The sequence below is a fragment of the Monodon monoceros genome, unplaced genomic scaffold (assembly GCF_005190385.1).
Source record: "Monodon monoceros isolate NGI ecotype Baffin Bay Population unplaced genomic scaffold, NGI_Narwhal_1 Super_Scaffold_5, whole genome shotgun sequence".
Lineage (NCBI taxonomy): Eukaryota > Metazoa > Chordata > Mammalia > Artiodactyla > Monodontidae > Monodon > Monodon monoceros.
The window spans coordinates 75,952,996-76,025,084 of NW_021703782.1; the positions used below are offsets into that span (position 1 = coordinate 75,952,996).

A 72,089-nucleotide genomic window follows, 5' to 3' on the forward strand; every position below is an offset into this window, starting at 1 on the left:
ACAATAAAGGAAATGCTAATAGGAACACACATATCGATAACTACCTTAAATGTAAATGGATTAAATGCTCCAACCAAAAGACATAGACTGGCTGAATGGATACAAAACAAGACGCATATATATCCTGTCTACAAGGGACTCACTTCAGACCTAGGGACACATACAGACTGAAAGTGACAGGATGGAAAAAGATATTCCATGCAAACGGAAATCAAAAGAAATCTGGAGTAGCAATTCTCATATCAGACAAAATGGACTTTAAAATAAAGACTATTACAAGAGACAAAGAAGGATACTCCATAATGATCAAGGGATCAATCCAAGAAGAAGATATAACAATTGTAAATATTTATGCACCCAACATAGGAGCACCTCAATACATAAGGCAAATGCTAACAGTCATAAAAGGGGAAATCGACAGTAACACTATCATAGTAGGGGACTTTAACACCCCACTTTCACCAAAGGACAGATGATCCAAAATGAAAATAAATAAGGAAACACAAGCTTTAAGTGATACATTAAACAAAATGGACTTAACTGATATTTATAGGACATTCCATCCAAAAACAGCAGATTACACTTTCTTCTCAAGTGCACAAGGAACATTCTCCAGGACAGATCACATCTCGGGTCACAAATCAAGCCTTGGTAAATTTAAGAAAGTTGAAATCATACAAAGCATCTTTTCTGACCACAACTCTATGAGACTAGAAATCAATTACAGGGAAACAAACATAAAAAAGACAAACACATGGAGGCTAAACAATACATTACTAAATAACCAAGAGATCACTGAAGAAATCAAAGAGGAAATCAAAAAATTCCTAGAGACAAATTACAACGAAAACATGATGACCCAAAACCTATGGGATGCAGCAAAAGCAGTTCTAAGAGGGAAGTTTATAGCAATAAAAGGCTACCTTAAGAAACAAAAAACATCTCTAATAAACAACCTAACCTTACACCTAAAGAAACTAAAAAGAACAAACAAAACCCAAAGTTAGTAGATGGAAAGAAATCATAAAAATCAGAGTAGAAATAAATGAAATAGAAACAAAGAAAACAATAGCAAAGAACAGCAAAACTAAAAGCTGGTTCTTTGAGAAGATAAACAAAATTGATAAACCTTTATCCAGACTCATTAAGAAAAAGAGGGAGAGGACTCAAATTAATAAAATTAGAAATGAAAAAGGAAAAGTTACAATGGACACTGCAGAAATCTAAAGCATCATAAGAGACTACTACAAGCAACTCTATGCCAATAAAGTGGACAACGTGGAAGAAATGGAGAAATTCTTAGAAAGGTGTAAACTTCCAAGACTGAACCAGGAAGAAACAGAAAATATGAACAGACCAATCACAAGTAATGGAATTGAAACTGTGATTAAAAATCTTCCAACAAACAAAAGTCCAGGATCAGATGGCTTCATAGGTGAATTCTATCAAACATTTAGAGAAGAGCTAACACCCATCCTTCTCAAACTCTTCCAAACAACTGCAGAGGAAGGAACACTCCCAAACTCATTCTATGAGGCCACCATCACCCTGATACCAAAACCTGACAAAGATACTGCAAAATAAGAAAATTACAGACCAATATCACTGATGAACATAGATGTAAAACTCCTCAACAAAATACTAGCAAACAGAATCCAACAGCACATTAAAAAGATCATACACCATGATCAAGTGGGATTTATCCAAGGGATGAAAGGATTCTTCAATATACGCAAATCAATCAATGTGATACAGCATATTAACAAACTGAAGAATAAAAACCGTATGGTCATCTCAATAGATGCAGAAAAAGCTTTGACAAAATTCAACACCCGTTTATGATAAAAACTCTCCAGAAAGTGGGCATAGAGGGAAACTACCTCAACATAATAAAGGACATATACGACAAACCCACAGCAAACATCATTCTCAATGGTGAAAAACTGAAAGCATTTCCTCTAAGATCAGGAACAAGACAAGGATGTCCACTCTCACCACTATTATTCAACATAGTTTTGGAAGTCCTAGCCACAGCAATCAGAGAAGAAAAAGAAACAAAAGGAATACAAATTAGAAAAGAAGAAGTAGAACTGTCACTGTTTGCAGATGACATGATACGATACATAGAGAATCCTAAAGATGCCACCAGAAAACTACTAGAGCTAATCAATGAATATGGTAAAGTACAGGATACAAAATTAATGCACAGAAATCTCTTGCATTTCTATACGCTAACAACAAAAGATCAAAAAGAGAAATTAAGGAAACAATCCCATTTACCACTGCAACAAAAAAGATAAAATACCTAGGAATAAACCTACCTAAGGAGGTAAAAGACCTGTACTCAGAAAACTGTAAGAAACTGATGAAAGAAATCAAAGATGACACAAACAGATGGAAATATATACCATGTTCTTGGATTGGAGGAATCAACATTGTGAAAATGACTATACTACCCTAAGCAATCTACAGATTCAGTGCAATCCTTATCAAATTACCAGTGGCATTTTTTATATAACTAGAACAAAAAAATCTTAAAATTCTTATGGAGACACAAAAGACCCCGAATAGCCAAAGCAAACTTGAGGGAAAAAACATAGCTGGAGGAATTAGACTCCCTGACTTCAGACTATACTACAAAGCTACAGTAATCAAGATACTATGATACTGGCACAAAAACAGAAATATAGATCAATGGACCAGGATAGAAAGCCCAGGGATAAACCCATGCACATATGGTCAACTAATCTATGACCATATGGAGAAGAGACAGCCTCTTCAATAAGTGGTGCTGGGGAAACTGGACAGCTACATGTTAAAGAATGAAATTAGAACACTCCCTAACACCATACAAAAAAATAAACTCAAAATGGATTAGAGACCTAAATGTAAGACTGGATGCTATAAAACTCTTAGAGGAAAACATAGGAAGAACACTCTTTGACATAAATCACAGCAAGATCTTTTTTGATCCACCTCCCAGAGAAATGGAAATAAAAACAAAAATAAACAAATGGGACCTAATGAAACTTAAAAGCTTTTGCAAAGCAAAGGAAAGTACAAACAAGACGAAAAGACAACCCTCAGAATGGGAGAAAATATTTGCAAACGAATCGACAAACGATTAATCTCCAATATATATAAACAGCTCATGCAGTTCAATATTAAAAAAACAAACAACCCATTCTCCAAAGAAGACATACAGATGGCCAGGAAACACATGAAAAGCTGCTCAACATCACTAATTATTAGAGAAATGCAACTCAAAACTACAGTGAGGTATCACCTCACACCAGTTAGAATAGGCATCATCAGAAAATCTACAAACAACAAATGCTGGAGAGAGTGTGGAGAAAAGGGAACCCTCTTGCACTGTTGGTGGGAATGTAAATTGATACAGCCACTATGGAGAACAGTATAGAGTTTCCTTAAAAAACTAAAAATAGTTCCTTTAAAAACATATGACCCAGCAATCCCACTACTGGGCATATACCCAGATAAAACCATAATTCAAAAAGACATATGCACCCCAATGTTCATTGCAGCACTATTTACAATAGCCAGGTCATGGAAGCAACCTAACTGCCCATCAACAGATGAATGGATAAAGAAGGGTTGGTACATATATACAATGGAATATTACTCAGCCATAAAAAGGAACGAAATTGGGTCATTTGTAGAGACGTGGATGGATCTAGAGACTGTCATATAGAGTGAAGTAAGTCAGAAAGAGAAAAACAAATATCGTATATTAACACATATATGTGGAACCTATAAAAATGGTACAGATGAACCAGTTTGCAGGGCAGAAATAGAGACACAGATGTAGAGAACAAATGTATGGACACCAAGCAGGGAAAGTGGCAGGGGGGTGGGGCAGTGGTGGTGGTGGTGTGATGAATTGGGAGATTGGTATTGACATATACACACTAATATGTATAAAATAGATAACTAATAAGAACCTGCTATATAAAAAAAATAAATTAAAATTCAAAAATTCAAAAAAAAAAAGGAATGAAATCTTGCCATTTGTGGCAACATGGATAGACCTAGAGGGTATGATGCTAAGTGAAATAAGTCAGATAGAGAAAGACAAATACTGTTTGATTTCACTTATATGTGGAATCTTAAAAACAAAGCAAATGAACAAATATAACAAAACAGCATCAGAGATACAGAGAACAAACAGGTGGTTGCCAGAGGGGAGGGAGTGGGAGAAGGAGAGAAATAGGTAAGGGAGATTAAGAGGTACAAACTTCCAATGGCAAAATAAATGAGAATAGTGTGGGGAATACAGAAAAAATTTTTTTGAAAAGTAAAACTTACAGAGCAGGCAAATTAGGAAGTAGCTATTCATTTTACAGATAATTCTAGGCAAAGTTCCTAAATATAACAAGCTCTTACTACACATTCAAGATGGTATTTGAGGGCTTCCCTAGTGGTGCAGTGGTTGAGAGTCCACCTGCCGATGCAGGGGACGCGGGTTCGTGCCCCGGTCCGGGAGGATCCCGCGTGCCGCGAAGCGGCTGGGCCCGTGAGCCATGGCCGCTGAGCCTGCACGTCCGGAGCCTGTGCTCCGCAACGGGAGAGGCCACAACAGTGAGAGGCCCGCGTACCGCAAAAAAATAATAATAATAAAATAAAAAGATGGTATGTGATTCACAAAATTTCAATTGACACATAATTTACTGTGGTATAGCCTTCATAGCCTGGTCTCAACCCAGTCATTAAGTTAACATAAATTTACAGAGCACCGACCACATGCAAGGAACTGTGTTTTGCTTCGTGATCAATACCTAGAGCCCCAAACACCTTTTGGGGCTGGGCTCCAAATCTGTACTCTTGCATGTCTGTTTTTGTGACAGAATCTACAGAATCCCCATTTGAATATATAAATCAGAGAGTCACGGAAGTGCTTATCCCATATTGTGCCTAGATTAACTAAGGAACCTCCAATATGATCGTAATACAACACTTATTATACTAGGCTCAAATAATTTAAGCAATAGGCTCTGCCCTTATATGGCATCCATCTTCTTATTTAAGATATCAAGTAATCTAACATGGCACACATAATGCTAATTTAGGAGCTCTTCACGGATTAGAAGTAAATGCCTAGAAATTGAGTAAGATTAAGCTATTGTTGCTGTGTGAGTTTGCTGTTTTGAGTGAAAAGAGACTAAGAATGAGAGTTTATTTCTTTCCAGAATTTTGAGTTTGTGCTAGACTTCCCCAAATATATCTAAATACATCCCAAAGCAAGTTAAGAGTGGACTGTCAACTTTTAAAGGAGAATTCCTTTCAAGGACATGACATTTTGATTAAAAAGAAGAAATGAAGTATTGTTCTTCTCTCAGTACTTCATTCAGAGCAGTGTTCAAGGCAAGAACACTTCAGAGCCCAAGGTGAACCTGGTAAAAGGGAAAATTGAGAACATAAAATGTTTAATTCAACTGCTTATGTCAGAATATCCTTTCACTGGCTTCCAGTCAACCACTATCAAAAAGCATAACAATCTGTTCTCAGCCAGAAGTACTGTCCACTCCAAATTCACAGAATTGCAATCAACATTCAGTCTGTGAAAATCAGCCTGTCCCACTGTCATATCACCTTTTGGCTAATCATATCTGAGGGAGAAGTCAGACTCCCTTCTCCTTCCACATAGATGGAAGCCAAGGGGGATGGAGTCGGGGGAAAACAGCAAGCTTGGGTCCAGGCTTACTAGCTTTGTGACCTGTATCATTTCTCTTTCAACTTCCAGAGTCTCAATGACTCTATCTGTAAACTAGGGACAATGCTACTTCTCACAAGTAGCATTGGGAAGATGGGAAGCTGATGAAATAACGTGTGTAACAAGTGCCTTGTACGGTTCCTAGAACATGGAAGGGGCTCAGTAAATAATAACTATTATCATTATCTCTCATTTGTTCAATAGTTTTATTGAATTATTGTAAATTTTAGCTCAGTTAGAAAAGTGGCAAAGGATCCAGTTAATGGGCTGACTTTTAGATCTATTACCTATTCCTTAACTAAATAGCAATGTTTCCTCAGGGAAACAGTTTCAAATATTTCTTCTTTTGAATAGAAGAAAGGATCCAATGTCCAAACCCTTTCTATCACACAGGTACTCTGGGATTCTTTCCCTCCTAAAATGCACACTTCAGAGCATTACTTCATGGCGGAAAGTCTGCATTTTAATGTTTAATGAGAAGTGAACATATGGTGCTGATAACATGAAATGAATTATTAAATTTAATCAACAGATGAACAAAAGTCACTAAGCATGGTATCCTCAGTAAATCCAAGCCCCTTGATCCTCCTATGTTATATGAAGCTGCTGCAAACACTGATTAGCAAATACTCAACCATTGCTCCTAGGGGAGGTACCAGGGTTAGGTTTCTGCAAGCGTTTGAACATAACATTTTTGTCAAATGATCAAAACATAACCTTGTTTTTTGTGTGCTTTTGTTTAAAGACACCTTATTTAATATATATTATTGGTTCGTTAACACTGGACTCATGGACAACAGCAATATAACTCATGCCTGAACAAAGTTAATTTGACACATATTTTCTCTATAAGGCAAGTCACAGCCTTCTTGCCCTCAGGAATACTACCCAGCACTTCAGTACTATGTTTGGGGGCCATTTTAAGCAGCAAAATCACTAATAAAGGGCACAAAAAAATGTGAAAAACATGGCACTAAATGGACCAAGAAAAGGACACTTCTTTACAGTATGAGAGCTGAAACAAGAAGGCAAAGCCTTGCCCTGTTGGATATCAGCTGAGAACATACACCTTGGGCTACTTAAATTTGTCCCTGCTCTGCACATGTCCACAAATGGCCAGGAAAGCATCATGAGTATTGATTTGGGGGTTATAAATAAATTTCATCAAGTAGGCAAGTTCTTAAATATGGAATCCATGAATAATAAGGATCAACAATATCGGTACATTAAAATCAGCAACAGTATATACGGTCAAAGGCAGCTTACAGCAGAAGCAGCACTACCTTAGTAGGTGCTGGTGATACCTAAATTACAGGACAGCCACGATCCGTGGCAGTGGAGATTTATAAAAAATTTTCACATTTCTTACAAATTAATAGTACACAAGAATACAACTTGTGTTCCTCAACTTACAGGACATGAAAAACCTGATTGTTTTAAAGCATTAAGGATTGCAGGTATTAGTGTCTGTTCCAGCAGCAGGTACTGTTGGTGTATTTTTCACACATATTTATGTGACTTGAGTTACTACTTGCATGGGTTTTAGGAGCATCCTCCTTTCAGGTCACAATAAGGGCACAGGGAAGATAGTAAGTAATAACTCTGTCTACCTGGTGTAAGACTGCAAGTCCATGAGTTGGTTCTGAAGGAATCAGGGAACTCACACCAGCCCCTCTTCTTGCATGACTTTCAGTTGAATGATTACCTAAGGCAGCATCCTTCCAAATGTGGTTCCTGAACCAGCAGTAACTTGTTAGAAATACAAATACCTGGGGCCCACCCCAGATCCTCTGAGGGTGGAGCCCAGACATCTGTGGTTTAACAAGCCCCCCCAGGTGATTCTCATGCCTTTAGTTTGCGAATCGCTGACCTCAGGAATCTTCCTAATCACACCCAGGTCACTTTAGTAGTTAGCACAGGCATATGAGCCCTGAGTCCATGATTATATCTTGGATAAGTGAATTCATTACTGAATAATGACGCTTTAATCATAAATTTCCCAGAACCAGTACAAAATAACAAAATACCTCTTTAAACTGACAGCATACTTTTAGGACATTATTTCAAAATCAATTCATATTAAAATGAATGAGTTATTGTGAAGGGTTTTAACACATGAACTATTTATTGCCCCATCCATCTATATAGGTTAATTTGAGTTAAGGAGTTTTGGGTTTTTTTAAGGCAATAGGAAAGTGAGTATTCAGGTGTGGGGTGTGTATGTAAGCAAAAGTCAGACAAAACCTGGGACTTCCCTGGCGGTCCAGTGGTGAAGGCTTCACCTTTCAATGCAGCGGGTGCAGGCTTGATCCCTGGTCGGGGAGCTAAGATCCTACATGCCTCGTAGCCAAAAAACGAAAACATAAAATAGGACCAATATTGTAACAAATTCAATAAGGACTTTAAAAGTGGGCCACGTCAAAAAAAAATCTTAAAAAAAAAGAAAGACAAAACCTAACATATTGGGGGGGGTGGGATGAATTGGGAGATTGGGACTGACATATATACACTAATATGTATAAAATAGATAACTAATAAGAACCTGCTGTATAAAAAAAATCTAACATATTATACAGTGCAGGTATTATAATGAAATATGACATAAACTATTATAAGAGCTTTTTCATAAGGAAATAATTAAGTTCCCAGTTATTTAAATAAATATTTATTATATTGACGGTGCTACAGCCAAGTAACTCATCGTCCACTAGAACTTGTTATTGTGAGATATGATCTATATTAAATACAAGTCAGATTTTACCAAAAGTTATCAGAATAGTAAAATAATGTGTATCGTAGTATCAAAAGGCCTTCACCTTTTTGCAGCCTATGCTCTTAGGACAAGTCCTTTACCTCTCTGAATCTCAGTTTCCACATATGTAAAATGAGGATGTTGGATTTAGAAGGGTCTATGGTGTCTGATCTAAAATTCTACCTGAGGGCTTCCCTGGTGGCGCAGTGGTTGAGAGTCTGCCTGCTGATGCAGGGGACACAGGTTCGTGCCCCGGTCCGGGAAGATCCCACATGCCGCGGAGCGGCTGGGCCCGTGAGCCATGGCCGCTGAGCCTGCGCGTCCGGAGCCTGTGCTCCGCAACGGGAGAGGCCACAAAAGTGAGAGGCACACGTACCGCAAAAAAAATAAAATAAAATAAAATTCTACCTGAGATGGAAACTGAGATGGAAATGTAAGAGTTGAAGAGTTGAAGACTAGAGTCTCAGAGAAGAGGAAACACTTGAGGTAGAGTCAGGTACTGAGAGCCTCAGATATAGCCCTTCACTGCAGACCAGTGCAAGACTTGGATGGGATATGCAGGACCAGCAGAAATGGTGGCCTAAGGGAAGAAATACTGGGGAGGCATCAACAACAGGGTGTGAGGGAACACTGCCTTCCTATAGTCCTAGGGGAATGTATTTGAGATGATATTGATACCTAAGAAAAAATATAATTCCCGCTGGAATTGAGCCCACCTTGGGAAGCCAGCAAGATAACTGAATGATTGTCTATTGCCATTCAATTATGATTTCTTTCACATGTTGTTGACCTCATTGCCTGTCCCCTATTGCTTTTAGAGTTTGATCTCCAACCCAATTACCTGACCCAGGACTGTCACCTGCTTCCAACTAAGCTTGTCAGATCTTCCAGCAACAAGCCTTGATATTAAGCCCCAGAGATTTCACTCAGCCTTAACCATTTTGTTTTAAAGTGCAGGTTTTATTATTATCCAGGTATGGCCAGGTCAGCAGATCAGGAGATGACTGCCATTGAAAAGAGAGTTTGTTATACTCACAGTTCCCAAGAGGAAGTAGCATGCCACACCACACTGGGCCACATGGGGAAGTACCAGTGTCAGGAGGCAAAGGAATGAGGGGAAAATGTGGGCAAGAGCCTTTGTTGTGGTCTTCATTGGAAGGAATGGTGAGACAGAGCAAGCAGGTTTAGGATTGGCTGGATTGAATAATTTTGGTGGATTCTAGGGCATAGGGGCTGCCCCTAGTTGTCAGGTACATGGCCCAGGGGAGATTACAACTGGCAGATAGTGGCCTGGAGTGTAAGAGCTAGGTAAAGGAGGTGGTTGGGGAACGTGGGCATTGGACTGGTTGGTTTGCTTATGAAAGGCGCACTTGCAAGTGAGTCTTTTACTATGTCTAGGAATTAGAGCCCTGGGAAAGGCAGTCTCTCCAGGGTCAGCAAAGCCCCAGATATCAAAACATCAGAATAAAAAGACATGTTTAATACACATCTCCAAAGGCCACTTCCCTCTGGCTATGCTCACACTCTTTAGTTGGTCCACAGGTATCACAAGACCAAAAGAAGGGAGCCTCTGCCCAGAGCAGTTGAAATCAAATACCCAAGGGATAGCTTTTACTTGGTATGGTCACATCTGCACAAGAGTATAAGACTGACTGAAATATTTATGAGACCCAGGTTTGAAACCCACTGCCCCCGAGAATGTCATTTAACTACTCAAGACCTCTGGGTTTTTTTTTATCTCCTCGACAGTGATGATAATACTGATCAAATTTTTGTGATAACCTAATGAAATAAGGCAGGCTGGAATTATAAAGCACTATGTAATTTTTAGCATGTATAGCTATTTTAACAGCATAAAAATAGATTGACAGGGCTTCCCTGGTGGCGCAGTGGTTGAGAGTCCGCCTGCCGATGCAGGGGACACGGGTTCGTGCCCCGGTCCGGGAAGATCCCACATGCCACGGAGCGGCTGGGCCCGTGAGCCATGGCCGCTGAGCCTGCGCGTCCGGAGCCTGTGCTCTGCAATGGGAGAGGCCACAACAGTGAGATGCCTGTGTACCGCAAAAAAAAAAAAAAATAGATTGACAGAGGTGAATACTAAAGTGTTTATGGGTGAAATAATACATGCGTGATCTGCTTTAAATTATCCCAGCAAACAAACAAAAAAGAGGGAGAAGATTGATAACAGAAGATTGAAAAAAAAACTGGTAATTACTGAAGCTCAGTGAGGTACATGGGAATTCATTATACAGTTCTTCTTTTGCGTATTCATGAATATTTTCATAATAAAAAAATTTAATGTAATTTAAGAGACAGGGAAAAGAAGTATTAGCCATCATTGGAGGACTGCTATTATATTCAAACCCAAACTCTATTGTACAATATTTTGCTATCATGAATCAAAAGCTCATCCTCTTTCCACAGACTCCTGGATTACTAAGGTTACTTGATCTTTTTTCAATGGTTCCAAATATCTCCAGGCTAAAATTGACTTAGTTTAATCAAATTCTTGTTATAGTCCATTTGTGTTAAGCAATGGAATTCCTAATGGTAAAACTATAATCAACATGTTATGACTGTTTCATGATGAGAGGTCCTATCCAATTAGGGAATTTACCTATCAAAGGCCCTTCACTCTCAAGAGATTTTCACTGAATAGTGATGGGGATTGCTTAATTAGTGAGGTTAAAACATCCTTCAGAAACAAGGTCAAGATGACATTTCTATCTGTGCCAAGTTGATGAAAGAATCCTCCAAATACAGCACTCAGAAATCTTGGTGTGAAAATTCCTGTAAGACTTATCAACAGAAGGAAAAGGAAAATACATTGATCTTAATGGTATCAATGGATTTTTCTTTAGGCACATTCTAGGTATTAGATTTACATAAATATTTCCATAAAGTTTCCATAAAGTGACCAACTTTTTGCTTGAGAAAACTCTTCCTCCAAATTCATTGTTCCTGTTTAAAGAAATAAGAATCCATTAAAAAAAACAAAAAACTGTGAACCATAACTCTATAACTATAAAACAATCAACAGAGGAAATTTAAAAAGAAGCAATTCTCTGAGAGTCTTCTTTTCACGATATCTGTAAAACCTCTTAAAGAGATTGTAAGAAACACTGAGTTAGTCTATGAGATAGGAGATGAACAATATAAAAGACCCTTTAATCAAAATGCTGTATGCAATGACAGAGCACTTGATAATCAGTGTGTCTGCTCAAGGAAAGGAGAGAGAATGCATCTACACAAATATATCTGGTGGTATCAGACCATTCAAACTACAAAGAATTATTTCCTTTTTCTTCCCATAAAAAGAAAATCTCAATGACAAATCCCCAAAAATTCTTTGCTTCATCTGACTAAACAATTCTGCATTTCCCAATGATTCGGTTCTTGGTAGACAGCATCAACTGTCAAACCCCTCATTTAATTTTGTATACTTTAATATAGTTTTGTATACTTTAATACAGTTACAAAGATATAAAATGTCAGCTCTCTAAAAACATTTAACTGCCCAAACTAGTATCAGGATATCCAGAACATGTAAAATAAAATAAGTCACATTATTTAAGACTTGCCCACTACCAAGTCTAGTCTGCCTTGGGCAAAAGACCTCTTTACAGCCTTCCTACACTTTCAAACTTCACTTGAGTGCCAAGTGTAAACAACAGTTCAGCTAAGAGGAAGAAATGAAAGCCTCACATTTATTCAATGTCTATTTTATTCCAGGTAAATGGGTATCATAACTTTCATTGTTAACCGGGAGGAAAATGGGGTTCAGGAGCTGTTGTGCAGCTTACTCAAGTTTGAGCATCTGTAAGACGCCAGGTTTCAACACTTCATGCCCTTTCTACCTCTTTTTGCTACTTCCAAGGCCAAAACTGAGCTTCACACTACCAGCTAACTGTTCACAATATCTGCCACTTCCACCCAATCTCAAAGAGTCACAAAGCTAAATGAGAGAATACAGACTCCTGCACTGAGGAACACTATGTTAAAAGTGAAAAAATAAAGAATGGCGGGAAGCCATCATCAAGTCTAGAGAACAGCATGAAGACCCACCTGCTCTAAATTAGTTTCAACTTCACCCATTCAGAGTCACTGAAAACTGACAAGGGGAACACCTTGCCTCTCACTCCCCAAGCTTATTTTTCAAATTTTAACCCCCCTCAATGTGTTTTTTGTTTCCACTTGACAAACCAATTCGTCTAACAGAAATTATAAACCCAAAATAAAATTCTCTTTTCTCAGCCTTAATTGTGAACAAACCGTAAGAGCAAAGCTTTGTTTTTATAAAAGTAAAATGCATGGCATTATATGGGATCATGTACTTGACTGAAAGTACCTTGGAAATTGTTCTAAAAGCTTTAAACATTATGGAAGTGTATGACTGCATTATTATAGAGCCCAGCCAACTATGACAAGCAAGTATGGTGGTAGGATATAAAAGCTGAAACCAATCATAGCCAGGAATTTTGGTTATAACGTTGAATGCCCTGGCTGCAGGGCTGCAGCGCTGCAGCCTAGAAGAACACCACCCAAGGCCAAGTGACTGCAGAAATTGCAGCTGCTCAGCCCAACATCTTCTAAGAGAAGTCTTAGAAGCCCACTGCCCCCTCTTTTCAAAGGGATTAACTGAAAGCCCAGCTTGCATTTTCACCAGGAATATCCAAAGAACGCATCTCTGGCCATCCATTCTCTCTTCCCTTCTGCTTGGTACTTCTGGACCCTTGACCCATCCCATCCCTACCCTACCCCATCTAAACCCATGAACTGAGCTCTATGGAAATACTGCTCCATACACCAAATCCTCTATGAATTTATCTGTTTCTTTGCTTAATCCCTCTACCTTGCCTTAAGGGAGACCGCTGCTGCAAATACTTTCCCACACCCCTCACAAGTGGAGACTGTCCATTCTCTCACTGTCATGTAGCTCAAAATCAGGACAGGGAGTTTTTGTCCTCTGTGCTCCCCATCATCACTTGCCAAAAATTATCACCTCCCCTCACATCATGCATGACAGCTTCTCCCCTTCCTCTTAGCTGTCAGTTACCACCCTTGCAGTTACACGTCAATCACCACCCTTCATGAAGGACTTTAGTGCACAATCACAGTCTTCCTCTTCACCCTAAGTCCTGCCAATATCCTGGGGGACTTCAGTAGCCAAGTCGATGACCCATCTAACACCTTAACCTTGGGTTCTTGACCCCATAACTTAGACCCTTGTCCTCTGCACCCCATCAGCCACCCACTCCGTTAGTATGGGCTTAGACCTTTTCTTTCCAGCTTATAACTACTTTTCTACCTACTCCCATTGAGACCTTCTTCCACGTCATCAGGACCTCCAAATATCTGTCTTCTTTGCTTTCACTCCTAACATCAGCCTTCTAATTTCTTCATTTTATCCTTTTTTTCCCCAAGGCCAGATGTCCCATGTTTATTTACATGTGAAATGTGTTTAGCGCAGTTATGATGAATGTAGTGATAACACCTGACAGCAGCAAGACCTTTTGGGGAATCAATGTTGACTACAGTATATCATGCAAGTATCTACATATATACAAAAGACTCACTTTGGGCTTCCCTTGTGGCGCAGTGGTTGAGAGTCTGCCTGCCAATGCAGGGGACACGGATTCGTGCCCCGGTCCGGGAAGATCCCACATGCCGCGGAGCGGCTGCGGCTGGGCCCGTAAGCCATGGCCACTGAGCCTGCGCGTCCAGAGCCTGTGCTCTGCAACGGGAGAGGCCACAACAGTGAGAGGCCCGTGTACCGCAAAGAAAAAAAAAAAAAAAAGACTCACTTTATTCTCTTAATACTTAAATCCCATGACCTACCATTTCACCGATAATCTAGCCAGTATCCCAAAGTCCTGTCTCACTTGTCTGTCATAGTCAGAATCCACATAAATTGTTATCCATGTTCTCTGGCCTTGCACTGGAGCAAGGTACACAATATACTTACATTTTAAACAAATGATCAGCAACCTGTTATATTTGTCTGGCCAACACACTACACTCTCTGAAATGGCTTTCAAACCTATGTCACTCATCTCTAGACATGTCCTTAGAGCTCCAACTTCCCTTTTCCTCATAGCCAATGACCTTGCCTCCTACCTCATGCTCAACACTCCACTACCATATCCTTCCACATATTCTTTCAACTTTCTCCACTCCTCCTACATTAGTTGACCACTTCTCTTCCTTTCAAAAGCTAATTCCTAATCTTTGGATCCCATTAACTCCAGCCTTTTCCAGAACTATATGCTGTCATCTATACTTTTTCCATCTTATATATCCAGTCCTTCTGTCTGAAATGGATCCTCCTCACCAGAATTTGAACACGTTCAAGTTTCATCAATGAAAAACCAAAAGGTTCCTTTGACCTCACGTTCCTATCCAGTCATCACTTTGTCTTTCTTTCCTGCCCTTGTAGATAAAATTGATATTTTCTATCTCCATTTTCTTATGCCCCATTCATTCATCATTTCATGCCAATGTGATTTTTTACTCTGTCACTCCCCCCAAAATAATTCTCATGAAGGTCACTAATGATTGCTAGTAGCTAAATCCAACAAACATGGATTTTATATACTTTAAGCAGCACAGGACTGTTAACCACTGCCTATTTCTTAAAATGTTTTATTCTTTTCATTTCTAAAAGACAAAACAGAAAACAAAAAAAACCCCCATATTCTTCTGGTTTTCCTCATATCTCTTTGGCTATTCCTTCTCACTCTCTTTTGCAGACTCAGCTTCTTCTATCTGATCATTGACTATTGGAGCTTCTCAAGGCTAAAGACAAGATCCTCTTCTCCCTTACACCATAATATCTCTCTGGATGTCAACCATGGCCATAGCTTCTCCAACTTACATCTCCAGGCAGATCCTGGTCTGAGCTCCAGAGTCCTACATCCTTATACCTAATCTCCACTGATATATCCCAAAGCCCTTCAAACTGAGTATAGCCAAGAACACACTCCAAATTTTCCTCCTCAAATAACATTCATTTCCAAGTTTTCTCTATCTGTTCATAGAAACATTATTTGCAATAAGCCAAACTTGACAACCTAAATGTCCATCAATAATAGACCTGATAAATACAAAAAGTGCGATGTATCAATACAATGGGATACTATACATTAATTAAAATGAATACACCATAACCATATGCTTTAACAACAGTGCATCTCACAAACAATATTAAACAAAAGAAACAAATCACAAAATGATATAAATAGAATGATTCCAGTTATAAAAAAAATTTTAAGTGGCAAAATTAAGCTATTTTTAAAGGATGCATATATATGTGGTAAAACTATAAATAAAAACAGGGTGGTGGTTCTCACAAAGGTCAGGCCATTGATGGTCTCTATTACAGAGGCACGGTGACGTACACAGAGGCTTTTTATGCAATAGATGATATTCCATTTCTTAAGACAGGTGATAGATATATGAGTGATTTCCAATTAGTCTCCGTACTTTACAGTTATCTTTTAAATTGTCTGTGTGTTACAAATATCAGTCTATATACAAGGAGTTTTTCAAATACACACAATTTTTTAAAAGGTAGAACTACAATCTCATTTAAATGAAGTTCAAGAAAAGGTAAAACTAAGCTAAGATGATAGAAGAGAGAAGAGTGGTTACTTCCAGGGGAGGGAGAAGATTATAACTAAAGAGGAACATGAAGGCCCTGTCTGGAGTGATGGAAATACTCTATATCTTTCTTTTTTTTTTTTTTCAGTACGCGGGCCTCTCACTGTTGTGGCCTCTCCCGTTGCGGAGCACAGGCTCCGGACGCGCAGGCTCAGCAGCCATGGCTCACGGGCCCAGCCTCTCCGCGGCATGTGGGATCTTCCCGGACGGGGGCACGAACCCGTGTCCCCTGCATCGGCAGGCGGACTCTCAACCACTGCGCCACCAGGGAAGCCCGGAAATACTCTATATCTTGATGTGGGTGGTGGTTACATGGGTATATACATATGCAAAAATTCACTGAGTTGTACACTTAAGACTTGTTCATTTTACTCCACGTAAATTATACTTCAATAAGAAAGAAAAAAGAAAATTAAATAAATAAAATTCATACATTAAATATGATTTATATAAAAAGGAAAACCTGGATGTACTTCAGCACAGTATTTTGAAAGTTCCATCTTACCAAATCATAGCCTAAACCAGAGGTGGGAGAACTACGGCCCCTGGACCATCTTGTTTTTGTAAATAAAGTTGCATTGGAACACAGCCACACTCATTTGTTTACAGAGGCTCTATGTTCTTCAAAGCCTAAAATATATACTATCTCATGTTTTTCAGAAAAAATTCACCAACTCCTGACTTAGTCAATAGTTCATAACTTTTTTAGGAATTCATGACTGTCTCAAAGAATCCAGTGAAAGCTATAGATTATCTACTCAAGAAAACACACAGCTTCTTAAATATAAAACGTTATTCAGGAAAAAGAATATATATATGTATAATTGAGTCACTTTGCTGTACAGCAGAAATTAACACAACATTGTAGATCAACTATACTTCAGTAAAAAATTTTTTCAATGTTATTCATAATTTCAGGAAGTTCACAGACCCTCTGAAGCAGTCACTAACCCCAACTTAAGACTTTCTGTCTGAGGTTTTCATCACAAATTACTAAACCACTCTACTGAGAACAGTCCACAGGTTGGCTCTCTTTTCTTTGAACAACAAATGATTGAACTTCCATTTCACATTCTTGTTCGCTCCATGGAACTACTCATAGTTATAGCCAATAACAAAGTTGCCCAGGTCACAATATCCAGTCCTGTATCAATCGATTTATTTTGTTCTCCGTCTAGGTGACAGTCTATATGCTACTTAGCCTTGAGAAGTCTTTCTGAAAATGTGATATAATTTGGTACCAAGGGAGACCAAGAACACCAGAAGTGATGAACTGGCAGTCCCTAGCCTTAATACTAGAAAAAAGCACAAAACAATGGCTTACAGACAGAGGAGTGAGCAGTGTCACATTCACATATGAAGAACATTGGTACGTTTATTCAATAGACCAAAACTGTACAGGAAGAATACAGACCAAGAATATAGAGGAAGTAAAAATTTGTGGACCAAATGATGGAGTGTATGTGGATGCTGTGAGCTCCTTCACAGCAGGGCCATTTTTGTTCAGCTACTTAGTCCCTGCAGTGCCTTGCACGTTGTAGGAAACTAATAAGCAATTTTAAAATGGATAAATTAAACCAATTTATAAAAACAAAGTCATGATTTTATAAATGGTTTAGGCTTCCTGGGAGCAATATGATAGTTTTATTTATTTTGCATCACAGAAAAAGACAATTATGAGTGAGGAACAGTCCCTATGTTTCTGTAATTCTGATTTCTTATTAATGTGCTCACAACATATATCAAAGGTCTAGTTGGTGGGAGGCTGGCCAACTTATTAGCACCATTTATTGTTCTGAAAGAAAGCATTCACAGAAGTCATTTGATGAGGACAAAGCATGTTTTGACCAATTCCAGAATAACAAAAAAATTCTTCACACAAAACAGACACGGCAGCCAGCATGATCTCTGATCTAATGCTTGTTCTTCAATTTTTCATTACTGCCTTCCTCACTGCTGTATGAACAGTGGGTGGCATTCAACAAAAGCTGATTAATGCTGAGATTTCAAATTGCTGAAAATTGAAAGAATGTGCCCCATGCTGACAATTTGTTAATCAAAAAATTGTCATTTCTACCTCCATGCAAGCTTTAGCCCATCTAAATTTCTTCCCAGATGCAACGTTATATATTCCCCTTTCAATGAGATTCAATGCATTTTTCCTAACGGTGAAAAGATTTTATGGGCTCATCAAGAGGCTAAATCTCTCTAATTCCAAAGAATCAATTTCCAAAGTGGAGGGAACATATTTTGTCCATATTTGCTACTTCTTGTACCAAGTTGATAAGAATCCACAGATTTATGTGGACACTGAACTCTTACAAGTTTATCAAAAAAGAATTTTGTTGCTTACCAATTATATTTTGAAAGAAAATTAAATGTTTGTATTGCTTTCTAGTAGTTAGCATTATTAAGGCCTCGGAGCAATTGGCACACATCAGCCTGCACAAAGTGGCCATGATCTCAATGTGGACAGGTGACAACTATCAGAACAACCATATTTAGGAGGCAGAATGGACTCAAAGAACACAAAGAAGACAGTAGGCCCTGGGGCTCCTAAACCACAGGGAACTTGGGTCAAACTCTCCTGGTTGTTCTCATCACCCTTTCTCTCTTGACTTGAGGTCAAGGACACTTCCCTCCCCCATAAGGGTATACCAATGACTCATTCCAAAAAAATCCCTCCCCCCAACTCTTCAACCTCCACTTCTCATACAGGCTGAGGCTAAGTGTTTGCCATCCTGCAAAACTAATATTATACTCTCTTAGCATGTCCTATATGGGTGGCCTACCATCTTGAGTTAGAATGAAGATGGGGGTACTTGTCTCAAACCTTATATTTTAAGGGCACCGCAGAACATGGGATTTTAAAGCCTAGGGTGTGTACAAAGAGAGAAGTCAGAAGAGAAATGTGACCACAGAGCCAGGATCTTAAATGTCTCCACCTTCAGTGAAAGAATAAACTATGATTGCCCCCAAAAAGGAGACACCACAGAAACTGCCCATCTCCCCTGAGTATTTATGGTAATCATAAGTTGGCCTTCACACTGATTTGTGGCCTAAATTTATATCACCTGTTTGGTATGAAAAGCCATAAGTCCAGAATTTCTTTTAAAGTGATTCTGGGTTAGTAGTGTTCCAGGAACCAGGAAGAAGAAAAAGCAAATCCTTACTGGAGAAATGTGTGTTCACCCAGTCCTCCAGGTGTTTCCAGGGGAACTTGAAACATAAGCTGACACTTAAAAAGTCAAACCACTAGAGGAAACAAGGCACCATGAGCAAGAATTACCAGAAACAAGCAGCAAAGTCAGATGGGCAAAGCCTGCAGATATTGGAGTTTTTAGGTACAGAATATAAGATAAGAATGCTTATTAACACTAAAGAAATAACAGACAGCATTGAAAGTATGAGCAAATAACAAGAAACTATCAAAATTGTTTAAGCAGATTTGAAAAAAAAGAAAATTTCTAAGAATGAAATGTAAAAATTAAAATTTAAAACAATTGATGCATTAAATGGCAAATTGCATGTGATGGAAGAATTAATGAACCAGAAAAAGATCTGGAGACAATATGCATAGTGCAATTGTTTATAAATGCTAACAATTCTTCCAAAAGAGCTTAAAGTGGTTTTTTTATAAATTTATTTATTTTATTTTAATTATTTTTGCTGCGTTGGATCTTCATTGCTGTGCGCAGGCTTTCTCTAGTTGTGGTGAGAAGGGGCTACTCTTTGTTGCGGTGCGCAGGCTTCTCATTGCGGTGGCTTCTCTTGTTGCGGAGCACGGGCTCTAGACGCGCGGGCTTCAGTAGCTGTGGGCTCTAGGCGTGCGGGCTTCAGTAGTTGTAGTGCACAGGCTTAGTGGCCCCATGGCATGTGGGATCTTATCGGACCAAGGCTCAAATCCATGTCGCCTGCATTGGCAGGTGGATTCTTAACCACTGCACCACCAGGGAAGCACCAATAGCTTAAAGTTTTACAAAGAATTTAATAAGAAAATTTCAAAGAGAATTTTTGATGAGAAAATAATCCTATTGATAAATATTTTTTAGAAAAGCAAACAGGGAAGAATGAGAATAAAATGTTTACAAATAAAATAAGGAACTGGGGCTTCCCTGGTGGCGCAGTGGTTGAGAGTCCGCCTGCCGATGCAGGGGACACGGGTTCGTGCCACGGCCCGGGAAGATCCCACATGCCGCAGAGCGGCTGGGCCTGTGAGCCATGGCTGCTGAGCCTGCGCATCCGGAGCCTGTGCTCCGCGGCGGGAGAGGCCACAGCAGTGGGAGGCCCGCGTACAGCAAAAACAATAAAATAAAATATAAAAAATAAGGAACTTCTTTCATATATCAGAATATTTAATAAAAATATATAGAAAAACAGGATATTAGCACAGTAATTGACAAATTAATGTAATAGAATGGATAGTCATTAAATATTTTCTGATGAGGATGAAAACTTACTATATGTTAAAGAAAGCATTCCAAACCAACCAGATACCATTTAGAAACATTTCTAATACTATCTGGCAGGTAGTATTAGAAAATTGGCCCAGCTCACAGAAGTTATGCCAAATCCTCACCTTACCCTGGTGACCAAAATAAGAGTAAGAAGGGACTTTCTGGGTTGTCTAATATTTAACTATAACATTAAATCTCTTTTCCCCAGTAGCCAATAAAATGAACAACAGAAACAAGAAAAAAAATTGAAAATATCTAAAACTCTTCAAGGGCAACCCAACAAAGACAAGAGTCATTGAATGCAATAAATTTCAAAAACTTTTGAAAGGAAAGGAACAGATTCTGGATCAGAGAAGGATTAGTATGACTTGGTTTCTAACCCCCCACCAACATCCCCAGAATTCATGCTGTCAATAAAATGCTGAGAATTTTCAGCAATCCTCCAATTATGAAGAAAAGCAAAATAAATTATGTATAATGACCATATAAATTATAAGTAGATGACTTTTCCTTGAAAATATAAAAGGAAGATTGAAAAAAATTAAACATTAATAGTAGATAATTGGGGGTGTTAAGAATACATATAATTATGTTTTTTGTACACTTTTAGTTTCCAAAGAACAATATCCAATAACATCCAAGAATAATATATTCCAAAAAATAATAAATATTTAAGTGTGGAAAGAATACAAACATGTATTCCACAGAAGAATAGAGGCAAATAATCAATAAACAAATGTTCTAATAAATGTTCAACTTTGCAGCAAAGCAAAATGATGACGTATAACTCAAATCTATCAAAGAAGGAAATTTTAGTTTTTTAAATTTTATTGTATATATTTTTTTATACAGCAGATTCTTATTAGTTATCTGTTTTATACATATTAGTGTATATATGTCAATCCCAATCTCCCAGTTCATCCCACCACCACCACCACCACCCCACCAGCCCCGCTTTCTCCCCTTGGTGTCCATATGTTTGTTTTCTATATCTGTGTCTCTACTTCCGCTCTGCAAACCGGTTCATCTGTACCATTTTTCTAGATTCCACAAGTATGCGTTAATATACGATATTTGTTTTTCTCTTTCTGGCTTATTTCACTCTTTATGACAGACTAGATCCATCCATGTCTCTACAAATGACCCAATTAAAGAAGCAAATATTTTTATTTAAAGTTATAATAGTGCTCAAAGCCAGCAAAATGAGGTTAGATTACATTTTCACATTCTGTTGGGATGCATATTGTTACCTCTTTATAGAAAGCTATTTTGCAGTATTTATGTCCCTGCCCTTTGATTCAATAATTCCACCTCTAAGATTCTATCTTAAAATTTTCATCATATTACACATAATAGCAAATATTTAGTAATTATACAAATATCTGTTAGTGAAGTTGCACATTCGTTTTATGGAACAATTAAAAATTATTTTCACTACAATGAGGTACCACCTCACACCAATCAGAATGGCCATCATTAAAAAGTCTACAAATAACAAATGTTGGAGAGTGTGTGGAGAAAAGGGAACCCTCTTTACTGTTAGTGGGAATGTAAACTGATACAGCCACTATGGAAAACAGTATGGAAGTTCCTCAAAAAACTAAAAATAGAGTTGCCATATGATCCAGCAATCCCACTCCTGGGCGTATATCCAGGCAAAACTATAATTTGAAAAGATACATGCACCCCTATGTTCATAGCAGCACTAGCTATGAACACAATAGCAAAGACATGGAAACAACCTAAATGTCCATCGACAGATGTATGGATAAAGAAGATGTGATATATATATATATATATATATATATATATATATATATACAGTGGAATATTACTCAGCAATAAAAAAGACTGAAATAATGTCATTTACAGCAACATGGATGGACCTAGAGATTATCATACTAAGCAAAGTAAGTCAGAAAGAGAAAGACAAATACTGTATGATACCACTTATATGTGAATTCTAAAATACAACACAAATGAACATACCTACGAAACAGAAACATACACACAAACATAGAGAACAGACCTGTGGGTGCCAAGGCAGGTGGGAAGAAAAGGATTGGGAGTTTGGGAATAGCAGACGCAAATTAGTATATACATGATGGATAAACAACAAGGTCCTACTGTACAGCGCAGGGAACTATATTCAAGATCTTGTGATAAACCATAACGGAAAAGAATATGAAAAAGAATGTATATATATGTATATATACATATATATATGTATATGTATAACTGAGTCACTTTGCTATACAGAATTTATACAGAAGTTAACACAACATTGTAAATCAACTATAATTCAATAAAATTGTTTAAAAAAAGAAAGTATCATCAAGGAAGACTTACCTTAAAAAAAAAAAAATGAGGGCTTCCCTGGTGGCGTAGTGGTTGAGAATCTGCCTGCCGATGGAGGGGGCACGGGTTCGAGCCCTGGTCTGGGAAGATCCCACATGCCGTGGAGCAACTAAGCCTGTGTGCCACATCTACTGAGCCTGCACTCTAGAGCCCGCGAGCCACAACTACTGAAGCCCGCGCACCTGAAGCCCATGCTCTGCAACAGGAGAAGCCACTGCAATGAGAAGCCCGCGCACCGCAACAGAGTAGCCCCCGCTCTCCGCAACTAGAGAAAAGCCCGCGTGCAGCAACAAGGACCCAACGCAGCCAAAAATAAATAAATAATTTTTTTAAAATGATGTTTTCAAAAGATATTTAATGGATTGAGAATATTCTGTGTACTTAATGAAAATAAATGCCACAAAACTATCCTTGTGATTATGGTTTTGTTTTAAAAAACTTTTTTTCCACACATAGAATAAAGACTGAAAGGAAATATATAAGATGTACACAGTGCTCATCACTGGGTAGTAAAATTAAGGGCAATTTTAATTTTCTTTAATTCTGTATGTCCTAATTTTTTTTAATCCTTATTGTTTTAAAAATAAGCATGGTACTTAAAAATCCTTATGGATTTAAGAGTGAATTTTCAACAAATAGATAACAAGTAAAATAAAATATGGATATAATAATCTGAGGTCTAGACAGAAAAGAACTGTGCTCTCTTAAAGATAATGAATGAAATTTCTTTGTTACGAAAACCACTATGCCTTCAACAGGACTTGAACAGAAAATCTACAATTGAAGAAACGCAAATGGCAAACATATTTAAAGATAAAACCAAATAGCCAAAGACAAGAATAATAAAGCAATCTTACAAAAGAAAAAAACTTCTTCTTTTCCCTGTCAAATAAGTGAAGTTCACTTTGTCCCTGTGCCTCAACTCCCCACCTCGTCTCAAAGAACAGTGACTGGCAAGGGTATGATGAAGAGGCATTCCCTTCCACTGTTGATGGAGTACACATTAGTCCAATCCTTAAAAACATTTGGAAATGTAAATCAAGATTTAAAGTGTTTTTTTTTTCATGTAGTTAGACCCGGAAATCCCACTCTGGAGAATCTAGCCTAAATAGTCATTAAAGGGGAGATGGAAATCTCTGTGTAAAAAGATGTATCATTGGGGCAGCATTTGCTTCAAAATATTAGAAACATCCTAACTGTTCAAAGCTTATGATGCTAACGGCAAGTTTTTAATAATGTAGGAAAATATTTGCTAAAATTTGAAAGAGAAAAGTAGGTACAACTATTCAAAAAATTAACCTATGCATCAGAAACAATTAGAAGCAAATATATCCAGATAGTAAAACTTTTAAAAAAGAAACAAGAAAAAATACACTGGAACTTTTCTGAACCACAGCATTGGTATTAATATTCCAGAGTGAATAAAGGTGAGATTTGAAACTGTGGCAACAGGGACCATTTTGGAATTCCCTGCCAAGACTTCATTTCTCGTTTTATCTTTCCATTTAATGCTGACTTATGTCAAAATTGTTCAAGGGCTAGGATTCAAAAGACTTGAGATAATGCAGAGAAACCACAACCTGTTGCCAACTTATGTAAGAAATGTTGGCCTCCTTAATTTACTTGTATACTTTGCCAATCAGAATTGGATTTGATGAGGTTTTTATTGGCCAGCTCCAGCCTTTCTTTATCATAGGGGCCACACTCCTTGGTGTGTTTTTCTGCCAAATAAGTTATTACACAATTCACAGGCTGTTGACGTTGGGAGGATTCATGGTGTTTCCCCAAATTATTTCCTGCATTGTGCCAGATCCTGAAGGTGTAAAAAGTATTCTTTCTTTAAAAGCTGGTTAAGGAGACAAGGTTATCGTTATAGAAATATTAGGGAACAGTATGTGCCACAGGCATTCAGAGAGGGGGACAATCAATGTAGGCTGGAATAAAATAATTAAAGTAGCATTTATTGAGCACATACTAAATACTAGTCACTAAGGGTCTTATATACATTATCTTTTTAAATTTTCACAACAGCTCTCCACAATAATCATTATGACCCACACTTTATAAATAACTTGGGCTCAGAAAATATATAACTTTCCCAAATTCACGTAACTAATAAACAGGTTTATATGAGTCCCACCCTTTCCCCCCTACTACTCAAAGAAGGCTTCAAAGAGAAGTAAGAATTTGAGGGGAAAAATGAGTACTATATCAATAGGTAAAAGGACAGGTAATCTGTAAACAAATTATAATGTATCCAATACTTCCTCCTCATAAGTTGGCCAATTACTTACATCAGTTTAGTAGAATATGTTTTCTGCTTATAAAGTAGAACGTCTAAGCATCAAAATAACCACAGGATCAAGCAAATATCTAGAGTCTCTCAGTTACTCTTTCCAAAAACATAATATAAACTGATTTTTATGATTCATGATTTATAAAATAATAAGGAAGTGAGTTGATCAAAGTGAGGATGTTTCAAACAGATTCTTGAGAATACATCAGACTTCCAGTTCACGTTGGGGTCATCATACACCATATTTTTTAACACATCATCACATCCAATGTACTATTCAATTAGACTTTCCCAGGCTGATGGTGTTGGGAAATTTTATTTTTAAAAAAAAACAAACAAAAAGTTGAAGAGAAGGCAGTAGCCTTTCTCCAGAGGGAGTGACCAAGAGAAAAATTCTGTTTGTCCAGGGGTTGTTTATGCACAGAGCCTACACCTTGGTTTTCACACTGGGTAAAACTCACCAGACTCCTTTGGAACAAAGGAGAAGCAGACTCAAATAAGAAGCAGACTTAAATTAGTGGAATGAAAATCCACCACCCACCGAATCAATTCACCTCACAAATACGGAAGAAGCCCATACTGCTGTTCATGAAGCTTCTTTCTAGATGGTTTCTATAGGTGTAGGAGCAGCAGCAGCTGCCCCGAGAGACCAGACATGGATCTTTGATGCCACCTTATTTGAGGATTCCACATGCTCTCCCTTGATGAGCCTTCAGGTTACAGAAGTCAAACCTCATCAGACCCTTAGGAATCCTGTAAGTCTGGAGTACCTTCCTGCAGGTGCCATCTGCTACTGGTCATCTTGCTGTAGTGGGTGGAATTTCTCTCCCCAAATGTGGAAGAATGACAGTTACTGAAAATACAGCTATTTGACGATCTTTCCAGAACGATGGGGGGAAAGCATGGCATCAACTCTTTCAGCCCAAGACAGTGGAAATCAAATCACGATGGGAAAGTCTCTAGTTTTTTGTGATTAGCTTTGAAGTTCTGAACAAGAGGAGAAAAGGAAAATGTTTTCAAGATGTTTCCTTGAGTTGTGCTATAACACAAAGAACACTATGCTTGAGACTGGAAGGTCTAGCTTCTATAACATACTTTGTGTCACTTAGCAGGTCACTTAATGTCTCTGGGCCTCATTTTACTCAACTGACAAATATGGATAATGCCTACCTCAATGAATGCTTGATGAAAACACCAAATAATTAAATACAAATACAACAACAGAACGTACTCTGTAAGCTAATAGGTGATATAAAAATGTTAAGGTACATGTAAATGAGAAATTTATCGTTACTTACCTATTCCCATGCTTTTCAACTAAAGCTTTAATGGCTGTGTCTGTAATATGGCATACACTAATGGAGAGTCCTTGAAGGCTGAAAGTCTACCAAAAAAAGAAGTATCTCAATAACATCTTTAGTTTAAAAAAAAGATTAATACCAAAAGCTCACAGTTTATTAGTTATTCAAATAACCACAAAATTATCTAAAGAGGATTTTGTTTTGGTAAACAATGCACTTTAATTACATCAACTTTGGAGGGCTCAGTAAGTCAGGCATATATATATCTTTGTTTCTTGGATTTCTTTTCTGTTGCTTTGATTTTTGTCTTTGTAGAAAACATATTTTTATTTCGAATTATTTTATCAAGGCTTTGATTGTGACCAAAGAATATGGTTGTGTAAGGGATATGGAATGCTCCTTAAGTGGCGTGGCCACTTCAAGTATAGTTTCCATCATCACCACCATGTTATTCGGCCAAGAATAGTTTCCTAGGAAGATAAATTAAGGAAAACATACAGTGACATCATGATCATTATACAGATTCACTTTGCTTACCACCAGGCCAAGCTTCAGTCAGAAATTGACAAAGAAATGAAATATAGTGAGTCTTACATAGCATTTGGTTTTAGATTTATCACCAAATATAATGGGACATAAAAGTGACAGTGCTTTTATATGATATACTTCTTCCCACTGGATGCACAAAATCAGAAAAGCTGAAAGAGAATCTTACCTGACACTCACAAATTTACACCACCAGTATGTATTCTTTGTGAACACGAGGCTCAACTCTAAAAAGCTGGCACTTTACTAAAACATGGAGTTGATTTAATATAAAGTCTTTATCTTAAAACATCCTACAGGGAAGCTTTTTACATTGAGAAGAATGATCAGAGGACCCTTGATAAAGTTACATGTCATAGAAATGGTTATCCTACATTAAGGCTTGAAGCAAAGGAAGGAAACTGAAGCAATAGCCCTGGAGATGAAGACTTCCCCTCCCCATCAGGCATGCCATCTGCCATTTTGAAGCAGGCTGTGGAGAGCCAGCAGATTCACCATTTTCATTACACAGGTAGTTGGAGAAAATTATTGCTATCACTCAGTGCAGCCATTTCCTGGTTTTCATCTCTTATTTACATGTCGACACCCTCAACAACGAACTTCTGTTTTGCTTTCACCTTTTAGGAAACTGGTAAAGACACTGATATCTTTAAAATGATACTGTATTTTCCAAACAGTTCTTATGGACCCTGTGTGCAGAAAGTATATTTGTGATGCTTGACAGCACATCTGATTTTGCTGCTTTGGATGGAAAGCCATAATGACTCATTGCCTTCTGCATCTGATATATAATGACATCAAAGTTTCTGTTAAAGTATCTGAAGGAGGCCTTGCTTCCTTCCAGAATAGTTATCATCAAATTCATCAGAAGTAGAGATTAGTTGATTAGAGAGGCAGGTGGAAAACTAAAACTACCTTGGCCACAATTCTACTCTAAGAGATTGTGATATCAGGATGGCTGTTCACAACTGTCTGGTTTTCTCTTTCCTTCCAGGAATGTGGTAGGATTCCAATTCCACATTCCACGGAGCTCGCTGCTCTAAGAAATGCAATCAGTTGCTTTAGGATGCAGTGCATGCTTCACCACGTCCTCTTTCCCTTCTTCCATGACAGTTGCCAGTACTCCAGCCAGTGCCTGCTCTCCTAGCCCAGGCCCTGGACCAAGCATGACAAAGCTGTGGAGTAGAGCCTCCCACCCATCCAAGATGGGCATGAGCAAAACCTTTATTGTTTTAAGCTACTGAGATCTGAAGGTTGTTTGTTACCACAACATAATCTAGCTTTTCCTCACTGATACAAGGCCTACGCCGGCCTTCTATCACTAAAGGAAATGCTTCTGCAAGTAGAACCCTGCAGATAATCAAAAAAATTGCAGAACTCTTTTACAAGGTTCTTCAACTCAGGTGACCCTTAAAACTGAAATGTAGATCTGTAATCCTTGTCTTGCTGACATAAACACCACCAGTGATGCAAATCTGATGAAATATCTAACCTTGGCTACTTCATTAGGATAAATTTCTGCATGGGGGATGATGCGCCCTTATTACAAATTATCGTATTACCTCCAAAAGATAACCAATTTATAGAGCTGCTACAAGGAATGTGTACCAATTCTACTACAACGCTGCTGATACTGTATAATTTTTTAAACTATTTTAGCTGGCATATTTTAGTTGTCCAGAGTTTTTTATTTCACATATTTATTCTTGCAGTAATAAGCTTTTAGAAGTTGGCTTTTATTTCATTTATTATCATTTATTCATTCAATATTTATTACATACCTATTATGTGTGAAGTACAAGGAAATGTCCCTGTCCTCTCAGAGCTTACAGTCTAGTGAAATGCACTGATATCCTCTTTTTCATTTATCCTTCCAAGTTTGAATGTCTTCTTTATAAACATGAATTTTTAAAAGTATTGTATATATCAGCCCCTTTGGGGTTTTTGAATGGTATAGAAATTTTATATACGTATATTCTTTTTTTTTTTTTCGCGGTACGCGGGCCTCTCACCGTTGTGGCCTCTCCCGTTGTGGAGCGCAGGCTCAGCGGCCATGGCTCACGGGCCCAGCCTCTCCGCGGCACGTGGGATCTTCCCGGACCGGGGCACGAACCCGTGTCCCCTGCATCGGCAGGCTGACTCTCAACCACTGCGCCACCAGGGAAGCCCTATACGTATATTCTTGAAGCTATCAATCATCCATTTACAATTTTTTAATTTCTTCAAAAATGAAGACGTTATCCTCCTTCTATATATTGAATAAATGATTTAATCTTTGTCAATTTTTATTATAATTTGATTCAATGTTTATATTTTTATTCCATATAGATTGACTTTGAAACATGATAAAGCAGGGATTCACCTTAAATTGCTGAAATGCTATCCTGTTTCTATAATACCCTATCTTAAACAACCCTTCCTTAACCTCTTTAAACATACATACGGAGTTTTGCATACATATAATTGTCTACGTTGGTACTCTCTAGTCTGTTGTATTAATTGGTATTCCTTATTGTAGCAAATACTATTTGGGGAATTGTAGGTTTATGGACTAACCCTGATAGTACACATTAAAAAACAACACAGTCACTAGATGCAAAATGAGTAAGTTAGTAAGTATGTAATAAAAAATAATAATCATAAAAACTGAGTAATTTGGAGTAGGGAGCTAAGAGTTGTGAAATAGTTGTACTAAAAGTTAATCTTGAAAAATGTATTGCTAGGTCTGTCTTATAGTGAGATTTCCTATAATAGTGGAACACAATTTAGTAGATAGAAAAGAGGACAATTATGAATGTTGAAAAAGAAGGACAAAGAGCTAGAGACAGGAAGATAGTAACAGATGGGTTCATGCTGGGAATAAGAAAAATAGAGTGGTACAAATAAATATTCAAAAGCTTGCTGACTAGGACTTCCCTGGTGGTCCACTGGTAAAGAATCTGACTCCCAATGCAAAGGGTTCAATCCCTGGTCAGGGAACTAAGATCTCACGTGCTGCAGGGTAACTAAGCCCACGTGCCACAACTACTGATCTCGCGTGCCTCAACTAGAGAGATTGCGTGCGACAAACTACAGAGCCCATGCGCTCTGGAACCCGCGCAACTAGAGAAGAGAAAACCCATGCTCCACGGCTAGAGAGAAGCCCATGCGCCACAATGAAGAGCCCACGCTGCAACTTGCACCGCAGTGAAAGATCCCACATGCCGCAACGAATACCCAATGCAGCCAAATAAATAAATATTTAAGAAAAAGCAAAAGAAAGCTTGCTGACTGAAGTCAGAAGTTGGATCAGCTGCGGCAGGGTCCACTGGACAATGCTTTATCAGAATGATACAGAAGACAAAAGCAAGACAAAAGATACTTAAAAGATTGTTTTTTTGGTAGAGGATATACAAAACGTGAACATTATCCTAAGGAGCTGACCTATTTTAAGACATAAATGCAATCTAATTTTTAGTTATGGAGAACAGTATGGAGTTTCCTTAAAAAACTAAATATAGAACTACCATATGACCCAGCAATCCCACTATTGGGCATATACCCTGAGAAAACCATAATTCAAAAACACATATGCACCCCAATTTCATTGCAGCACTATTTACAATAGCCATGGAAGCAACTTAAATGCCCATCGACAGATGAATGGATAAAGAAGATGTGGTACATATATATAATGGAATATTACTCAGCCATAAAAATAAATGAAATTGGGTCATTTGTAACGATATGGATGGACCTAGAGTCTGTCATACAGAGTGAAGTAAGTCAGAAAGAGAAAAATATCGTATATTAATGCATATATGTGGAATCTAGAAAAATGATACAGATGAACATATTTGTAGGGCATATAGAAATGCAGATAGAAATGCAGATGTAGAGAACGGACATGTGGACACAGGGAGGAAAGGGGAGGGTGGGATGAATTGGGAGATTAGGTTTAACATGAATACACTACCATGTGTAAAATAGATAGCTAGTGGGAACCTGCTGTACAGCACAGGGAGCTCAGCTCGGTCCCCTGTGATGATCTAGATGATAATCTAGATGGGGGGGTGGGAGGTCCAAGAGGGAAGGGATAGATGTATACACATAGCTCATTCACTTCATTGTACAGCAGAAACTACCACAACATTGTAAAGCAATTATACTCCAATAAAAAACAAACAAACAAAACAACTACAATGATTTGTCCAAGGCTATAGAATTGGTGTCAGTGGTACTTGTGTTAGCCTGCTTTTTCCAAACATCTAAGGCCTTTAAAGCTTCCTGGGCACGTTGCTTTCCTACCTGTACCCACTGGCCAAATAATCCCAGCAGGCTAGTTTCAGATGGCGCTATCCCTGAAAATGACACCATTATCTTTGTTTTATGTGAGGGCTCAAGTTTACTCTTTAGGCATTTCTAGCTAAATGCCTTGTAATTCTGAGCTACAGCATAACCCATAAACTGAAATTGTCGATCATGAAGAAGATTCTCCAAAGAAAATATTAGACTAAGAAAGTAATTATGCTGGAGGAGAGGTGTAGAATATAGTGGATGACAAGCAGGCAGGGGAATAAAAGCAGTCTTATCCTGAAAATTAACTCTGATTTAAGTTTAACACCATGCAAATGCCCAAACTGGCAAACAAAAGACTACAACGGAATCTATTTTGAGGGGTCTTCTACAACATATCGTCCAAATCAATAGGGGCATTTATTCATTTATTTTAAATTTATTTATTTGTTTGTTTTTGGCTGCGTTGGGTTTTCATTGCTGCACACGGGCTTTCTCTAGTTGCGGCGGGCAGGGCTACTCTTTGTTGCAGTGCACGGGCTTCTCATTGTGGTGGCTTCTCTTGTTGCGGAGCACGGGCTCTAGGCATGCAGGCTTCAGTAGTTGTGGCACGCGGGCTCAGTAGTTGTGGCTCATGGGCTCTAGAGCGCAGGCTCAGTAGTTGTGGTGCACGGGCTTAGTTGCTCCGTGGCATGTGGGATCTTCCCGGACCAGGGCTCGAACCCGTGTCCCCTGTATTGGCAGGTGGATTCTTAACCACTGCGCCACCAGGGAATTCCCGGGGCATTTATTTTTATTGACTGTTAAATCTTCCAAATCAATAAGGGTATTAATTTTTATTGAATGCTAAAACATCAACAATTCAGCTCTTCTAGAGCAAAGCCAACCTTTTTAACCATAGTTTCTTTTCCCATAGCTCCAAATACACCCTTGGCTATTTTTGCATTCTTTTCAGAAATCCTTTTTGGAGCTCTGTAATCTCCTCCTCCTGTATCCATGGCCTCAAAGGACTGTCTGAATTTTTATGACACCACCTGCTATACACACAACAAACTCAAACTTTTAGAAGCTTTTTTAAAATAAACAAATAAGGGACTTCCCTGGTGGCGCCGTGGTTAAGACTCTGTGCTCCCAATTCAGGGGGCCCGGGTTCGATCCCTGCTCAGGGAACTAGATCCCACATGCATGCTGCAACTAAGAGTTCACATGCCACAACTAAGGAGCTGGCGAGCCACAACTAAGGAGCCCACGAGCCACAACTAAGATCCAGGGCAACTAAATAAATTAAATAAACAAATATTATTGGTGTTATGAAAATGATAAGTCATATCTGTAGTTGCCACCTCCTTACTCTAACAGTCTCCTCCCAGATAAAAAGGTCATATCTGAATGTGAAATGGCACACGAGTATTGATGGAGTAATTCTTTGGTGACAGTCTCTGCTTTGGAGGCAGGGGTCACAGAGCACTAGGCCCTTGGTGAATCTGGAAATGGAGATGTTGCAGAATTTTCCTGTTTGTGTCTTCCTGAATGGTAATTCAAATATCCAATCACTCCCCACCCCCTTCAGCTCAGTAAGGTTCTGCCAGGGCAGCAGGCAGGCTGTGCTTTGGTGCAAGGGAGTTCACTCCATGTGGAGTGGTTGGCAACACCTATGTCCAAAGGCATTGTTGGTGGAGGTGATGACCTCAGTGATGAGTGATTAAGGAGGGCCAATACCTGCCCAAGGTTGAGGTCATAAGTGGGGCAAGTATATTTCTGGCTCAAGCTTGGCTAGGGCTGGGGTGGGTGGGAGCAGTGATTAACTGCAAATGAGGACAAAAGGACTTTGGGGGATGATGAAAATGTTCTGAAACCAAAAATCATCAAACTGTTTACCACTTAGCATGTGTAAATTTTATATGAAATCAATACACCAATAAAAGTTTTTTAGAACTATATACACAAAGGAAAACTTGCTAGGGTGAAAAAATAATTTCCAAATCTACAGCTCTAATGAGCTCACCACGCCCCTGGCAAAAATTAATTTAATGTTGTTCAGTCTTCAACTTGTCTTGGCAACAGTTTTATTTTCGTGATAAAAACTGTAAAAGAACTATGATCTTATCCATGCAGGAAAAGAAAGCCAAACAAAAAGATTACTTGCAAAGGAAGAATAATCACACTGAACCCAAGCTTCTCCTGTGCAAAAGTAAATGTCATGATAATAAAAGAAAGAAATTTTAATAGGACAAACTGAGCTCTCAGAATTATATGCCAGGCTAAGATGTAGCTCTTGTCAAGGGAATAGAAATATAATCAAGTGTGCTCATTTGATGTTCAAAAGAGTTAGTATATAGTTACAGTTAATTCCTCTGAATAGCAAACTGCATACATTTCAGATGAAGTTTAATTTGTAAACAATATTTTTCCCCAATACTTCATAGAAACACATCTATTGCAAATCTGAGGACTCAAGTTCAATTGCCTTCAGGAACAGGCAAGTAACACAAATGCAGGGAGAAGGTCAGGTGTATTTCCATGGTATGCCAGACTCATCATTTTGGGAGTTTAGTGCTACTCTCGATACTTAGCTTCTGCATCAGGGACACTTCAGGGAATGGTGAGGACTGTGGCAAACTGGAGTGAGTTCCGGAAGATTGACACTTTTCAAGAATGAAAAAACAAAACCTTATTGCTGGGTCTTTTAATTTTTCAAATCAAATTACCTAGATTTTTATATTAAAAAATCTTCAATTTACTCATGTGAAAATAGTCCAGAATCAGTGGCTTTCATGCTGTTTTATGCCATAGAAACCTTTCTTCAAATTAAATTCTCCATAAAACACAAAAATATGAACCAGAGCTAGATTATTTCAAATATCTATGATTCTATGGGATCCTAAATAAGAGTTGACCGAGTAATCTCTTATCTAGCTGGTCAGCATATTTACCTCATGCCAATTTAACTCATTAGGTTAGCTCAAGTTAACATGTATTAAGTGATTATTATGGACCGGACACTGTGCCTTTATGGATGCATGATCCCACCATTGGCAGTCATACATACCTATTTCAGGGCAGGGAAAGCAGAACACCACAGAGGACGTAGAAAACCCTGCTTCTAGAGGAGGAGGGGGAAAACGTCAGCCAAGGGCACATTTCCACTGTGCCTTAAAGGATGGGTTAAGTTTTTCCAAGCCTGAAGAAACACATATAGGTGTGAAAGTACATAGTACCTTCAGGGAAAGTGAGATAGCTGGTACACAAAAGGAAACAGCACCCAGAAATTAGGCATTCGCCTATTTACTGGTAATTGAGTTATACTAATCAGTCATTTTCTTACCGTATTTGCATGGAGGAGGAGGAAAAACAGGCCTTAGAGTGGGGAGGATGTAAATCCTAGCTTACATGAATAAAACATTTATATAATTATATACTTTAAGTTAGAATCACAAGGATAATCTGTTATTTTAAATTGTTTTCTTTTTGAGTTAATAGATTTTAATCCTAGAAATTAAGATTAGAAATGTTGATGAGAATCAAACCCATGATATTTTGTGTAAAAATCTGTACACTTTTGTGTTATAAATATTTATAAAATTTAAGAGGATTTGGCTTATTAAAATAAGATTATCCTTATTGTTCTCTCACATGGTGCAGGATGCAGCATCTCCGTGGGGTTTATTCCTGTGCCGTCCTGTGTTTGTTGCCCTCTCTGTGCGGGCTGCAGTGAGGAGGTACAAAAAGGAAGCAGCCACGCTCTGTTTGCTAGGACTCATTGTTTAACAGAAGTGATTTTGTGGAGAAGCCATTCTCCTCCACTGCAGGAAGGCAGTTGCCTTAAATTCTCTCTATAGAATTCTGAAATGCTTTCCTCAGAGACCAGAAGGGCTCCAGAAGGTCAAAACCTTTCGCCATGACAATATGGTACCTCAGAGGGCAGAGGAAACTCCGAAGTTCCCAAGGAAGCATTGATGTACTCCTAGCATCTACCACCAATTCTGGAAGAGTAAATACTTGAGTTTGTGCCCTGCCATGAGAGTTTTCATTCTGATTTTACCTCTTGAGCCTAGGGGGAGCTGGAAGGTGGGGCTTGTGCTAGGGTTATAGGATGGAATGAGCAAGGCTTCATCCCTCTACAACATCCTGCATGAATTATAGGCTCTGACCCTGTCTTCTCTCAGCTCTTAACTTTGCTGAGACTTGAGAATCCTGAAGGTCTTGGTTCCAGCTCATCTCTCTACCCCCAGGGGCTGGGCCCCCAACCCTTAGGCACAGAGTCACCATTCAGAGGAGGGACACATTCATGCTTCTTCCCATCTGGCTTTTCTGCATCCTGCTAGCAGTGGATACACTCTGCTAAGTGCTGAGTCCTATCAGAGGAATAGATTCCTGCCCCCACCTCCTGGTTTGATGGTATGTTAAGCCATCTTGGGTTTCCTTAGGAAACAGTGAGGCGGGGGCATCCCATAGTCCCCCATACCACACCATGAGGAAGCCACAGCACTTCCTGCCCTTACTCTCTCCTCTGTGGTAGGTCAGAAAGTGGGACCACAGAGGTGCCAACTTCTGAGAGAAATGAGGTGTCCAAAACAGAGTTCCCTCCCATCCACTGAGGGCAGCCTCTTTGTCTTTCTGCTTCCCAGTTCTCTCCTCCAAACCCCAAAACTCCCTAGTCCCTGGCTGAACACTAGGATGCCATACCTGTTACCAGGTGATCACCAACTTCAACTTTTTTTTCTGCCCACCTGGGCTCACATGCTGCTACCAACTCCTTAGGCTCTAATAAAAATCCTTGCCATGGCAACTTCCAGAATTCCTTTTTGTCTCCGGCTTTGGCTCTATGTATCAGCCCCTCCCCCAGCCATGATCCTCCCCAGTTCCTCATTCACCCCCTTAGGTATTTGCCCTGCTCTCTTAATTGTAGAAAAAACATTCTTCTCATGATACACAGAGTCCCTCCACATTACTGTCACCTTGTCTCTACTTACCACCAGTGAAACATCTGTGCTTTTAGCCAAGGCCAACCCCTCAACCTGTGACTCACTCCTATTATGTTACTTCTGCACCATAACATTGCTCTAGCAGTTCTCCCTTTCTCTCCTCCATCATCGGTTTATTCCTCTTGACTGGATCTTTTCCATCAACATCCAACATGCTACATCTCCTACCTTTAAAAAGCCCTCTTGATGCTCTCTCATTTTCTGCACCTCTGTGGAACAAACCTCCCTAAAGTAGTTGATTACACTTGCTATCACCAATTGCTCTTCCTCTCTCTCTAATCCACTCCCGTCACGCTTTTACCTCCACTTCTCACCTGAGTCTATTCTTCTCAAGGCCATGAATGATCTCTGTGTTGTTAAATCTAATGATCAACTCTGAGTCCTCATCTTACTTGGAGGATTGGCATCTTTTCATGCAGTTGATCACTTTCTCCTTGAAATACTTTCCTCTCTTGCCTTCCAGTATGCCACACTCTCCTGGTTTTCCTCCTACCTCACTGGCTGCTACTTCTCAGTCTCTGCTTATTGGTTCCTACTTTTTCCTCCAAATTCTTAATGTTGAGGTGTCCCAGAGCCTGTCTTTAGATCTTCCCTTCATTTACAATCATTGCCTTGGTGATCTTATCCAGTCTCATAGTTTTATGTATCTATCTTTCTCCCTTCCTTCCTTCCTTCCTTCCCTCCCTCCCTCTTTCTTTCTTCCTTCCTTCCTTCCTTCCTTTCTTCCTTCTTGTCTTTCTTTCTTCTCCTCCTCCTCCTTCATATTCATGTTCATTGTCATCATCATCATCCTCATTCAATCTTTTTTTTTTTTTTGCGGTACGCTGGCCTCTCCCTGTTGTGGCCTCTCCCGTTGCGGAGCACAGGCTCCGGACGCACAGGCTCAGCGGCCATGGCTCACGGGCCCAGCCGCTCCGCAGCATGTGGGATCCTCCCGGACCGGGGCACAAACCAGTGTCCCCCACATCGGCAGGCAGACTCTCAACCACTGCGCCACCAGGGAAGCCCTTTTCTACTTTTTGATGGTCTGGGAATGTGTAGCTAATTTCTTGGAGTTATATTGAGGTGTGAGGCCCTTCCTTTTGATGTGAGTTATGTTTAGCTGCTGGACAACTGTCCCTTCCCTCTCTCTCCCTCTTCACCTCTTCAGAAATGGCTTTCAGCTTACCAGGCATAGTTTGTCTATTTCTTGATCGAATACTGCTGTTTGCCTGCAGTGGTTGGTTCCTTTGCTAGGATTTTTTTAATTGAGCTTTGAAATGGCTGTATATTTTAAACATACCTTTGTCTTACTTTTCGTCCACGCATCTCTTGGTTTGTATTTTTGTCCTGCCTAGGAGCCCGGTTGCTGCCCCAGCACATTTACAATTTGGAAATGTTTAATTGATGGAGGAAGTAGGACCTAGAGCTCAGAATCATAAATGCTGACTTTGACCAGAGAACCTCCTAGTATATCAGCTAGGCCATCTCTTCTTCCTTACTTTGTCTAGTAATTTTCTTTTTCCTATCCATTTTAAGAAGTTCTGCATTTGCTTTTTTAAAAAATGAGGATAGCCGTGTATTCAACTAAATAAGGAAACAAAGAAAAAGTCTTCTATCGTAAGGCTTTGAAGTCCTCAACTTGTCATTTAATTGTTACTAAAGCCCTCCATGGATGCAGAAATGCTGTCTTCAGATAGGGTAGGGGTTGCACCCTGGATCTGCGTGTTTGCTGTTTGAGAGGATGCCCGGATGCCAAACTAGAAAAATCCTGTGAAAGAAGTAAAGGATTTCACAGATGTTAGGAGTTAGGTGTGCAGACCCTAAAAAAATGTTAAAGGTAGAGCTTGTTACATTGGCAAAGAAAGAGGTTTTACCAGAAGTAGATGAATTATATACCTGAGGACATTTTTGTCCCTGAAATCTTAGAATAATAAGGCTCTGGTTTTCTTTCTTTTTTTTTTTTTTTTTTTTGCGGTACGTGGGCCTCTCACTGCTGTGGCCTCTCCCGTTGCGGAGCACAGGCTCTGGACACGCAGGCCCAGCGGCCATGGCTCACGGGCCCAGCCACTCCACGGCATGTGGGATCCTCCCGGACTGGGGCACGAACCCGCGTCCCCTGCATCGGCAGGCGGACTCTCGATCACTGCGCCACCAGGGAAGCCCATCATTCGATCTTAATCTATCTTTCTATCTAGTCTTCTACAGCCAGGACCTTCCCTGAGGACCATCAAACTTCTGTGCTGAGAACAGACTGTTGGAAGTATGGTCTCAGGCAGAAGCTGGGAGATTAGTTATGATGCTACTGCAGTAATCATAGCAGCAGAGTGAGCGAGAGACATCGTCACGTTCCGAATTCATTTCAGAAGGTAGAGACAACAGGATGGACTGGATATGGACAGTTAGGGAAACAATATCAAGGATGACACCAATGCTTTTGTCCTGAACAACTAGAAAGGTGGAGCTGCCATTAAGTGATGTAGTGAAGACTGCGACTGGAGCATATTTCATATGTGCAATCAGATGATGGCTTGGAGCAGGGAATCAGGAGTTCACTGTTCTGTAGTTTGAGGTGAATATTGGACATTCAAGTATATGTGTTGATTAGACAGTTTGGGCATGTGAGACTATCCCATGCCATCATGAGCTCCACTGTGCAAGTCCTGTGTCTTTGTCATGTTAGCTATGGTCCCTTGCATATAGTAAGTATTTTAACTGAGTGTAAGATATTTCTCAAAATTATTTTTTAAATTCTTTTTGGTCCAGTTTTGAGATATAATTGACATACAGCACTGTATAAGTTTAAGGTGTACAGCATAATCAAGGTTATTTTTATTGTGACCTGAGGTCAGTACCCCAGTAATCGTGTGTCAGCATTCCCTATTCCATAGCACTCATCACACTAATGTAATGATTTGTCTGCTTCCTAAGCCCAGACTTTCAATTCAAGTACTATTAAGGTATTATTATGCCACCACTATCCTAAGCCCTGGAGATATGAGACACTATTGTATTATTTAGGCAAGAATGGATGAGTAATCTAACAAGCAGAGGCAGTAAACACAGAAAAAAGGGGGCAAAGTTGAGATATATCAACATTAGAACACAGTCACTGACTTCATGTTTGAGCTGAGCAAAAACACAGATTTATAGTTATACCAATTCCTGACACTGGAAAACAGTTTTGTGGGGTTGAGGGTGAGTATTCAGAAATTTTAAATTAATATGCATTGCCTTTGAAAACAAGGCTCAACTCATTGCTCTTCATCACACTATGGACAACAGACCAAAACGCAGTTTATTCATCTCCATCCCCTAAAAGCACTTGGGTATTGGGTTGGCTTCCTCGCTCAAGGTTCTTTAGAGTGCATAGCTAACCAGCCTTTTCTCTTATCATGCCCTCTTCAGGAACATGTCAACTTCTACCCCAGGTATTCAGACCTCCATCTACATGCTCTCCCTCCCTGCTTCTCTCCCTGCCTACCCTTGGGAGTGGGGACCAGCCCCTCTCCATGTTCTACTGTGATCTTCATTCCCAGTGTCATTCAGTCCATGCAGCTGATAGACAGTGGAAGTGGGACAGAGGCAAGAGAGCTACAGCAGCCTCCCAAGTGAGTTCTCCAGAAAGATCTAACCAATAACCAACAGGGAGCAGAGAGGGGAGATTCTATCATTTGCTTTTGACTGTTGTCATATTACCTATAGGCTGTTGATAAACACAAAGCACCTGCTCAAGGGTGGTACACTGGCACTCTCGTAAAAACCTCCCTTCCAGAGTGCGGGCACATATAGAGGTCATCAGTGAATTTTGCCTGTGAGATTCCTGGCCACTCCTCCTTGACAATTCTAGCCTTATGTCCACATTGCTCCTCTGGGCCGAAGGACACCATGATAAAATTCAATCCTGACCTTTACCTTCAATGTACCTTAGACAAGGGCCTTCCTTCTCTGTTCAAGTCCCTTTATCCGTAGTCCGGGGTGGGGGTGGGGTGGAATGCTACCCAGCTTAAGTGTGGGTTAAAGCCCCTTCCCTAGATAGGAGGGACATTTACCTCCCTTATGCCTTCCCTGAACACACCGCAGGGGAGAGAAGGAGCAGACGCACACCACTCTACTTAGAGATATACAGTGTATTTTTGTATAATGAAAATGACAGTAGCAGTCCTCTTCAAGGAATGCTGACGTTGGAGAGACTACAAAGTCTCTTGACTGAGCTGGGTCTTCTTGAGCAGACCAGTGCTTCCCTCCGAGGTGAGAGTTGGGAATTAGGGTGGGTTCCCTGGTTGGGTGACACAAGCCACTCAAGGACAGTGCCGAGGGCGGCGGCAGGGGATGCCCGGGACTGAGGCAGAGTGGAGTTGATGGGAGCGGGGGCGGTGCCGGAGCTTACTGTCTGGGGAGCGGGGCACATCCAAGAACGCCAAGCCCATCTGCTTCCCAGTGGGCGCAAATTGGGCCTTAGGGTCCCCTCTTGTCTTCTCCGTCTTAGTTTGCCCCTTGGGACTTTTGGCTGAAGCCAGGCTCTTTCTCACATTTTCTTTTCTGGTGTTGGCCACTTTCTCAGATGTGGAGGACATGGATTCCTCATGCCCTTTGCCTTTTGTCTTGGGGTTAATAAAGTGCAGAAAAGATTTCATCTTATTTCTCCAGCCAGATTCTGGAAAGCTGGGCCTCTTGTGAGTACGGCCTTGCATCACCTGCCCCTGAAAAACCTGACCTTGTAAAGTTTGGCCCTGCAACGGCTTACCCGGAGTGAGCTGGCCTAGGAAAGGCTGGCCCTGTGACACCTGGGGCACCACAGGCTGGGCATTCTCAGGAACCCTTGCTGGTTTGAGGATGACATTGAGCTTGGCTTGACTCTCTTGCAGGTCATTCTTCTCAGAGTCTTTCCCCCCAGGGACTCCAGGAGGTAGCTCTGGGGGTTTAAGCTGAGGGCGATGCTGCGGACTGTGTTGACAGGGAGCATCAGGGTGAAAGCGATGTCTCCGTCTCCAGGGGCTGCAGGGTGTTCCATTCAGAAGCATCCCTTCTGGCCTCTGGGCTTCAGCAGAGTGGCTTTTCTCTCTTGTGGAGGAGACTGCAAACCCGGCATCCCCTTCTCTGTGGTCCCCGGCCGATTTGGGTTTGCCTGGCTCCTCTCTCTTTTCTGCCAGTGTGGGTACTTGGGCTGAGTCCTTGCTCTTGTCAGGGCTTTGGGGCTCAGGGCTCCAGGGCTCCTTCAGGTTGTGGTTGTTCACACTGGCCTCCAGCTGACCACAAAGCACCTGGGCCTCTGTCAGGTCCCCACTGGGTTGCGAGATATTGGAGGCCCAGTGGACAGAACCGTGGGATACTGCACTGGAACTGGGTTGCTTCTGTTTCTGATACACTGCCTTCAACTCAGTGGCCAGCTGTTCTTTGGAATAGAGGCATTCTGGATCTGGGGCATGTGGCATATCTCGTGGGATAGGGAGTTCCTGGAGCAGTGTGTTTCCTTGGTTGTTTAGACTCCCAAGAGACTCCTGTGTGCATATGTTCTCGGAGGCTGCTACAATTTGTTTCCTGGACTTCCTTGCCGTTATGGGAATTCCCAGTTGTATCTCTAGCATCTTCTTTCTCAGATGGAAATTTAGTTTGGCCAATTTTTGTTCTCCAAGTGAGGAGGGCCTCGCAGGCTCTGTCTGACTTTCTAGAGGCACCATCTCAATTACTTCTTCCACCTGCACTTCAGCCTGGAATTCATCTGCAATGTCTGCACAAGCCTTGTTGGCATCTTGAAAGACTGACCCAGGACTTAGACCCTGCTCTTCAGGTGAGGTCATCTGAGTCAGAGGTTCTGTTGGGAATTCGATAGGCCCAGGTACCATCTCTGTGATCATAGCTTGGGAAGTGATTGCTGGGGCCATGACCCTAGAGAGAGCCACATAATAAAGAGCCGGCAGCCCTGACAAGAAGGCCAGATACTTGTGCCGTAAAGTTGTCTCCAGTTTCTCAATGGCTCCCTCAGACAGGGCTCGGGGCAGCTTAGGATGTTCAATGACAGCATCTGGTGAGGTTTGCTGCTGCTGATCAAGGGCCGTCGGCATCCAGGGTATAATTTTCTGTTGTAGGTCTGGGACACTTGCTGCCTGTAGTTCCAGGGGCTTGCTTTCTGGGATGCAGGTGAAGGGAGCCACTTCCAGGCCCCCAGGAATTATGCACTCCCAAGAGCTATATACACAGGCAGGGACATTGCCCTGGTGAATCTGCCCACATTTGGAGTCGATATGGCTCTGCAATATTGCCTTGGCCTGGTCAAACAAGTGTGGCATGGGGACTGCCACTGGGTCCACAATGGGTGAGAGTGGGTCATCAGCCCCAGCAGCCTCTAGAGATGGAGGCCGGGGGCCATTCACACTGTCTAGGGATGTGCTGCTCCGGGACACAGTCTGCTGATTAGTGGGGGACAGGAGCAATTGAATGGACTGTTGGATCTTCTGCAGCAGGCCCCAGCAGTGGTGAATCAACTGTCTCTGGTGGCGGAATTCCAGCTGTCTCCTGGCATGCTGCTGTGGGAAGAGTAGTTCTCGTGTGAGGACTGAGATGGGATGCCCTGGCCAGGAAGTTTTCACAGTCTCAGAAGACTGGGCTTTGTCACAGGGCTTATACTGCACAGGGCTCTGGGTGTGTTGATCTCTCTGGGAAACATCTGGCCAGTCCCACTGAAGCTGGAGCTGCCTCTGCAGCAGGTGCCACTCCAAGGCTTCATACTCATCCAGGGTCAGACACTGATCTGAGCTTGTTGGTTGTCAGATGGAGCAACCCAATTTTGAGAAGACAGAAAAGGGGGTGGAGCTGACTGGGGTGGAGCTTTAGGCAGCAGAGGGAGGAAGGAGAGTTCCTTGAAGAGAAAAGGATCCCTCAAGCGGGGCTTGGACATGCTCTCATTCATGGAGAGGCCTTGAGAACCCAAGAAGGCGTCAACCAGGGACTCACTGTGCAGAGAAGGAAGACCACAGAATAGCTGGCTATATTTTGGCTGCACATGGCCCACTGAGTCATTAGCCTGCTGCCCAGGCATTAGATAAAGGCCACTTAATTCTTTAAGGGCTGAAGAGGGCAAGGCAAGAGCCATATGGTTTGGGATTTGCTGGTAGCAGTGTATTTGTTCTGGGTCCATGATGGACCATTCAGAAACCCAGAAGGCCTGGGTAGGCTGGCCAGCCATACATGGACCCAAGTTCTGGTATGAAATGGTCCCAAATCTCTCAACAGAGAACTGAGAAGTATCATTCTGAATGAAAGAAACTGGTTGCTTATATACAGGTTGGTAAAATAATGGTGGATTTGGCATAAGCTGCCTCAGAGACTCTTCCACATGTCTGGGGAGCCCCCACCTCTGGAAATGCATCCATTTTTTTACATGTAGCTCAAGCCGCCTCAGGACTTCAGGACTCAGGAATGGCAGGTGGGCAGGGAGGACAGTGACCATCTGCAAGGCCACAGGATGTGTCAGGGTAGTAACTGCTCGGTTCAGAGTCAGCAGAGACACCTGGGAATTTAAGGGCTGATGGCCTTGGTTCCCACAGACAAGGTTGAGGTTGCTCTGCATCATCTCCTGCAGCTTTACTGAAACCCCAGGTTCCTCAATCCTTGAAGAAAACATAGTCTCTGGGCCCCTGGGCACCTCTGGCACTTGAAATCCCTGCCTTAGCATGAGGTATTCAGCCCAGAAATCGTGGATGCCGGCTGCACCAGTTGACTGGGCAGCTGACTGGGTTAAGGATTTCTGTGACACTGTGAGGGTTGCAGATGGAAGTGAAAGGTCTTTGGAGTGTGGGCCATGCTCCAGACTCTGTTCAAAAGACACTTTAGATGTGGACAAAACCTCTAGGCAAGAGGAGCCCTGCGATGGCCCCCCTGAAGTGGGGGAGATCAGAGTGTTCTCACCCACCACCAGCTGCTGAATCTCCAGAGCCACAGCGTTGCAGGTTTGGCAGCAGGGATCTGCACACAGGATCTGCCGCACGCTCCCCTCCTGAGGAAGCCAGCCCTGGCTGGGAAGGGAAACATGGCAACCGTTTGTTACTGATGGAATGACATCTGCCTCTTTTCAAGGGTGTGGCCTGGAGATTGACACTGCTCCCCTTAGCCCTGTAAACTCTGAGGCCTGCATCCACTGGGTGTTTACTCATCTACTTTTCTTCCCAGGGAAATGTCACTTGGCAAGTTATGGTGTGCTGGACTGAGAGCCTGGGGCTTGTTGGGCAAAGTGTCAGACAACTGAAGGGAACGCAGGGCCTTGAGAGCCTGGGAGGTGGGTGAGTTCTCTGCTGACCTGTGCTGAGTAGCTGAACTAGGAGAAGGCAACCAGGCAGATGGGGGAGCCAATGGTTAGCTGATGGCGCAGCACCAGGAACATCACCAGATAGAACCTGGAGTCAGCCTCGTTTGGGGCTACGGAGGTCCTTGTGGGAACTCTGCATTCTGGGGATTACAGGGCATACACAACATCTCTTGGAAGACAATCCCTATTCTCTAGAGATCTCAAGAGGGGGACAATATGACAAGCTCCTGCCTGAGGGCTGTCCCAGGAACTGGCCTCCCTGAAGACAAAACCAGAGGAGGTACGTCAGCAGGGTCCAGGGGTCTGCCCTTGAAAGGGTCTAGCTGTAAAGAGAATATGAAAACGATGACTGATTTATGCACTTAATTATCTATCCTCCTAACTTGTCTTGTGGTTGAGTGAAAACCCATGTAGTTTTAATCCTGCACTAGTCAAATCCTGAATTCCAGGACCTTTGTGAGCCTAGCCCAGAGCAGAACTGCAGGACTCCTGTCTCCTGAGACATCTGATCCCACCCTCTCCTCTGGGAACCCCCAACCAGTGTCCAGGCTCCACTGTGTCTGGCTACGTCCCAGCCATTATGCTCCTCCCCAACCCTGCCCCAGGCCAAGCAGGAGAAATGATCACAGGCCAGGCTGGGAGTTGGGAGACTGCAAAGAGCAAGAGATCACCTTCTCATGATAGAGAGCAGCTCCCACGGCTTCTCAGCTTCTTCCCGGGAAAATCTCCTAGCTGAGAAACCAGGAGACAGTGTTACATGGAACGGGAGAGGATTCAGGGACATCCTACAGGAAGCTGGAGACCTTTGGATGACAGGAGACGGCAAACCCCAATAGCCAGTGCTCTGAGGCACGTCTGACTACAACTTAACCAGGTATGATGTGCTCTCCTGGACCTAATCTCCTTTGACCTTCACAACCACACTGTGAGTGAGACAGCATCATCATGCCCATTTTATAGATAACAAGACTGAGAGCTGAAGTGACGTCCACTGGGTCATAAAACTAGTAAATGACACAGTTAAGGACAGAGCCCTTACTTCCTCACTCCCCTACTTCCTCTTCACTCCCAGGGGTAAGGTGGAGAATTCTGGAACATTCCCAGGCTCTGATTTCCCACCCAAAAAAGTCTTCTGGGAGAATCTGTCAACTTGGGGAAATTGGGCCTTCAGTGGTTAGAGCACCTGGTGCCTGGCACCAGGGGTCATTGAGGGACAGGGTTCATGGGAGCTTCACCCGCAGTAGAGAGAAGTCAGAGCAGAGACTGGGACATTACCTCTTGATGCTGCATCTCTAGCCCTTTGTCTGACTTTTCGGTGACGCTTAAAGACAAAAGAGTTAGAGTATGAAGTTGGGACACCATTTTCTTTTTCATGTCCAAACTGAGACAAAGCTAATATACAGTTCCCAATCCCTTGTAATTTATCTGTATTTTATTAACTTTCCTAACTTTCCATACTCTATTTTTTCACCCCAATATTTCCCTTCTCTTCTTACTTCTGATTCATTTTGCGGTTCTTTCATCCTCAATACCTCCCATTTTTTTCCTAAGAGAAGTTGTGTATCATGCTTATGATGAAACAAGAGAAAAGGTGGAACAGAATAAAAGGTGTGTAGGTCTAATAATCAAAGAACTTCAATTTACAAATGCCTTAATGGAACACAAACTAGAAAAATCTCCCATAATGGGAGGTCTTCTAAGATCCAGTGAGGCACATTCCATTTCATCCAAGTCTCAACCCAAGTCAGAGAGAGACGTTCTTGAGTTTTCAATTAGAATACATTGCAGGGATAGCCTGGTAAGAAATTATTTGTAGGCTCTGAGAAGGGAAATACCTTATAAGAGTAACTAACGGATGGTAAAAAAAAAAAAAATCAAGGGGAGGGAGGGGAAAAGGAAGGATAAAAGGAGAGACACTGAGAGCTTAAAAGCTTCTTATCTGAGGCTTAATTAGTTCAGTCATGGTCATAGTGTTTCCCTACCTGGCAGCAGCTCCTTTTATGTTCCGATGTTAATCCATGGTAACGCTTTTTCACTTGCCAGACAATTAGGATAATAATGAAGATGGAGCCATAGGTATATAAGGGAAACCCGAAATCCCACAGAACAAAAGTCGGGCTCAACATGATCCAAACCTCATTAGCACAAGGAGACCAACCATCCCTATATGTAGGCATTCAGAGTCCTGGCGCCTAGTGACTTCCAATGCTACACTTTGTTGTCTCCGCCTCACAGACAACGGAACCAGGCCACCAGACTGCATCACAAAGCTCTCCTGTTTCACAAGGCAGCTGTGGTGTCAAAGACCTCTACCTGTCTAGAGAAGTGAATGTGGTGATTCCGTTTGCAGATGAGGGTGTCTGCTTGTCTGCAAGGACTGAAGGTGCCTCTCACAGTCACTGTCTGTTCTCCCACTTTGTCTCCACTCTCCACACCCTCCACCAGCCTGATGGCCAGAGTCTGGTTATGGCGTGGAAATGGAGAGCTTTGATGTTACAGGCAGTGGATGATGGGAAATCAGAGGTGCATGAAGGGACCACGGCAAGGCCACGGTGGTAGCATCTTTAAATGATGTTGTGGGAGTCAGAAAGGAATGCCTCCCAGACTGTGTGGCCTCAAGCTTGCAGATGAGTGAGAAGAGACTGTAAACACTGCCTTCCATTGAGACTCATTAATGAGACTTCCTTACAGAGCTCTTTTTTTTCCTTAGGCTTTTTTTTTTTTTTGAATTTTATTTATTTATTTATTTTTACAGCAGATTCTTTTTCTTTTTTTTTAAATTTATTTAGTTATATTTATTTTTGGCTATGTTGGGTCTTCATTGCTGCACGTGGGCTTTTCTCTAGTTACGGTGAGCAGGGGCTCCTCTTCGTTGTGGTGCGTGGGCTTCGCACTGTGGTGGTTTCTCTTGTTGCCGAGCACAGGCTCTAGGTGCCCGGGCTTCAGGAGTTGTGGCTCATGGGCTCTGGAGCGCAGGCTCAGTAGTTGTGGCACACAGGCTTAGCTGCTCCGCAGCATGTGGGATCTTCCCGGACCAGGGCTCGAACCCGTGTCCCCTGCTTTGGCAGGCGGATTCTCAACCACTGCACCCCTAGAGGAGTCCCCGCAGGTGTCTTCATTGGTTATTTCTACCAAACATTGGAAGAAATAATACCAATTCTCCACAAACTCTTTTGTAAAATTGAAGAGGAGGGACTGTTTCCCAACCTGTTCCATAAGGCCAGCACTACCTTGATGCCAAAACCAGACAGAGACATTACAAGGAAAAAAAAAAAAAAGTACAAATATTCCTCATAAGCATAGATGCAAATCTAAGCAAAATTTTACAAATTGAAACAAAAAATTATGAAGAGGATAATAAACCATGACCATGTGGGGTTATCACAGGAATGCAAGGTTGGTTTAACATTTGAAAATCATCATACTGATATAATTCATCATATTAACAAACTAAAAAGAAACAATATGATCATTTCAACAGTGTAGAAAAAACGTTTGACAAAATCCAACATGCATTCCTAATTTTTTACATCTCAGCAAACTAGGAAAGGAATTCCTCCACCTGATAAAGGAAATCTAAGAAAATCCCATTGCTAAGGTCATACTTAATGGTGACAGACTAGATCAGTGGTCCCCAACCTTTTGGGCAGCAGGGACTGGTTTCGTGGAAGATAATTTTTCCACGGACGGGGTGGGGGGGGGGTTTTGGTTCACGTGGTGATGAGAGCAATGCGGAGCAATGGAGAGCAGCAGATGAAGCTTCGCTCACTCGCCCACCGCTCGCCTCCTGCTGTGCAGCCCAGTTCCCAGTTCCCCTGGACTAGATGCTTATCCTCTAAGATTAGTAACAATACGAGGATATCTACTTTTAGAACTTCTATTCAACATTGTACTGAAGGTCCTAGCAAACGCTATGAAGTAAGGAAAAGAAATGAAACGCATCCAGGTTGGAAAGAAAGAAGGAAAACTGCCTTTATTCACAAATGACATGATTGTCTACATAGAAAATCCTGTGGAATCTGAAAAAAAAAAAGCTATTAGAACTATAAGTGAATTTAGCAAGGTTGTATGATATAAAGCTGATATACAGATACAACTGTATTTCTGTATACTGGTAATGAACAGATAGAAATTGAAATTTGAAAAAATCAATACCATTGAAAATATCATAAAGACATGAAATAGGGATAAATCTAGCAAAAATGTAAGAACAATGCACTGCATCTTTAAAACACTGCTGAGAGAAATTAAAGAACTCAAAAAATAGATATAACTTGTCCATGAGTCAGAAGACTCAATATTATTATGATGTCACCTCTCTCTAATTGATTTAGATATAAAAGTCAGTCCCAATAAAAATCCCAGCAATTTTTTGAGAAATTGACAAGCTCATTCTAAAATTCATGTGGAAATACACAGAACTCAGAATAGTCAAAACAACTTTACAAAAGAACAAAGTTTGAGGATTAATACTAAGTGTTATATACTAAGTCACCTATTATAAAGCTACAGCAATCAAGACAGTGTGGTATTGGCATAAAAATAGACAAACGGATCAATGGAACAGAATAGAGAATCTAAACATAGACTAACTCATGTACAGACAGATGATTTTCAACAAAGGAGTAAAGTCTTTTCAACAAATGGTGCTGGAATAATTGGTTATCAATATCCAAGAAAATGAATTTCAATCCTCACTTCACAATATATACAAAAACGTATTCAAACTGGATCATAGGGCTTCCCTGGTGGCTCAGTGGTTGAGAGTCCGCCTGCCGATGCAGGGGACACGGATTCGTGTCCCGGTCCGGGAAGATTCCACATGCCGCGGAGCGGCTGGGCCCGTGAGCCATGGCCGCTGAGCCTGCGCGTCCGGAGCCTGTGCTCCGCAACGCGAGAGGCCACAACAGTGAGAGGCCTGCGTACCGCAAAAAAAAAAAAAAAAAAAAAATTATCATAGATTGAATGCAAAGCCTAAAAGTATAAAATTTATATAAGAAAACCCATGAACATGAGTTAAGCAAAGATTTCTTAGACATAACTTCAAAAGTATGACCCATACAAGACAAAATGGATAATAAATTGTACTTCATCAAAAATTTAAAATGGCTGCCCTCTGAAAGATAATGTTAAGAGAATGAGAATGTAAGTTATATAGTGGGAGAAAAATATTTGCATATCATATACCTGGGAAATGACTCATATCCAGAATATATAAAGAACTCTCAAGACTCAACAATAAGAAAGCAAACAACCCAATTTTAAAAAGAGGAAAAAATTTTAACACACTTCACCACAGAACTGGTAAGGCACAGGAATGCTGTGTCCAAGGCCTTTGCCATAACTGCAGTGCATACATCAAGAGCCCTGGAATTTATCAGAGCTTCCCCACTTCCTGTCTCTATTAAATTGCTTCATAACAAATTAACCCAAAACTTAGCCAGTTACAATAATACATATTTATCATCTCATGGTATCTGTGGGTCAAGAATCCAGACACAGCTTACCTGGATCTTCTGCCTCATGGCCAAAATCAAAGTGTCAGCCCAGGTTCTGCAATCTCATCCAAAGTTTCAAGTGGGGATCTGCTTCCAAGTTCACTCAGTGGTTGTTGGCATAATTCAGTTCCTCAGACTCTTCTGGACTGAGAGCTTCTTTTCCTCACTGGTTGTTTGTCACAAGCCACCCTCAGTGCCTTGCCATGTGGGCCTCTCCAACATGGCAGCTTACTTCATAAAAGCATGCACACCAAGAAGGCAATAGAGAGTTGGCTAACAAGATAGAAGTAACCTAATCATGGAAGGTGATACCCCTCAGTGTTGCCATAATCTATTGGCCAAAAGCAAGGTACTGCAGAGGAGGAGGTTATACAATGCCATGAGAATCAGGAGGCAGAGCTCAATGGGAGTCATCTCAGAGGCTGCCCACCACACTGGCCTCAGAAAATGCAGTTCTCTGGGTCAGTTTATTTATTTATTTTTATTGTATAATCTCATTTATATGAAATGTACAGAAAGGCAAATTTAAACATACAGTAAGTAGATCAGTAGTTGTCTGGGGTTGGGGTGGGAACAAAAAAACTGGGCTTGAGGAGAACTTCTGGGGTGACAGAAATGTTTTAAAACTGGACTGTGGTTGCATAACTACATATCTACTAAAAATCAGTGAACTGTACATTCAGAATGGAGGAATTTTATGGTAAGTTATATATCAATAAAGCTGAAAAAAATGTGAAGTTATTGCTGTACTACAACAGATGTGTCAAGGACACCACAGCAAAGGAGAAAAGGGCAACCAACCAACTTTGCCTGTGTAAGTGGGGCAGAAGCCAAGGACAGAGAGGGACAGCAAGGCAGAAAGGAATACACAGATTTATTTCCTCAACAAATATCTATTGTCTACTCTGTTCTAGGTGCCTGAGAACAGATCAGGAGCAAAGCCTACACCTGTAAAACTCCTATGCTAAAGGAGAGATAGGAAATAAACAATAACGAATATAATAAACAAGTTAAATGCATAGTATGTATAGACAATATTTGAATTTAATATTAAATGATGAGATTCCTCAGGCACAAGGGCAAGGGCAGGTACAGGACGTAGGATGTGCCACAGAAGAACTAGGGTATGTGGTTCCACTGTGTTCAGTGAGCCCTATGACTGGGGGTGTACAGAAAAATAACCAAAGATGGCAACAAAAAGGTCAAAGTAGGAATCAAAAGTGACGGTCACTTTCATTTAATTATTCTGCACCACACAGGTATTTTCATTGGTACAGATGAAACTGAGATTAGGGCATTTGCCTGGCAAAATGATAGTAACAGTATGTACTGAAGATGGTCTTTATTGGACTAACAGTGCCTGGCATGTAGTAAATGCTCTAAAAATGCTTGCCATTATGTTTATTATTAATATTATGGTGTCATAGTGCCTAAATTATTAAATTTTATAGTCTACCCAGAAAGCTATACAAAATGAATCAAGAAGAGATATAAAAAAAGATTTGCCTCCTTCTCTTTCAAAATGATCCTTGCAGGAACAATACACAGAAGTGTATTTCTAATCCTTAGGGCATGGGTTCATAGCACTGCGGTTCTCTCTTCCAGAAATACCTTTATAGCCCTTCCTTGAATTTATGGACAGGTTTAAAAATTACCTAAAGCTTTCTTTCTTAGGCCACCAACTCAGTGCAGACAAAGGGAAAGTCCATCAGTAACAGAATACTCCACAGAGGTTATTGTGAAGATTGAGTTAATATATGTATGCACTAAAGGGTTAACTCAGGAGGCCTGGGTTGCCCAAACCCTGAACATCTCAAAGATCTTCAGGACTGGCCCTTGACTGGCTCCTGAGATATCCTCTGAGCCCTTGGAATATCCTGCTAGTACAGCATATTTGTATGCCATTCTTTGGGCCACACTGTATCAGCCTGACCAGACAGATTATGCTAACAACGTGACTTACAGTGAATGATTCTGTAGGCCTGAGTCCTTGGTTTGACCTCTGGGAGTGCTGGAGATTGAGTAGCTAAGAGCAGCCACATGGACACTGCATATCCATGTGACTGACCCCCAAGAAAACCCTGGACACCAAGACTCAGGAGTTTCCCAGTTTCCCTGGTTTGCAACATTTTGTCACTGGGAGAGTTAAGTGCATCCCCATGCAACTTCGCTGGGAAGGGACATCTGGAAGCTTGTGCCTGGTTTCTCCTGGACTTCACCCCATACCTTTTCCCTTTGCTCATTTAAAATCTGTATCCTTTCACTGTAATAAACCATAACAGTAAGAATAGCATTTTTTTCTTTTTTGGAGTTCTGTGAATCCTTCCAGTGAATCACTGAGCCTAAGGGTGGTCTTGGGGACCTGTGATGGAATATGGAAGTCCTTAGAACAGCACCTGGCATCTCGTGAGCAATATATGGATAATTATTATTACCAAGTGCAGAGAAGTCATTTAAAGGTTTAAGGATAGCAAGACAGTGCTATTATTTCTGCCAATCTCTGATCTCAATTTCCATAGTAGATGGGGGCTATGATGATTAAACAAGAACATACTTCTTTCATCACAAGCTTTAGACACATTGGATTTGATGGCAACACAAGTCAATTTCCAGGAGATTCTGGTTCTAGTCAGTGGACAGTACTTGATTTCCTTTATGCTTGGAAGTGATGCATTTAGAAATTCCTCAGTTAATCTCTTCCAACTAGCAGCTTTGCTGAGATCAGAATGAATGATGAATTTTTCATAAATCCTTTCTATTGTCTTTCCTATTTTGTGGCTGTTGACATCTAAGAAATGATGAAATCTGAAGTTGGACCAGCCGAAGTGCAAGGCGAGCCGGAAGTTGGGGTCTGCCTCGTCCTGGACGCCGGCCACAAGGCGGACGAGCTCGCACACGTTGCGTTCTTGCCTTCGGTCCAGACGGCTCCAGGACGGCGCCGGCGACGCCATACCTGTGGCGCTCCTGCCGTCCTTCGTGAGGTCCGGGTCAGTTTATTTTTAATTCCTGAAATCCAAGGACATATTTCTTTCTACTCACTTTAAGCATATTATTTCCAATCAATTCTTTGGACTGATAATTCTATGTGGAACGAGGTTTCCTTGCCTATTCCTACCCAGCACTCAGTCTGGTTTCATTCTGAGTCACAATAGGGTCTCTGTAGATCTATGTGCCTGCCTTTGTCTGTGCTTTTACCTCCTTCTGGAATAACTCTTCCTTTATACATTGTAGGAACTCTTAATTGACTTTTAAGATTTAACTTATGCAACAATACCTTTTAAAAAAATCCTCCACTAATGCTCCCTACACACACATACTCAACACTGCATTCTACAGGCTGAGTGAGGTTCCATTTATTCCTTTTACCAACATTTATTAAGAGGCTAATCTGTGCCTGTCACATACTAGTCTGCACTCAGCAAGTATCTGTAGAACCAACAAACTAGTGAATGGTGATAAACGGGGTGTAATGAGTGCCTTAAATGGGGCTGAATCTGTGCTTCAGGGGACCAGACCAGAGAACAAGGAGTGTCTCTCCATCTTGCTGAGAAGTTCTGCTTGCTAAGTGCAATCATAGCAGTCAGTCATCGATAGTGTGATGTTCCTTAACTGTTACTCTGCTTTTGTGGGAAGCCAGCCCTACAGCTTTTCATGAAGCTCCTCCCAGGCCTCCAGGGGCTAAAGATCATGCCATAATTTTGTCCTCATGTTTATTAGGGCTTTGGGAAATTTCGGTTAATATTAAACAACAGCAGCACCTCCCTCACGCCTCATTCTCTTGAGCTGAGTCCAGGAAGACTCAGTTTCAGTCCTTGGAAACCCCAAAACAATTCAGTTAATTTAGGGTGGCCATGTTTTCCTGGGCTGACTGAAGCCAGCTCTGCTGGACTATATAAACAGGAGTGAATGGAGAGACACTGTACCTACAGAGGTGGAAACTAAAAGCAGCACATAGGCTACTGCCAAATGACTCTGGCTAGAAATAGGCTCCAAAAGCACTGTGGTGAGGCACTCGATTCCTAAAACAACAGTCAGTCACTAGAGAACAGGCACATCACTTAGGGCTTGGATTTCCTCAAAGAGCTGGAGTCTCATCGAGGGGTTAAAAAGACTTTTGTTCCTTTGGTTTTGCTTAGAGTCTCCTCTGGGTTGATAACACCCAGATGTGCAGTGGTATTGGTATGTGCATTCTGCATTTCTTACAGATCCTAGTTCTGCTGGTTTTCCACTCTCTGTGTTAGGTATGTGGCTTTCCCTGTGGCTCTCACACAATCTTTCAGGCACAGGCTTCCAGGAGCCAATTATCAACGACCTTGAAATTTTTCACCCTTATGTGCAGACGCTGCTCATGCTAAATTTCCCCAGCTCAAACCCAGGACAGAGGAGATACATTTTTTAAGCTTCCTGCACATGCCTTTAGGGAAGCTGCCCTCCTGGGGGCCAGGCCACAATGCCCCAGAACTTAGGATAAATGCAGGAAAATTCTGACTTTGGTAATTTTGGTCTTTTCTTATCATTGTGGTTTGTGGAAACTGGCTAAATTCCAGAATTTTGTAGCTCTACCCTGTGGTGAGAGAAATCACCTGTAGCTACTGTATGTGTTGCCCCTTCTCTGCTAGCCTGACTCACCATTCAGGCTCTACCTCTGGGGAAGCAAAGTGGCTGTGATGAGCTGGTGACTGTGTACTTTCTAGAAGTGAGTTTTGAAGACTTGGTCTGATCAGTCTTTCTGGCCCATTTTTGAGGAAAAGAAAAGGTACTGATGCCATGATCTCAAACTTTTCTGTTGCCAAGTCATTGATGCAGCATTCATTCAACAAAGGTATACAGAACACGTGCTCTGTAGAAGGCAGTGAGAGCTGTCTAGATCTGTTTTCCTCTCTCCTGACCTCAATGAAAAGTTAGGGCTTCTTTTCCCACCTTTGGAACACTCTTCGGTTGCTTCCACCCATCTTCCCTTTCAGAGGTTTCTTTTGCTTTGTTTTTGCCTAATGAAGCCTTCTCATGTTTCAGGAGATCACTGTTACTTACTTTTGAGTCTTTTCCAAACAGTTGTCACTCTCATGCCAAGAATCAAACGTGAGCAAAAGCTCATCTTTTACAACTGCATTTAACATAGGATGAGACACCTTTGGTTGCTTAGGAGGCTGCTCCTCAGACTTTCTCAGCGATTTTTTCTTACAGAGAGCTGTTCCTAAACTGCATTCTGATTCCCTTTCCCTTTCCTGCTGCAGAGTACCGCCCCCTACCCCGCAATTTGCCCTTATAAATAAGCAAGTTCTCTGCAGAGAATACATGTTTTTTACACACATAGACACACAGCCCAAGTTGCCACATATATATTACTACCTTACAAACACATCTAGACAGCCAGTCATCTAATTTCCTCTAGGTCATAACAGCCAGATAGATGGTCCTATTATGCCTTTTGTCCCACTTTTTGCCTCTCGGACTTTGTTCTTCAAAATTGAGTTAGCTATTCTAGGTCTTCTGTTTCTCCATATAAACTTTAGAATCAGTTTGTTCATCTCTACCAAATAACTTGCTGGGATTTTGATTGGGACTGCATTGAATCTATAGAACTGGCAAGAACTGACATCTTGATAATATTGAGTCTTCCTTTCCTTGAATATGGAATAGCTCTCCATTTATTTGGTTTTTCTTTGGTATCGTTCATCAGAGTTTTGTCATTTTTCCTCATATATATCTTATACATATTCCGTTAGATTTATATCTAAGTAATTTGGGGAGGTGCTAATGTAAATGGGAATGAGTTTTTAATTTCAAATTCCACTTGTTCATTACTGGTATACAGGAGAACAATGAACTTTTGTATATTAACCTTATATCCTGCTATCTTGCTATAATCACTTATTGGTTCCAGTTTGTCAACCATTTTGGATTTTCTCCATAGACAACCATGTCATCTGTGAACAAAGACAGTTTGATATTTTCTTTCCCAGTCTTTATACCTCTCATTTCCTTTTTGTGCCTCATTACACTAGCTCGGACTTCCCAGACACTTGTTTTTACCCGTTACCACTACCACTTGTTTCTCTGGAAATTAGAGCTGATTCTGTCAATTTCTCAAACACTCCATGCGCACTGATATCTGGGAAAACACGCTTTAATCAAGGTGTTTTTTGTACATAGGTTTGTCTCCTCCATTAACCACTAAAGTCTTTGGCCTCATTCATTAAGCCTAATTCTGTTGTGCCCTCACAGTTTACTCTCAAAATCAAAGCCACGTCAATTTAAAATGACTTGGGATTCTTATTTGGATTTTGATGTACTCTTTTTAAGGTTCTATTTTACATTTTCTGCCTTTAGAGGGAAAAAAAATTGGCCAAGAAAATGGAGCCATCTTAAGTAAAAGGAACAGAAGTATTCTTAGAGCCTGTGGTCAAGGCTGGAAAGTGTTGGGGTGTTTTTTTTGGGTGTGTGTGTGTGTGCGTGTGAGTGTAGTTTATTTTACTAGTGGATGTCAACTTTAGTTCACTGAAATTCCTCTAAAGACAGACTCCTGAAGCCACCAATTAACAATTGAGTAGCTTAATAGTGATTCTTGTTATCCTTAGAGAATAACTGTTGTAGCAAGACTGCGGTGTATTACGGGGTGCCTGTGGTTAGTTTGCTGATACACTATTAATGAGTCAGTTCACTTATAGAGTAACCCTCCTAATCAGCTGGATGCTGTTCAATAACTCTTACTGTCTTGCCTGAAAAAGTCAATAAGGACCAAATGCATATTTTATTGATTTTCCTCTAAGGAATCATTCTTAAAAAATTAATTTTCCAAGTATGTTTATTCCAAGTCTTTGAACAGTGTTTCTCGGTTTTTCAACATAAAAATCTTTTGGCTGCTCCCTAAAGCTTTTGATATAACTCTGGGAAGGGGCTTTCCCAAACTATTTAGAGAGCTAGTACCTTCTATGTAGCCCTGAATACCAAGAAGATACTGTAAACCTTTGCTGTTTTGTAGTCTGTTACCAAAAAAAAAAAAAAAAAAGCAGGTAATGGCTTTTTAATATTTGTTTTCCAAACATAAATATGTATATTATAATGGATATGCTTTTTCAGTCCACTCATTTCCCCCTCTCTTCCTAGAGTTTCTTACATACCCTTCCCACTTGCCTAGGATCCAGCCAGTTCACCATTTAATAAGCTTAGCTCTACACTTCCTATTCCTGTTGAGGTTGTTTCTACCTTTAAATCACCATAAACTATGCTCCAATAAGTATTCCTTTACATATGTCCACAGGTCACAGGATCAGTCTCTCGTATACAGTAGTTTTCTTCAGTCAAAGGTATATCAGTATCAGTTCAGATCTGCTAGACCTTCCAACCACACAGACTCTAAAGACAAGCTTGAGAATTCTATTCTTGCATCACTCCAGTCAAGGGGAAAGCTTACCTTATACCCCACAATGTTGCCCTTGTCTTTTAGACATAACCATGTTTAAATCAAAAGACAAAAGCGTAGTTCACTAATCAAAAATATATAATGATCCTAAGGCTATGTTTTTCAAATTGCAAGTCCAGACCCATGAGGAAGTCATGAAATCATTTTAGAGAGTCACTATCAGGATTGTTTTAATGAACTAGGTTAGAGAGGATAGAAAATATCAGGGAGAATCATGTGTAGTAAAATTAGGATTGTTTCATAAAATTTGGGTCAGTTATAGATCTATGAACATGTGTTTATGTGTGTATAGGATCACATCATAAACTACATTTCTTTTTTTTTTTTTTTTTTTTTTTGCGGTACGCGGGCCTCTCACTGTTGTGGCCTCTCCCGTTGCGGAGCACAGGCTCCGAATGCGCAGGCTCAGCAGCCATGGCTCACGGGTCCAGCCGCTCCACGGCACGTGGGATCTTCCCGGACCAGGGCACGAACCCGTGTCCCTGCATCGGCAGGCGGACTCTCAACCACTGCGCCACCAGGGAAGCCCAATAAACTACATTTCTTACTATGGGTCGCAGTCAAAAAAATGTGAAAAATATACCTCAGAAGGTTTCTGAGGAAAACACTGTGACCTTGGAAATAGTAACTGATCTTGAGGAAGGTTTGCAGTGAAGGGCTGGGTGTTAGTTTTGCATTCTCTTTCTTGGTGTGGTGTGCCTGTTCCTCTCGCTGTAAGTTGGGGGCTTTCAAAGCCAGTGTGCATGAGGCATGTGGGCAGTGTCTGCTGCAGACTACAGGCCCAGCCTCTTGCTTCAAGAAATTCCTAGGTGAATAGTCTAAAAAATGTTTACACATACACACAGAGTCCTTCCCTGCCCCATGGCTGGATACCCCATGACTAGATGCTGCAATTAGGTCCGTGGATGTTTAAAAGAATTTGAAAACAAACATGATCATTCTAGATGTTTATGACAGAAAGGGACCTTCAGTGACTCTCTGTTCCAATACTCATTGATAGACAGGGAAACTGAACCCAGAGCAATAAAAGCTGTGTTTTCTGAGTCACAGAATGTTATATGTAAAACTAAAAGAAGCCACTATGTTGCCAACCCTGGGAAGTATATAATTAATTTGCAATGTAGGTAAATTAGAAAGTACAGATTACTAAAAAGATGAAAAACATATATGCATTTTATTCTTTCAAAAATGAGATTATGAGAAAATTTATATGACTTTGGGTTTGGTAGTGACTCTTTAGATACACCAACAAAAGCACAATCCAAGAAAAAATAAATAAATAAATAAGTTAGACTTCATTAAAATTAAAAATATTTGCTCTCCAGAAGACACTGTTAACAGAATGAAAATACAGGTCACAGTTGGAGAAAATCTTTGCAAAACACATATTCTGGTAAAGGACTGGTATCCAAAATACACAAAGAACTCTTAAAACTCAACAATAAGAAAATGAACAACCCAGGCTTCCCTGGTGGTGCAGTCGTTGAGAATCCGCCTGCCAATGCAGGGGACACTTCCCTGGTCTGGGAAGATCCCACATGCCACGGAGCAACTAAGCCGGTGTGCCACAACTGCTAAGCCTGTGCTCTAGAGCCCACAAGCCACAACTACTGAGCCTGCATGCTGCAACTACTGAAGCCCATGCACCTGGAGCCCGTGCTCCGCAACAAGAGAAGCCACCACAGTGAGAAGCCTGCGCACCGCAACAAGGAGTGGTCCCTGCTCACAGCAACTAGAGAAAGCCCACATGCAGCAACAAAGACCCACTACAGCCAAAAATAAATAAATTTTAAAAAGAAAATGAACAACCCAATTTTAAAACAGGTAAGACCTGAACACCTCACCAAAGAAGATATACAGATGGCAAGTAAGCATATCAAAAAGTGTTCAATATCATATGTCATTAGAGAACTGAAAATTAAAACAGCTGTTAAGATACCACTATACACCTATTAGAATATCCAAATTCCAGAACACTGACAACACCAAATGCTGGTGAGGATGTAGAGCAACAGGAACTCTCGTTCATTGCTGGTAGGAATGCAAAATGGTACTGCCAGTTTGGAAGACGGTTTGGTGGTTTCCTGCAAAACTAAACACACTCTTACTATATGATCCAGTAATTGTGTTTCTTGCTATTTACCCAAATTAATTGAAAACTTATGTGCATACAAAAACCTACACACAAATATTTATAACAGCTTTACAACACAAACTTAGAAGCAACCAATATATCCTTCAATAGGTGAATGGCTAATCAAACTGTGGTAAATCTATACAATGAAATATTACTCAGCCTTAAAAAGAAATGAGCTATCAAGCCATTTAAGACGTGGAGGAAATACATATCGCTAAGTGAAAGAAGCAAAATGAAAAGGCTACATAGTATGATTACAACTATATAATGTCTGGAAAAGGCAAAACTATGGAGACAATAAAAATATCAGTGGTCAACAAACAAAAATTCAAAAATGGGCAATGGACTTGAATAGACAATTCTCCAAAGAAGATATGCAAATAGATATTAAGCACATGAAAAGATGCTCAACATCATTAGTCATTACAGAAATGCAAATCCAAACCACAATGAGATCCCATTCCAAATCCATGATGATGGCTACTATCAAAAAAAAACAAAAACAGAAAATAACTGTTGGTGAGGATGTGGAAAATCTGGAACCCCTGTGTACTGCAGGTGGGAATGTAAAATGGTGCAGCTGCTGTGGAAAATAATTTGGCAGCAGTTCCTCTGAAAGTTAAACATAGAATTACCATATGATCCGGCAATTCCACTCCTAGGCATATAACTAAAGGAATTGAAAACAGGGGCTCAGACACCTGGTCACCAATGTTCAACAGCAGCATTTTTTGCAACAGCCAAAAGGTGGAACCAACACAAGTGTCCATCAATGGATAAACAGATAAACAAAATGCAATATATACACACAATAGACTATTATTTAGCCTAAAAAGTAACTGAATTCTGATACTTGCTACAACATGGATGAACCTTGAACGCACTATGCTAAGCAAAATAAGCCAGACACAGAAGGGCAAATATTAACAAATGGGACCTCATTAAACTCAAAAGTTTTTGCACAGCAAAAGAAACCATAAACAAAACGAAAAGACAACCCACAGAATGGGGGAAAATACTTGCGAATGATACGACCAACAAGGGATTAATCTCCAAAATTTACAAACAGCTCATGCAGCTCAATAGCATAAAAACAAACAACCCAATCAAAAAATGGGTAGAAGACCTCAACAGACATTTCTCCAAAGAAGATATACAGATGGCCAAGAGGCACATGAAAAGATGTTCAACATCGCTAATTATTAGAGAAATGCAAATCAAAACTACGAGATACCACCTCATACCAGTCAAAATGGCCATCATCAAAAAGTCTACAAACAATAAATGCTGGAGCGGCTGTAGAGAAAAAGGGAACCCTCCTACGCTGTTGGTAGGTATGTAAATTGGTATAGCCACTATGGAGAACAGTATGGAGGTTCTTTAAGAGACTAAAAATAGAGCTACCATATCATCCAGCAATCCTACTCCTGGGCATATATCCGGAGAAAAACAAGATTTGAAACGATACATGCGCCCCAGTGTTCACTGCAGTGCTGTTTACAATAGCCAAGACATGGAAGCAACCTAAATATCCATACACAGATGAAGGAATACAGAAGATGTGGTACATATTGGGTTGGCCAAAAAGTTCGTTCAGGCTTTTCTGTAACATCATACGGAAAAACCCAAATGAACTTTTTGGCCAATCCAATACATACAATGGAATATTACTCAGCCATTGAAAAGAATGAAACAATGCCGTTTGCAGCAACATGGACGGAGCTGGAGATTATCATACTAAGTGAAGTAAGTCAGACAGAGAAAAACAAATATCACATGATATCGCTTATATGTGGAATCTTAAAAAAAATTACACAAATGAACGTATTTACAAAACAGAAACAGACTCACAGACTTAGAAAACAAACTTATGGTTACTGGGGTGGGGGAAGGGATAGATTGGGAGTTTGGGATTGACAGGTACATACTGCTATATTTAAAATAGATAACCAACAAGGACCTACTGCACAGCACAGGGAACTCCGCTCAATACTCCGTAATAACCTAAATGGGAGAAGAATTTGAAAAATAATAGATACATGTATAACTGAATCACTTTGTTGTACACCTGAAACTAACACAACACTGTTAACTATACTCCAATATAAAATAAAAATTAAAAAGAAAAAGATCAATGGTTGCCAGGGCTTTGGGGGAAGGGAGAAAGGGATGAATAGGTGGAACAAAGGGGATTTTTAGGGCAATGAAACTCTTCTGATACTGTAATGGTGGATATATGTCATAAAACCCATGTATAACACAAATAGTGAACCCTAACATAAGCTATGGATGTTAGTTAATAATAATTTATCAGTATTGTCTTATCAGTTTTAACAAATGTACCACACTAAATGCACAATGTTAGTAATAGGGAAAACTGTGTATGTGACCAAGGATGAGGAAGTATATGGGAACTCTGTACATGCTGCCTAATATTTCTGCAAACCTAAAACCGCTCTCTAAAAGTCTATTAATATTTTTTACATTAGGTGCAGACAAATACCGTTTGATTCCACTCATACAAGGTACCTAGAATAGTCAAATTCATAGTGTCAGAAAGTACATCGGTAGATGCAGGGGCTGGGGGTGTGGAGTTGGGGAGTGGGAATGGGGAGTTAGTGTTTAATCGGGATAGAGTTTCAGTTTAGGAAGGTGAAAAATTCAGGAAATGGATGATGGTGAGAGTTGCATAACAATGTCAATGTACTTAGTGCCACTGAACTGTACAGTTAAATATGGTTGAAGTAGTATGTTTTACATTATGTGACTTTTACCACAGTAAAAAAAATTTTTTTAAGTCTGTTAATATCTTTTATATGAGACTATAACATGGATATTTTTGTAACTTGCTTTTTTCCACTACTATGTTCATATATATTATTAACATATTTCCAGGGATTCAGCCTGGACAGGGTGGCGATGGGAAAGCTAGTCAAGGATAGAAATGAGGCTGTGGAAGGAGGATGATTCAGAGGATGTGGGAATTTAGGGGCAGGGGATGTTTTATTCAAAAGACCCACAGAGGAGAGGGACTAGAATTTGAGTGGACCAACAGACTAACTGAGCCCTTGAGTCTGAGCGTCTCCAGCAAGCTGGGAATTCGAGCAGGGCAGGGAATTTCAGTTCATGCTCAGGGAGTCCCAGTCCCCTGCTGGCAAGAGGCTGGCATGACAGGATTGAGCAAGTCACTCCTGAGCTCAGCAACAACCTTCCTGCTAGGGTGGAGTAAGCAGGTACAAAAGACAAGCAATCATGATGGTCAGTTGTCTGAAATTTCCGTAACAGGAATCTGCTGAGGCACGTGGGAGCCTGTGAGGGACCATGGGAAGGCTGGTCCACTTAAGCCAGGATGTGTGCACATTAACCTTGGCTTCCCACCTGACGCTGCTATGACCCTTCTGAGTCACATTCCTTCGCCTGGGCATCCTCCTGCGTGGCTCTCAGCCCACCTCCCACCAGGCAGGGAGGATGTGCCTGTCACAAGACTTCCTATGATCTTTGGGGATGTTTTAGGAAAACACCGAAGAGTGTGGTTCAGTCGGCCTGGGCCCTGTGCCCCTCACCCTGGGGGCCACAATAGGGGCTGGGCCCCCAACCCCTAGGCACAGAATCACCATTCAGGGACTTCCCTGGTGGCGTAGTAGTTAAGAATCCGCCTGCCAATGCAGGGGACACAGGTTCAAGCCCTGGTCCAGGAAGATCCCACATGCCATGGAGCAACTAAGCCCATGCGCCACAACTACTGAGCTTACGTGCCTAGAGCCCGTGCTCCGCAACAAGAGAAGCCACCGCAACGAGAAGGCCGTGCACTGCAACGAAGAGTAGCCCCCACTCGACGCAACTAGAGAAAGCCCGTATGCAGCAACGAAGACCCAACGCAGCCAAAATAAATAAATAAACAGAAATTGTTTAAAAAAAAAAAAAAGAATCACCATTCAGAGGAGGGATACATTCATGCTTCTTCACATCTGGCTTTTCTGCATCCTGCTAGCAGTGGATACACTCTGCTAAGTGCTGAGTCCTATCAGAGGAAGAGATTCCTGCCCCTGCCTCCTGGTTTGATGGTATGTTGAGCCATCCTGGATTTCCTTAGGAAACAGTGAGGCAGGGCATCCCACAGTCCCCCATACCACACCATGAGGAAGCCACAGCACTTCCCTGCCCTTACTCTCTCCTCTGTGGTAGGTCAGATGGTGGGAATGCAGAGAGGTGCCACCTTCTGAGAGGAATGAGGTGTCCAAAACAGAGGTCCCTCCCAAACACTCAGGGCAGCCTCTTCGTCTTTCTGCATCCCAGTCTCTCCTCCCACCCCCAAACATGCCTGGTGTCTGAACACTAGGATGCCACACCTGCCCCCTTTCTGTGTCCTTAGTCCCATCCTCTTCCTCATGTTCTGTGCATCTAGAGTTTCTCTGTGATCTCTTTTGCTGATCCAGTGTTCCAAGGGCACATTCAACCACCCTTTTATACCCACATGGGCCCTCAGTTGGCCACCAACTCCTAGGCCCTAATAGAAACTTGCCATGGTAACTTCCAGAATCTACCTCTACTTCTGCCTTCAGCTTTGGTTCTCCATACTACTCCTTCCACCCCATAGCCATGGTACCGTCCCAGATCCTCACTTACCCTTTTGAGTCTTTGCCCAAATTCTGTTACATGTGAGCACAACCCTTCTTCTCCTAATACACGAAGTCTTACCTCATTAATGCCTCCTTCCTTTTACTAACCACCAGCAAAGTGTCTTTGCTTTTTCCAAGGCCATCTCATGAACTTGGACATTCACTCCCATCCCCTCACCTCTACACCACTACATGGCTCCAGCAGTTCTCCCTGCATCATCAGTTTACCCCTCCTCGACTGCATCATTTCTGTCAACATCCAACATCTTATTCTCTCATCTTAAAAAAAAAAAAAAAAAACCCTCCCTGGGTTCCACTTCCTCCTACAGCTCCAGCCCCATTCTTCTGCACCTCTGTGGAACAAACCTCCTTTGAAGGAATTGATTACACTTGCTATCACACTTGCTATCACCAATTGCTCTCCTCTCATTCTCTCTTGAATCCACTCCACTTCACCTCCATCACACGCGAGTCTGTTCTTCTCAAGGCCATGAGTGATCTCTATGCTGCTAAATCTAGTGGTCAACTCCACACCCTCATCTTACTTGGCCAATTCACAACTTTTCATGCAATTGATCATTTTCGCCTTGCAATATGCCAGGATGCCACACTTTTCTGGATTTCCTCCTTCCTGCCTGGCTCCTGCTTTTCAGTCTCCTCTGCTTACTTGTTCCTCTTTTTCTTCCCAATTTCTTAAGGTTGGAATGTCCCAGAGCCAAGTCCTTAGATCTCTCCTTCACTAATACTCATTCCTTTAGTAACCTTATCTGGTCCCACAATTATACATCCATCTCTCCATCTCTTTCTCTCTCTCTCCAGCCAGGACGCTCCCTGAGCACTATAAGGCTTCTGGGTTGAGAACAGACTGTTGGAGATATGGTCTCAGGAAGAAGCAGGAGATTGTGAAACTATTGTAGTATTAGTAGCAGCAGAGGAGGTAAGACAAGGTCATTTTCTGAATTTTGAAGGTAGAGACAACAGGATTTACTAATAGAGCAGAAGCAGATTGTTAGAAGCAAAAGTCGTGGCTGACACCAATATTTCTGGTCTGAACAACTGGCAAGAGAAAGGTGCCATTAACTGATGTGGGAGCAGGTTTGGTATGTGTGATTGGGTGGTGGTGGTGGTCTGGGGAATCAGTTCACTTTTGAAACAAATACTGGACATCCGAGTATATACACTTTTGATTAGACAATTTGGGCATATGAGACTGTCTACCCCATAAGATAATGATCTGCATGGAGGCAAGGCCTGTGTCTAGGTGACTGTTGTGTCTGGCATAGTTTCTGGCACACAGTAAGTACTCAAACATTTTAATTGTTGAATGCAAGATGGCTCTCGAAGTCATTTTTATTGTGACTCTTTGGAGACATTATCATCAACTGATTTTCATTCTAGGAGGCATTTATTCCATGCAGCTGAAAGGCAGTGGGGGTCAAACAGGTAACAGGGCTACAGCAAGCTCCCAGATGGGTTATCCCTTAAAATCTAATCAATAACAACAGGGTGCAGAGAGGGGAGATTCTATCAATTGCTTCTGACGTCTATCATATTAGCTATGTGCCTTTGATAAACACAAAGCACCTCCTCAAGAATGAAGCACTGTTAACACTCCTCTAAAAACCTTCCCTCCGGATTGTGGGAATATATAAAAGTTATCAATGAATTGTGCCTGTGGGCCAAAAGTGCACTGGATTCTTGGCTACTACTTCTTGTACTACATCATGCACACTTTGCTCCTCTGGGGCCCAAAGACAACACGGGAAGCCATGACAGAAGTCAAGCCTGATTTTTACCTTCAGCGCACCTTAGACGAGGGTCTCCCTTCTCTGCTCAAGTCCCTTTATCCACAGTCCAGGGTGGAGCTGAAAGAGTTGTGTGGAATGCTGGCCCATTTGTAAAATGGGTTTAAGCTCCCATACCATATGGGAAGTACAATCTACCTCCTCTACTCTCTCCATCACATATCACATTAAAAACAAAGAGGCACAAACAGGTGGTTCTTTGCTTAGAGGTACACAGTATATTTGGAGAGGGCCCTGCCTCACCTGCATATTAATGGCAATGATGATGACAGCCTTCTTCAGGAGGATGCAGAAGTTTGGAAACCTATGAACTCCTTTTTCCTGGACTGGGTATTCTCCTTGTATAGACAAGTGCCTTCTGCTGAGGTGAGAGTTGAGACATGGGATGGATTTTCTGGCTGAGTGGCACAAGTCAGCTGAGGACAGTGCTTGGAGCTGTTGCAGGAAAGGCGCAGGAACCAGGATTGGCTGGACTGAAGGGAGTGTCACTGGAACTCATTGTCTAGGCACTGGAGGGCATCAAAGAAGGCCACGCCTTCCTCCTCCTTCTCAGACTGAGCTCCCCTCACAGGGCATTTGGTGGGAGGTGGTCTCTTAACATTTTCTGTCTTGGTTTTGGCTACCTTCTCATCCTTAGAGAGGAGAATGGATTCCTTATGCCCTTGACCTTTCACCTTGGGGTTAATCCAGTGTGTAAAGTGCTTCATCTTATTTCCCAGTCCAGCTTCTGCAGCTTCTGTAAGGGTAGGGCACTTGTGAGTATGGACTGTCTTTACCAGACCCTGCTCTTGGCCCTACAAAGTGTGGCCCTACAAATTTTGGCCCTGCAAAGCTTGGATCTGAAAAATGTGGCTCCTTTAAATGCTGGACTTGCAAAATGTGGGCCAGCAAGTTGGTCCTGTAAGATCTGGCCCTTTAAGCCCTGAACACTCCAGATCTGACATTCTCAGGAATCCTTGTTTGGGTGAGGTCATTCAACTTGCCCTAACAGCCTTACAGACTATTCTTATCTGGTCCTTTTGTCCCAAGGAATCCTGGAGGATGCTCTAGGAACTCCAGGTAAAGGGAGAAGCTGGTGAAGGTACTGACAGGGGGCACTAAGCTGACAGGATGGAGATGGTGGCTCTAAAGATCCAGACAGATCCTTGCTAGTCCCTACTCACTCAACACAACCATCCTGGCCAAACTAAAATTTTACCTGAGAAAGATCCTGGAGATACATTTGGGAAGTCAGGGGCTCTGGGGGTTCTACTTAGAAGTGTCCCTACTGGAACCTTGGCAGGGTAGATGTTCTCTCTGGTTGGAGAGAGACTCGGCGCTGCACCCCCTTCTCTGTGATTCTCTGATGCTTTGAGTTTCCCTGGGTCCTCTGTTCTCCCTGGTGGTGCAGGGAGTTATTCTCACCTTTGCAGAGGCCTGGGGCTCAGGGATCTTCCAGGCAGGGGTTGTTCACACTGGCCTCCAGCTGAACACAAGCACCTGGGCCTCTGTTATGTCCCCACTGGGCTGTGAGATCTTGGAGGCCCATGGGAAGAACCATTAGGACTGCTCTGGGACTAGCTTGCTTTTGGTTCTGCTGCACTGCACAGGATTTATACACTGCTGCCTACATGAGATTGAGCCAGAGACTCTGTTGGGCACCCAACAGGCCCAGGCACCATCTTTGTGATTGGAGATTGGCTAGTGATTGCCAGGGCCATAGCCTTGGAGAGTGCCACAGTACAAAGAGCCCACAGTTCTGACAGGAAGGCCAAAACTTGTCTCCAGTTTCTCAAAGGCTCCCTGGGAGGGCACCTAGGTAGGTGCTAATCAAGGTGATCAGTAACACCGTCTGGTGAGGCTTATTGCTGCTAGTTAAGGCCTGTCAGTATTTAGGGTGTCACTTCCTAGTCCATGTAGGGACTGATTGCTGCCTCTATGTCTAAGGGCTTACTTTCCGGGGTGCAAGGGAGCCGAGTTGCTGCCAGGGCCCCTGGAATTCTGCAGACCCAGTGATTTGAGTCCCAACCGCTGCAGATGTGGGCAGGGACAATCCCCTAGCAGATCCTCTCATATTTTTAGCCAGTATGGCTCTACAACATCACCATGGCCTGGGAAGCAACTGTGGGCTGGCACTACTGGCCACAATAGATCAGAAGAGGCCACTATCCCCTCTGGCCTCTGGGTCTGCAGGCTAGGGGACACTCACCCTGGTCAGTGTGCTGTACTGGGGCAGGGGCTGCTGGTCAGCAGGGGATAGAAGCAACTGGATGGACTGCTGGATCTTCTGGGGCAGACCCCAGCAATGGTAAATCAAACGGCCAAATCAACCACTTCTGAAGGTGGAACTCCACCAGCTCAGGGCATGCTCCAGGAAAATACTACCTTGCTCTTGAGGACTGAAATGGGCTTCCCCAAACAGGTAGGCCCCTAAGTCTCAGGAGACAGGCTTCAGCATGTCTCAGGGCTTATACTGTATGGTTCTATGCATCTACAGAGATCTCTGGGCAACAGCTGGCAAGCCCCACAGAAGCTGGAGCTGCCTTTGAAGTGAAGGTGCCACTGCAAGCCTTCACACTTGGCCAGAGTCAGAAATGGGACATTGACATAGGCTTGTTGATAGAAAGATGAAGAAGCCCAAATTCAGGTATGTGGGAAGAAGGTGGGTCTAACTGAGGTAAGAGGAAATTTTAGACAGTTTGGAGATTAACAAATCATTGAAGAAAAAGAAACCAGGCTCCACTTTTGTGGCAAGATGTCTAGGGGTGGACCAGGGACTCAATGTGCATAAAAGAGGAACCATAGAAAGGTAGCTGTGTTCTGCTGCAGACAGGACACTGAGGCCTCAGCATGACCCCCAAGCAATGGACAGAGACCACTTATAAACTGAAAGATGATAGAGGGTAGAGCCAGAGTCACAGAGTTTGGGATTTGTTTGCAGTGACATCTGCACTGGATCCATAGTGTATCCTTGAAAAACAGAAAGTTTGGGTGGACTTGCTTACCTCCCATGAACCCCAGGTCAGGGAGATAAAAGCCCATCTTTTCAACAGAGGCCTTAGAGGTAGCATTCATGATGAAAGAAATGGTAGTGTTTTCCCCCAGGCTTGGAAAATTTGGGGGCCGTGTGACATAAGTTGCCACAGGAATCTTCCACAGATCTTGGGAGCCCTCAGGTGTAGAAATGCATGCATTTATATACACATACTTAAAGATACATCAGGGATTTGAGGACACAGGAACATGAGATGAAGGGAATGAAATGTCATGGGGTATTTTAGGTTTGTGAGCTTTGGGTTCAGGGAAAGAAAGGGAATCAGATATTCAAGGGCTGCTGGCCTTATTTCTCTGGAACACATTCAGAGTTGCTCTTCTTCTTGTCTTGCTGGTTCACAGGAATCCTAGGTTCTTCAAGGCTTGAAGAAGACAGAGCTCCCACGTCCCAGGGTACCTCTGGCCCTTGACATTCCTGCCTTAGCTGCTGGTCGTCCGCCCAGTATTCATGGATGCTGACTGCACTGGCAGACTTGGTGGTTGACTTAGTGGCTGACCTGGCAACTAACTGGGTTAAGGATTTCTGACTTGTTAGTTATGACACTATGCGGGTTGCTGATGGAAGCGAAAGCTCTTTGGAGTGCAGGGAATCCTGACTCTGCTCAAAAGAGAGACTAGACATGGACAAAACCTCTAGGCAAGAGGAGCCCTGCGATGTCCCCGAAGAAGTAGTGGTGGTCAGGGTGTTCTCACCCGATAGCAACTGCTGAATCTCCAGAGCCACAGCGTTGCAGGTTTGGCAGCAGGGACCTGTACACAGGATCTGCCGCACGCTCCCCTCCTGAGGAAGCCAGCCCTGGCTGGGAAGGGAAACATGGCAACCGTCTGTTACTGATGGAATGACATCTGCCTCTTTTCAAGGGTGTGGCCTGGAGATTGGCCTGTAAGCTCTGCGTTCTACCCCCAGGTTGTTTTTGCCACGGCTATTCTCTAGAAACATTCAGCAGGTTAGGGCTAGCTAACCTGGGCAAAGTCTCAGACAACTGAAGGGAACACAGGGCCTTGAGAGCCTGGGAGGTGGGTGAGTTCTCTGCTGACCTGTGCTGAGTAGCTGAACTAGGAGAAGGCAACCAGGCAGATGGGGGAGCCAATGGTTAGCTGATGGCGCAGCACCAGGAACATCACCAGATAGAACCTGGAGTCAGCCTCGTTTGGGGCTACGGAGGTCCTTGTGGGAACTCTGCATTCTGGGGATTACAGGGCATACACAACATCTCTTGGAAGACAATCCCTATTCTCTAGAGATCTCAAGAGGGGGACAATATGACAAGCTCCTGCCTGAGGGCTGTCCCAGGAACTGGCCTCCCTGAAGACAAAACCAGAGGAGGTACGTCAGCAGGGTCCAGGGGTCTGCCCTTGAAAGGGTCTAGCTGTAAAGAGAATATGAAAATGATGACTGATTTATGCACTTAATTAATTATCTATCCTCCTAACTTGTCTTGTGGTTGAGTGAAAACCCATGTAGTTTTAATCCTGCACTAGTCAAATCCTGAATTCCAGGACCTTTGTGAGCCTAGCCCAGAGCAGAACTGCAGGACTCCTGTCTCCTGAGACATCTGATCCCACCCTCTCCTCTGGGAACCCCCAACCAGTGTCCAGGCTCCACTGTGTCTGGCTACGTCCCAGCCATTATGCTCCTCCCCAACCCTGCCCCAGGCCAAGCGGAGAAATGATCACAGGCCAGGCTGGGAGTTGGGAGACTGCAAAGAGCAAGAGATCACCTTCTCATGACAGAGAGCAGCTCCCACGGCTTCTCAGCTTCTTCCCGGGAAAATCTCCTAGCTGAGAAACCAGGAGACAGTGTTACATGGAACGGGAGAGGATTCAGGGACATCCTACAGGAAGCTGGAGACCTTTGGATGACAGGAGACGGCAAACCCCAATAGCCAGTGCTCTGAGGCACGTCTGACTACAACTTAACCAGGTATGATGTGCTCTCCTGGACCTAATCTCCTTTGACCTTCACAACCACACTGTGAGTGAGACAGCATCATCATGCCCATTTTATGGATAACAAGACTGAGAGCTGAAGTGACGTCCACTGGGTCATAAAACTAGTAAATGACACAGTTAAGGACAGAGCCCTTACTTCCTCACTCCCCAACTTCCTCTTCACTCCCAGGGGTAAGGTGGAGAATTCTGGAACATTCCCAGGCTCTGATTTCCCACCCAAAAAAGTCTTCTGGGAGAATCTGTCAACTTGGGGAATTGGGCCTTCAGTGGTTAGAGCACCTGGTGCCTGGCACCAGGGGTCACTGAGGGACAGGGTTCATGGGAGCCTCACCCACAGTGGAGAGAATTCAGAGCAGAGACTGGGACGTTACCTCTTGATGTTTTATCTTTAGCCCTTTGTTTGACTCTCCGGTGATGCTTAAAGGCAAAAGACAGTGTGAAGCTGGGGTGCTCTCTTCTTTTCATGTCTAAACTGAGACAAAACCTGCAAATATTTCCCAAGCTTTTTCTGTGTTCCAATTTTACACATTCTCCTACCTTTCTTTTTCCTACTCTACCTTTTTCACACCATCATTTCCTTTCTCTTATTTCTGATTCATTTTTAGGATCTTCATACACCATACCTCCACCCCCATTCCCTGAACAAGTTCTGTGGAGAGATCAGGATAAGACAAGAGAAAGGGAGGAACGGTGGTACAGTAGCCAAAGGACCTTAGCCATCCAAGGCCCTAAATGTCCACCAACCAGAGGAATCACCCAAATATGAAGCTGTTCTGGGATCCAGTGAGGAAACTTATACCATTTTAAAAAAAAAACAGGAGTAAGGGGTTAAGGGTAACAAGAGACAGTGAGGGGATAAAATCTTGTTTAAGGCTTAATTGGTTCAGTTGTGGTCATAGTGTCTCCCTACCCAGCAGCAGTTCCTGTTAGGTTCCAATCTTAAATCTTGGTGATTCTTTCTCACCTGCCAAATAATT

The 72,089-nt window shown here is 41.7% G+C and overlaps 2 protein-coding genes across 2 annotated transcripts in view; both read right to left on the minus strand.

Annotated features, from left to right (window-relative positions):
- Nucleotides 1-40,640: 40,640 nt before the first annotated feature.
- Nucleotides 40,641-50,169, minus strand: FAM205A (family with sequence similarity 205 member A). Its single transcript, XM_029201421.1, is given in 5 exon segments — nucleotides 40,641-43,084; nucleotides 43,087-44,354; nucleotides 45,316-45,376; nucleotides 45,920-45,965; nucleotides 50,152-50,169. Coding segments are annotated over 5 exon segments (3,837 nt in total).
- Nucleotides 50,170-66,404: 16,235 nt separating this feature from the next.
- Nucleotides 66,405-72,089, minus strand: part of FAM205C (family with sequence similarity 205 member C) — a 5,762-nt gene continuing 77 nt past the window's right edge. Inside the window, 5 exon segments of the mRNA XM_029201450.1 lie at nucleotides 66,405-66,862; nucleotides 69,445-69,959; nucleotides 70,881-70,941; nucleotides 71,484-71,529; nucleotides 72,023-72,089. The exon segment at nucleotides 72,023-72,089 is cut by the window's right edge and continues 77 nt beyond it. Coding sequence (XP_029057283.1) covers nucleotides 66,405-66,862; nucleotides 69,445-69,959; nucleotides 70,881-70,941; nucleotides 71,484-71,529; nucleotides 72,023-72,089 — 1,147 coding nt within the window.